Source organism: Mytilus galloprovincialis, chromosome 7 (genome assembly GCF_965363235.1).
Source record: "Mytilus galloprovincialis chromosome 7, xbMytGall1.hap1.1, whole genome shotgun sequence".
Taxonomy (NCBI): domain Eukaryota; kingdom Metazoa; phylum Mollusca; class Bivalvia; order Mytilida; family Mytilidae; genus Mytilus; species Mytilus galloprovincialis.
The window spans coordinates 23492267-23561751 of record NC_134844.1 but is presented as its reverse complement, the minus strand read 5'-3'; the positions used below and the strand labels follow the sequence as shown (position 1 = coordinate 23561751).

Genomic DNA, 69485 nt, shown 5'->3' with positions numbered 1-69485 from the left:
AACCACTGAATTACAGGCTCCTGACTTGGGACAGGCACATTCATAAATAGTGTGGCAGGGTTAAACATGTTAATGGGATCTCAACCCTCCCCTAACCTGGGACAGTGGTATAACAGTACAACATAAGAACAAACTATAAAAATCAGTTGAAAAAGGCTGGACTCATCAGATGGACAAAAATACAAGTGGACATGACCGGGTACTTGTATTTTTGACTGTTTTTATGCCACATGTACCACCCATGACAAAATGTTGATGAGCATATTTATTTGCCCTTGTCCCTCTGTCCATTACGTTTGTTAGTCTGTCCAGATATGTTGATGTCCATCTGTCACCTCCTGTGAGCTACAACTTTAATATTTTGTAAGATGTTTCTGAACATAAAAGATGTTTGCATGTCCACTGTATTTTGATCTTTTTCAAATATTCTCAAAATGCTAGGTATTTGGACTTAGTGATTATTTTTGTAATCAAAATAGAAATAAAAGATAGATCAGCCCATTATACATAGTGTTAAATTTCGTATAGTTAGGACTAAGTTGTTTCTTACAGACAGCACAATAATTTCAAATTGTATTTCATCATAACTGTTTTTCAAATTGAAAGTATGTGGAACTATACACTCTGACATATGACGGAGCAAAGGGGCATTGTCCATATCTAGTTTTAATGTTTTGTCTGTGTTGTGACAATTAAACAATAATATGAGGCAGGCATAACCTGTGAATGGGGACGAAGTCTGTATTATTTTCTTAATTCAATCATGTTGATAAAAGAAACCGAAATACCGTACGTAACGTTCCCGATTTTGGTTCTGATGTTAGGGAATTAGCTGTGACGTTCTTTAAGTTATGACGTCATATTCGATGTAAACAAAAGAAACGCTTTCATCAGGTAACGTAACGTTTTTTTTCATATCAAACAATTATTAAAATTGAATTTGTATTGAGATCCAATCTTATGTTTTACTAGACTGATAAATATAAAAAAAAATCAAAGTCTCATGCAAACAAGACAGATTTCTGCGCAAATGCGGGAAAACCGGAACAGGAACTAGATCTGAAAAAAAACGTTAACGATTTTGAGTTCATTAGTACAATGAAAAATTCGGGAAATTTTCCCAGATTTTTTTTTTTTTTTTTTTTCATTGATTTTTCTACCGTAATTGGGGACTTCGTCCCCATAATATGGGGACTTCGTCCCCAATAACAGTAGAAAATTCAATAAAAAAAAAATTCGGGAAAATTTCCCGAATTTTTCATTGTACTAATGAACTCAAAATCGTTCAATTTTTTTTGTGTCGTGTTTTGAAATCCCGGACCTGCGCAGAAATTTACAATGTACTTCCTTTTTCCGGTCTCGTTTGTATGAAACTTTGAGTAAAATATATATTTATCAGTCTAGTATAAAAAAGGAAGGAACGTACAATACCAATTTCATTTTTAATAATTCCTTGATATGAAAAAACGTTACCTGATGATAGCGTTTCTTTGTTTACATTGCATATGACGTCATAATTTAAATAACGTCACAACTAAAATCCCTAACAACAGAACCAAAATCGGAAACGTTACGGTACTTCCGTTTCTTTTTTTTTAACAAATATTTAAGTTACAAAAAAATAATTCATACAGACTTCGTCCCTATTTACAGGTAATATTATGCCTCATATTATGGGGACGAAGTCCCCTATTACAATAGAAAATTCAATAAAAAAAAAAAAAAAAAAAAAAAAATCGGGGAACATTTCCCGAATTTTTCATTGTACTAATGAACTCAAAATCGTTCAATTTTTTTTTTTGTCGTGTTTTTTAATTTCCGGATCTGCGCAGAACACATAACTCTACTTCCGTCTTCCGGTCTTGTTGTCGTGAGACTTTGATTAGTCTAGTAAAATATAGGAACTCAAGGAACACAATACCAATATATTTCATTTTTAATCATTCTTTGTCTTTGGTATGAATAAACATTACCTGATGCATTGCGTTTCTTTGTTTACATTGAACATGACGTTATAACTTAAATAACGTCACAAGTAAAATCCCTAACAACAGAACCAAAATCAGAAACGTTACGGTATTTCCGTTTCTTTTTTTAACAAATATTTAAGTTACAAAAATTAATTTAAACAAACTTCGTCCCCATTCACAGGTAATGCCTGCCTCATATTATAAAGAAGATTCAAGGTAATATTACACATGAAAATAGTGTTGCTTATATTCTTGAGTACTGTGGCTTCATTATCATTCATTGGATACCAGTTTTCATGGATGTCATGGGTACAAGTGAACCACCCAAATAAATGTTCAGTGAATGACTTATTTTGTTTAGGCCTGTAGCATGTGTAGGTAACTTCAATAAAACTACGAAATTAATATCCATTAACATGAAAGTTTTCCTTAATCCATGAAAATTTTTACCCATGGAAAATAAATAGATATACAGTATATAATCAAAGGAAAAGGGGATATGGCATGTTTGTTACTGAGCCAGCTCTCCATAAATACAACAGGACATAGGTGTGAATAGTTACTGGTCAGCTTACAGCCTATATAGTTGTAAAAAGACCAAAGATTTTAAGGACTAGAATATACAGGATATCTAACCAATATTTCCACAACTTCAATAAGGTAGGAGGTCAGACAGGCTTAAATTTGGTCTCTTGAATTAAAACTGTTTTCAATTCCTTCTAAAATTATTATATATCATTATCATTTCTAGTAAACAAATCAAGTTCTTCGTTATTAGACAATTATGATAACTTTTTAGGGATATTAGTATCTCAGGATGAAGTGAAAATTGAAGTTCAATGTATTTTAGAGGTGGAAGTAGTTTTATTTGGAAAATATTGATTACATTCAATAACCCAAAATAATATACCCCAGCTCTAGGAGTAGGTCTATATTTAAAAAGGATGTGTTCATTAAAACATAAGGGAACATATAAACTTGTGTACAGATAAATTATTAGTGGTAATATTGTTATAAAAAATACTGCACTCCGAGAATCTGAGAACAAACAGACATGACAGGTAAAATTGTCAACAAGGGTACATCAGTAAAGTTCCTTTTCTTAAATAGGTTTATTGATTTATTGACCATGCTTTTCCTATCGATATCAATCCAAAAGCTAAAATCGTTTCGCGTGTTTCAGAGATTTTGGAACCGTTCTGAAATAGTCCGTTTATACATTTTTACAGAGGATGACCTTGAGGTCACTCCGATGTATTGTTATCGCTTAAATTTCCGTCATTCATAAATAATAGTCAAATTAGTTTTGGGTTTTTAACACCAGTGAAAAAAGTGCATTTTCATACCTGCGATTTCTGTTCTCCGGTTGTACGATGTTTCAACAAAATATGGAATCATTTCAGTTGTTGATTTAGTGGTGAAAATTTGACTGAATTATATCTTAATAAATACGATTTTATATGTTTAATTGGTGTTTCAGAAAGAGGTCAGGTGCTCTTGTTCATTCATAAAATATCGTTCATTCATAAATTTATCGTAAAATAAAAATCACTACACAGGTTATACGTGTAGTGTAAAGGACCACCTGTAATCTAAAAATAGCGGTCTCACTAATAACGACAAGAAGAATTTTAGCGACAAAAAGCGTCAAGAACGGACAAGAAGAATAAATTAAGCGACAAGAAGACTATTTAGCGACATGAAAACTTCTCGTATCGCATGAGGATGACACATATCAAATGAACAATTATGTGTGGGACTTAGTTTTAAGAAATGATGTGTAACACTATGAAAATATTTTTAGTAAGCTGAAATATATATTTATTTTTTACATGTTTATGTCTTGTAAGTTATTTTATTTCTGTTCCATTTTTCAACATTAGCGTCTCGAAAGGTGAAATGTTTTACCTGAATGGTTAATTTAAATTAATTATGAAAATTGTTAAAATTAAATAAATAAAAGTAATTATTGCCCAGTTACAAACACTACCGGGGGATAATCCATAATTACCCCCAACTTTAGCCTGGTAAACTTGTTGTCTCCTTGTGAAATATAAAACATATTAAAAATGATTTCCTTCTTAAGTCTTTTATTGATATAAAGTCAAAACCTTCTTGCTTTTCACTAGACAACCATGTCCTGTCAGGTTTAATTCTTATATATGTAGATGAAAATTAAAAGTCCCCAAAACATTAACATGGCAGCAATTGCTTTTACAGCCTTTAAGGCTTTGATTTTTTTTTACAGAAGAGTGTCCACCATGCACTTGCACTGCACTATACTAATAGTAGAATAGAATTATCATATACAAATAGATGAAAATTAGATATACATGCAATCGTAATATTAATAATATATATAACAACAAACCAGTGTATTCTCTACGACTATTATTATATAAGTATAATAGTCCAAGGTATACTGATTTCTTGCACTACAATATAATAGTTATTACGGTGAGGTTGAATTTCCTGTCAGTTATTCATCATCCAAGCACGAACTTGTATCAGAAAAAAATATCTCTGTAAATTAACCCAAGTTTCAGGTATAGAGATGTGATCTGTTTCTGTGACATGTGCTTTTGACCATCCACAAGAACCTGCGGTCATCCGATGTTCAGTACTTCAGTACTTTGATTGAATTATTAGAAACAAAGGTTTCAACATCCCTAGTCAAACAATCTCATCATAGATACCAGGATTAAATTTTGTATTTACGCCAGACCAGCGTGTCGTTTACAAAAGACTCATCAGTGACGCTCGATTTCAGAAAAAATCAAAAGGACAAATAAAGTACGAAGTTGAAGAGCATTGACGACCAAAATTCATAATTTTTTTGACAAATACAGCTATGGTAATCTATTCCCGAGTTAGAAACCTTAAGTTAGTATTTCAAAAATTCAAAAGTTTTGTAAACAGTTAATTTAAAATTTGACCATATCAATGATAATTCCTGTCAGCGCAGACGTGCTGACCACTAGGCTGTTGATACCTTCGGGGAATTAAAACTACAACAGCAGTGGAATCGACCAAGTGGTTTTACATAAAGTCATCATAGATACCAGGATTAAGTTTTGTATTTACGTCAGACGCGCGTTTCGTCTACAAAAGACGCCCCAGTGACGCTCGAATCCAAAAAAGTTTAAAAGGACAAATAAAGTACGAAGTTGAAGAGCATTGAGGACCAACATTCCTAAACGTTTTGCCAAATACAGCTAATACGGTTTGATCTTAGATGGATTTGACTTTTTTAAGGTCCTTTTTTGGTTATTTAGCTCTTCAACTGTTTCGGTTCTTAATCGTTGGCTTTCAAATATTCGGCTTTAAACGCTCCCGATTAAGGTTTATTCAGAAAACTTACATTCTCATTAAAATAAGAGAAGGAACATACAATAGGGACATTCAATCTCAAACTAACAAATCAAATGACAAATGGCCAAAAGACAAACAACAGTATACACAACTCAATGTAGACCAGTTACTGAAGTCGGAGCAGCACAAATCCCACAAACACGGGGACGTTTTTATGCGCTCTAGAATAGTAAGCAAATCAAGCTCCACATGTGGAACCAGTGGTTTTGCTCATGTTAGTACATATCCAGGGATAAGTCTTATTCGGTAGGTCGCATTCAAGGAAGACAGGACGTGATTGTGTTTACAGCAATTGTAGCATATCCGTTGTTATCTGTAATGAGAGCACACCATCAATATTGCGGGAAATTGAAGTTAAAGGATAATGCTAGCTTCTTTCGATTTCTTCTTAAAAGCTCCCGTATGAAGTCAGCTTAATATGAATATAGAAACAAGAGACAAGAGCACAGTTGATACTAATACGCTCCTCGATTGTTTGTTAAACAAAAATTCCTCAAAATAACAAATATATTTCCAATTAAGAAATCGAGCATCTTAAAGACGTCAGTTTCAGAGATTATTTTGTTTGTATCAACGTGTACTACTAGTATTTATCAGTACCTTAGACAATGCACTTTAAGCTACGGTGGCCACTTCATTTACGTTCACTGAAATAAAACTCCAAATACTTTCCATGTGTTTGTCAATATACACTAATGAATTCTGACAAAAATGTGTTTATCGTTACAGCTGTTTTGCACATGCCACTTTTTGTCTCGCCTGCGACTAAAGTCATTTTAGGTTCAGTATTGCGGAGCATGCATGTATGCAACGGATATGAACTCTGCGCCGGAGATTGATTAGCAATATGCCAACTATACGTTATACGAATGGATTATAATACATGTCATATTCCTGACATGGTACGGGAATTTTCCTAAGTAGAAAATGGTGGATTTATAAATAGCCAATTTCTCATTAGTATAAAAATCGCCTAACATTCAATTGTATTGAATGTACGGAATGATTAGTTCAAACATATTTATAGTGGATTCGGAAATAAGTTTTGCAACTTATAACAAACCCTTAAATTTCCACTTTGCGGGTGCGAGTGCTGCCTTGTAGCCAGGGCCGTAACTAGGGTTTGAATTGAGGGGAGCCAGGGTTTTGGGAGCCGCCGATTGAGGCTCCCAAAGAAAGGGGATGGGGGCGCAGCCCCCCTCCGATTTTTTTCTCTCAGTCAATGGCTAAAAATTACCAGTTTTCCTTCGATTTCTTTACTTGAAGAAACATCAGTAGTGTATTGCGTGAACCTGAAAGCAATTTTTATGCAAAAACAAGCTGGCATTGCTGTTTGGGGTGAGCCAAGGCTCCGTCTTTAAGGTCGTACTTTGACCTATAATCATTAAAGACAAAGTTATATTGATACTTAACCCATCAACACCAACACAAGTGAATAAACTAGAATCTTTTATTAAAAAAGTCAATGGAACTGAGGACAGGGGATCCTCTAATATTTACCTAAATTTGTATATATATATATTGAGTAAGTTATTGACTTTATTTGTTTTTGTTGTTGTTATATGTCACAAACTGTAAAGTTTATATGGCAATAAAACTTTAAAATTGAATTAATATTAAGTACATTGTGACCGCGGATTTTTTTCTCAATATGTCTAAACTTGTGACCCTTTTAATTTTTCCTTCGATTTCCTTCCTGGACAACATCTGCTGGGTCCTGGAAGCATTTTTTATGCAAACAATTATTATCTGTATTTAAAGATATCTTTGCTAGAAATCAAACTGGTAAGTTAAAAAAAAAAACATATAAAGCAAGATAATAGAACACAAGATATTTTTTTTTATCGAGGACCTTGACTGATTTCAATATTGTTGAAAGCTGAACAGACATACAGTATATAACTACAACCAGGGACTTTCTATACTAGTATATATATATAGTTAGTATAGAAAGTCCCTGCTACAACGAATGGGAGTATTTAACTAATAAGGCATTGACCATAATGTTCTCGTACGATCGGGAGACGTTAAAAAAATTATCCAACACCTGATTCAGCCGGTAACGAATTTCCGATATCATAAAAGATTCACAATACAAAAGGAACTTCCTCTGTTTAATTGAGCCCTAAATAAATGTGAATAGTTAAGATTTATTCAAAAATAATTGTAGAAAGCAAAGTTTCATATGAGTTCTCGTACGAATACTGAATAACAGACGGACGGCCACACGAATAAAAATAATAGAACCAAGTATTTGTATAGCAATACTATAGCGGCAAATCCTTGATAAAACAAATACCGAAACGGTTCACTTTTGATCAAAAATCCGGAAAATGACAGAACATCACGTATCATGATTACACTGTTAAAAATGTGTGTTGTTTATAATATAAATTCAAGTTCTTCGTGTACATATTGTCAATATTTAATTTTATTACTTCCAAAAAAAAAATTCAGGGCAGTTGCCTCCCCTGCCTCATAGGTAGTTACGGCCCTGTCTTTAACGTGCAAGAGATATGACTCTATCTTAACACGGGTCATCCATGTATCGCCCCTTTCCGACGGACTATCATCGTTTCCTCAAGACCATACTCACTAATTGAGTCAAGGGAGAGCCGAAAATTCAGTCCCTGAAATTTTAATACTGGAACGAGAACCGAACCAGGAACCTTTGTGTTAGTAGTCCGATACGCTAATCTCTACACTACATGGAATGATTGTAAGTAGATATAGGAAGATGTAGGAAGGTATAATATCTGTCGGACAAGGTTTTATCAGACCTTGACCTCTTTGTAATGGATTTTTAAAATGTTAATTTCATCTATGATACTTGTATTTAAATCTTTATCTTTATGACTTTCAACATAAAATAAATGGTCAACAAAGACTTTCCAATCACTTGCACTATTGTTTCAATTTGCTTCCTTCTTTAGTATTTTTTGTTTAGTTCACATGTAAATGAACTGATACATTACAATCAAGACTAACATCTGCGATGATAACACAACATTAAAACAAGTATGAAGTTTTAATATGAGACCCCCCTCTTATTTGTCTGGATAATACGCAAGTACATATTATATATATACCATTGGGACGCAAGTACATATTACATATATACCGTTGGTTTTCTCGTTTGAATGGGTTTACACTAGTAATTTGGGGGATCTTTATAGCTTGTTGTTCGGTGTGAGCCAAGGCTCCGTGTTGAAGGCCGTACATTGACCTATAATGGTTTACTTTTTTAAATTGTTATTTGGATGGAGAGTTGTCACATTGGCAATCGCACCACATCTTCCTATATCTATTTATTCTGATAAACCAATGTAAATACAAAAGTACACAGAAGAACGTAGACATTTTACAGAATTATATAGGTACATATGTTGAGAAAATAAACAAAACAGTAGAAACACATTCAAACTATTAAAATGTATTAACACAAATACATTTATCTCTTCTTTTTAGACCAACAAAACTTTTAACATCTACGCTTGTCGAGGAGTTTCCGTTCACCTTTACATGACGTTAATACAGACAACCATGTCAGTTTGGTGCGATGTTGTACTTGCTTCAACTGAACACTTTGTTTTAGAACTCAATAAAACAGTCATTCTCTATTAGAAGGTAGAAGACCTGCTCACTTCATATCTTATGCACCGATGTGATGAGACGCGGAATAAGTCAACATTATTGTTTTTAAGAATTCCTAAATATTCCAGAATCTTCATAATCAAATTTAGCATATCCATAAATCTTTTAGGACCATCTGAAATCAAAAGAAAGCGAAATATTCAAAACCGGTTTTGTTTTCTTATAAATTAGATTACTATATGTATCACCAGATTTGTGTTGCATTTTTCAATCACAAACATGTAAGTTTAAGAATATTACTTCTTGAGCGATTTCCAAATGCAAGTTTTGTACTATTTCTACTTAATATCAGAATAGTCTTTGTAAACACTGGATTGGTCTGAAGCTGTGTAATTATTGAACAACTAGACATCTATTGCAAGATACATGATACCTACTAGACTGATAATAGTGCTATATCCTTACTGTTAGTTTACATATGAAATAATACTTTGCTAACAATTGATCACAATTTTGATACACAGAAAGGGACATTTATAACGTCGTAATATGGATGGTAGGTCATTGAGTGAACGAGAACCTAAAACAGTAACATATTAATCAACAAAGGTCATGTGAAGTAATATGAAGACAATGGGGACAATTATAAATCTTTCGTTCTTGCGTGCTTCTCTTGAGTAACTTCAACAATAAAGGTACTTGACGTAAGAGGTAATAACAGGTCAAAAGCACTGATGTCGTTTTCCCATCACGTTTGTTTTAGCTACTGTAAGATTTATATTTTATAATCTATTAAAATTCAATTTATTAATTTAGTGACTATTAAAAGTGTTATTCTTGTAAGATTGAGAAAGTAACATCTGGAAGCTGTAAATATCTATATAAATATGAGCCAAGATCTTTAATTATTTACTTCTTCCATATTTTCGATATGAAGGTATTACTTCTCATCACTGTTGTTGCCTATGCAGGTAAGTAAAGAGTTTTTTGCGACTGACATCGAACTGTGGTGGTCTTTTATGAATTGCAATATCTGTTTGGCAACTGACTGTCTTGTTTACATCAACTTTTACAACACTACAAAGGTGACGAGAGCGCACGAGATGTCTGGATTTGTTGCCTATGCAGGTTAAAGAGTGTTTTTTTTCGACTGACATCGGTGGTCATTTATGAACTGTAGTATCTGTTTGGCATCTGACTGTCTTGTTTGCATCAACTTTTGTAACACTACAAAGGCGAGGAGAGGGCACACGAGATGTAGGGATTTTTACTGAATTAGTTAACTACCGGTAATTCAAGATTTCTATATTAAATGAAAACCAACGAGCAAACGAACAACTCATTAATTCACAAATGAGCATAGAGTGTTTGTGAGTTATCAGTGTTGAGATTATTTTTTTCATTTCTATTTGAACTGGTTTTCGTTTCTTTTTTTCTAATGTTTTATTGCAAATTAAGTAGAACATGTATAATGCTAGCCTAGGGCCTTTAATTCCTACTCTTTTAGAAGTAGCGTTGATGACATTATATAAATATGACTAAATGGCTTTGACCACATTTTTGGTAGACGTTTAGATTTACCAATTTTTAACTCAATAATGGTTAAAAACCTTGGACGACCATAACTATTGGCTCTGAGAGTCATTTAGAAGGGCATGATCATCGGTATGGTTTAATTCGATGTATTGTTTAAATTGAAAAAAAAGAAACACAAATCTGACTGTTAGACGTAGAAATCACAACAAGTTTGGTTATTAATCGAAAAAATCATTTATTTTTGTTCACAGACTGAAGGGACTCAACCGACAATTTGAGATAGAACACTTAATTGTAAACATAAGCTACAACTGTTGTTTATTGAAATTCACATGTAACCATATGATAACGTCTAAAATAACTCACCTTTTAGGGAGTACCCCTACGATTGTACAGCCTGGTAGGATTCTTCGTGAACTAGCTGATGAACAGGTTAGTGTTTACAATTGTGAATTCTTCTATTTATTTGTTATGTAAAACGTTTTCGATTTGTTTGACGCAACATTTATACGATTGTATTGAAACAAGTAGACCAAGCAATGAATGATGTACTTTTAATTGATGTCATATCTTCTTTTTCTTTTTAATACATATTAAATTATAATTTTATCACACCGTTTAGTCTTAAAATTGTAGAACTGACACACTAAATTGGTAACTAGCCCTTGTTTAGAGTTCGTTAATTAAGTCAATCTACAATATGTTATGAAGATAGTATTTGATATCACTATATATGTTACATTTAACGTAAATAATATTTATACTACATTTTGTTACACTTTTTTCATTACAAATAACTGTAATATTGTAAAAGCTTCATTTTAATAGGATCAACTACTGTCTGGGAAAATCGTAAATGGTCAGAATGCTCAAATTACAGAATTCCCGTGGCAAATCTCTTTACAACAAGGTTTCCTTGGACTAATTTGGAGTCATATTTGTGGTGGAAACATAATAGATGGAAAATGGATCCTTACTGCCGCACACTGTGTGGATGGTCAGACGTAAGTTTTGTGATTTATTGCTATTTTGTGCATGTTTCCTTTGATTTTTTTTGGTGATAATTTTTCATAATATGCATTTGCTTGAGATGGAAAATTATCGCTAGAAACTAAGGAGGCAAGTAGCGTTGCTTATGAAATTGACATGAAATTGACAATGGTCGTCATAGGTAAAATAGCGATAAACATATTAGCATTGGTCATCTCAACCCGATTGCTTTGCTCGCTTTCGCCGTACCGGCTCAAGCAATAAAATCAATCTCGTTGAGATGAATAACGATAATCTATAAATATCTTTAATCTTTAATTTTATAGTCCTGCTTTTATTTCAAAATACTTACTACTACAAATGTTGATTTACGAGCTATATCCCCTCCATGGCCAAACACTCAGAAAAATGCACTTTTTCATGAATTCCTTTCAGCAGTTTTTTTTTTCATTTCTCAAATACCTATCATTGTCATCTGTAATAGTTTGTACTGAAACACATTTTTATTAATGTATGACAAAAAAAATATAGCCATATGGAAGAAATGGGAGACTTACAAGTAATTATACAAATTGTAAATGAATTCAGTTCATAAACTGTGACTTTTATTTGACCTCCTCAGATGTTTTATAGTTGTATAAACATGATAAAATGTTAGTAAATTGAAATATTTTGCTGCAGCTTTTAAGGGATTGTTTAAAACTATAATTTTTCGTCTATTTAGGATGACCATCAGACACTAGGTAATATTGAAAGCAATTTTACAATGCACTTTTTTAAAACTTAAACTCAAAACCAAAAGGCATAAATCTGATCCCAGTTATATATCTCCCAATTGATACGATATTCCAGTGCTTGCATTTCCTATCATGATTTTCTTGATAGAGGGTTGCTGCTCACAAGGAAGCTATTTAACCAAGAGTTCAAAATTGTGAATTTGAAATCATCTCTTCGTAAATTTTCGGACGCCATAACGAGTTGGTTGACCGTTATAGAATAACCGTTTCACAAATGATATTGGATATTTCCCTTACGTCGTAACTACAATCCCCTTCCCTTTCATGAATGTGACCTACCGAATTGGACTATTTAACGGATTTGATATTACATAAGCAACACGACGGGTGCCACATGTGGAACAGGATCTGCTTAAATTTCCGGAGCACCTGAGAATATCCCTAGTTTTTGGTGGGGTTCGTGTTGCTTATTCTTTAGTTTTCTATGTTGTGTCGTGTATACTATTGTTTGTCTGTTTGTCTTTTTCATTTTTAGCCATGGCGTTGTCAGTTTATTTTCGATTTATGAGTTTGACTGTCCCTCTGGTATCTTTCGTCCCTCTTGTAAAAGTAAAGGTTTCATATTACATAGGACAATATGCCTAAACATGTGCCAACAAATAATTTGTATGTATTACAGTGCAGGAAATCTTAGAATCAGAGCTGGTGCAAATGCTCATGCACAAGCTACACAGACTGTCTCAGTCAGCAGAATAATTATGGTAAGATTAATATTGCAAACTTATTATAACGATTACATTCAGAACCAGAAAATGACCAACTGTCAGGTAATATATATCACACACTTCAAGCATAACCTTTTTGCCATTGGAAATTAAAATCTTTCCATGTCATTCACTTAGTTTTGCAGAATCTACATAAGATATTTATAGATAAATTTTGTTCTCGTCCTAAATGGAAATAAACTATAAGCCGCTCGTATAATCGTCGTAAGTTTCGGCAAATGACGGAATAACTTTACAGGGAATGATGATATAATTGACTTAATTTTCCTGTAACGTTTGCAGAAGTGTTACTGTGGCGTTATCTACTTGCAACCATTTGGTTACCCGAACTTGTGTTTTCTATAACAATACAAAATTGATGATTGTTGGTTTCAAAACGTCCAATGGCAATTATTTCATGTTAAAAACGAAACAAAATCATTTTTGTATTAACAAATTCTTATTTAAACTTCTATGTCTAATCTTTAAACTGATAAATGATGAGTAAGAACTTTTATGTTATAATTATAGCATCCGCAGTATTCTGCAGTTGGAGCAGATGGTTATCCAAATGACATTGCCCTATTGGAGCTTTCTTCATCACTGACTTTGACCAATGGCGGTTCAGTGAATAAAATTGCGATGGCAGATGCTGGAGAAAATTTTGACTTTAAAAGTTGTAACATTTCTGGCTGGGGTCTTACAAGCGGAGGTAAAACTTATCTTTGATTTATCTATAATATTTATTATCATACGAACAAATTCAACCCAAACGTTTGAAAGCAAAATACTATAACTACTAAAAAAATAGGAGCTTTACGACCACGATCAACATAAAAAGCATGATAGTTGTCAAATCCACATAAAGTAAACTTTGCATGAGTAAGGTGGAGCCATTCTTTAGATTTACACATTGATCACAAGAAGCTTACATATACCCGATCACATGATAACCAGATCACTATGTGACATTTGCCTAATATTTTACTTATGGTATTGAACAGTCGGAATAAATTATAAAAGTGAATTCTTTACATTTTGTCTCATTACTACATACAAAAAAATATGATATTAAAAAAAATAAAACAATACCAGTGCCAATGAGATAACTCTCCATCCAAGTCATAATTTGTAAAAGTAAACCTTTTTAGGTCAAAGTACGGTCCAAAACATAGCTCACACCAAACACATATGAAGAAATATCTATTGGGATTTTATTCAGTTTGACATTATTTTGTATACTTCCTCACTCTATTCGACCGATGAGGTCTAATTGCCAAAGAAAGACCAAGTGACGAAGCATTCATTTTAAAAGAATTTCGTGATATTTCAAACTGTTGAACGATCACAATTCTTCAATGATATAACCCATATGAATTTATATGATTTTCTTTACTGTCTACACTATTAATTACAACATACCGGTACATGGTTTACCTGACTAATTTACAGGTGGCAGTTCACCAACAAATCTGCTCTACGTAACGATGCAAGTTATAACAAACAGTGAATGTAGGACAAGATGGCAATCAGTTACTTCAACCATTCGTGATGATCACATTTGCATTTTTGAAGAAACAAAATCAGCATGCAATGTAAGCAATACAATAAATTTTATCAATGTACTTGATAAGCATTGTTCTTCTCATTCTTAAATAAGAAGAGTTTTTTTTATTAACATTGGTATGTATGGTATGATTCTTAGTTATACATGGATTTTAGTTTTTTTACGTCCTTTTGTAATATAATTCCAACTGTTTCGGTTCTTATACATTTCAAATATTCGTCTTACTTTTTATTAAATTTTTGTTAGAAAGAAAGAATGTATGTTTGAATTATTAAAGCCTCGCAGTACACTTCAAACTTCTGAAAGTGACAAGCAAATTATAAAACAAAACGTTTTTTGTGTAAGTCAGTGTCTTCTTTTGTTATCATTTGTTGGCAATAATTTTGTGAGGGTGAAACAGTCAATAGAATAGGAAAACGAAAGAAAAAAAAAATTTCAAAACACGGTCTAAAATGTTCGCAGTGCTTTCAAATTCATTACTGCGAATTAAAATAATGACCTAAGTACTATACCCAACTCTTGATTTTTTTATCTGTATTTAATCATGTGGTATAATTTCTAAATCATTGTTATCATAATTACGACTCATTAATTAGTATTCTTAATGTAAACATTTTAAATTGAAAGATTTTATGAAGATCTGCTACCGTATTACGTTGATATTCTATGAAATGATTTAAATCACGAATCCGATTGGTTACATGTAGTTTCGGAGATAATTTGACATTTTGTTGAAGTTAGAAGTTGTAAGCTGCACTTCTGTAAATAGAGATAATGTAATTTCTGATTAAAACTCCTTTAACGGTTAAAACTGTAATACTTATACTATGAAGTTTCGTTAAAAACTGTATCATGAAATTGTATAATGTTAAGCTCATATGCAATACTATTTTTTTTCAAAGGTCATATTTTCAACAATTATAGACCCCGAAAATCTCTAAATTTATACTCAAATTCTGTACTGCACCTCCTTTCCTCGGAATTCAATTTCTTCGCTTTTCGTGTATATGTATACTGTTAACATTCAAAAGTTATGTCTCCACAATGTGAATTATTGACATTATATCTGGGAACCAGTAGGTAAACAAAACAAAATATCTATGAATCTTAGATATATCCCCAAAAGAGAGGTGGTAAGGGAAACAGCTGTATTAACTAATTCAGTTAGAGTTTGCAGGCTTTTTAAAGTACATTTATATCATTGAATATTTTAGGGTGATAGTGGAGGCCCGATGTCGTGCTTAGATGACACAAGGACCCATAAGCTGGCGGGTTTAACATCATGGGGTGCTAGTAGCTGTGACGGAACATATCCAAGCGTTTATACAAGAATTTCCTCTTTTAGATCATGGGTGTCAGAGCAATGTAATTGTTTTTAAACTTGCTGATGGTTTTACATTAAAACACATTTAATGGCATTAACTTTGCTTGTTTGTTTTATTTTTCTTACAGTTAACCTTATACCAAAATAAAACGCAAATACATGTCTCATGTCTATATCTAGATTAGCCTTCCTTGACAAGGTAATACTACGACTATTGAAGTTATATTTTTTATATACCGGATGAGGTCGAGTGGTCTAGAGAGTTGAACATGAGGCTAAGCGATTGAAGCTGTAGTGTATCAAAGGTGTGAGTTCGAATCCCGCTGAGGGACAGACAAAAATTTGTCAGAAGAAAATCTAACTTTAACACTGTTTGGTGTAATTTTCAGACATATATTAATATTTGCATTAACCATGTATCTCTATCACTATAAGATCCAGTGGGCATATATATTGTATGGTTTGTCACTTGTTTAGACTTGTTTGTTTGACATGCTTATTTCTAGTGACTGTATAATAAAATAAAGTAATTTTGGATGTTACGCGTCTTCTGATTGGCTGACGTTATTTTGTTATGAGCCCATAGACATAATTTAGTAATGTGACCGTGACGTCATCAACGTCTTTTCATGGTTTTCTACGGTTTAAAATTGAATTTAGAATTAAATTATAAGAAATGACTGTCATATTTTTTCTGTCTATTCAAAATAACATAAAAAATGTGGTGCACACTGTTAAATAACCTGCTACGCGCGTTATTCAGTGTGCAAAAAGTGTCTCATGTCTATCTCTAGATAAGCCTTCCGTGACAAGGTAACATTACGACTATTTAAGTTATATTTTTTAAATAGAGGATGTGGTAGAGTGGACTAGAGCGCTGAACATGAGGCTAAGCGATTGGAGCTGTAGTGTATCAAAGGTGTGAGTTCGAATACCGCTGAGCGACGGACAAAAATTTTTCAGTAGAAAATCTAACTCTAACACTGTTTGGTGTAATTTTCAGACTTATATATATATCAGTCTAAAAATTTGCACAACGGTTCTGATATAAGATGTTAATATACGAAAATGTTGTTATTAAATCGTGTTGACAAATATTTCGGCTCAACAAATGGCCTTCTTCAAGTGTCACAAGTTTTAACAATACTGATACATAATGTGTAAGGGGTAAAAATAGACCAGTAATAAAACAGGTAAGTTTTGGTCGATTGATTTTAATCCAAAATCCTGAATATCATAATATAAACAAAACACTATAATTCAATATACGTGACTGTGTATATATATATACTTATTTTTAGTCTTTTGGAAAATGTAGTTTGTGCTGTATTTAGACCATATGAGGATACTGTATTTAATTTGTATTGCAGATTTTTATCCAATGCAAATCATAGGTTTGAACGTTGTTTTCAATTAAGTGCGGGACGATTTGTTCCACGATATTACAGTAGCATGACCACTCGCAACCTAGGCTCTATTCTAATAAAGTTTTCGGTGGCCGGGTGTTACGTTTCCTTTCAGTTTTTTTTTTAACCTAGCGTCGAAACACAGAATATGATATATTAGGCATGATGATAAAAGTTTAACAGACCAGCTGAATTATCTATCGTAGAGGATCTTACAAATTAATGTAGCATGCATTCACAGAAGTTATTATATTATAAGTACATCTGAACCAGCGACAACTCTACGACATAGTTTATCCATCGTATAACCAGTTATAGTGATTCAATGCTAAAAACACATTCTGTATATATAGTTTGTCAAAATATCAACACAACAATTTTAGATCTGTGAATTTGCGAAAGTAAATTTGCGAAAGCATTTTTTTGTTCTTCCCTGGCTGGGATTCGAACTCATGCTACTGAGATATTGTTGTAAAAGTAAATAAATACGACGGCGTACACAATGTATGTAGTGAAATTTAAAAACCGCAGACTATATACCATATAATAACAGCTCGTTAAAATAACTAGCGCTTTCATATATGAAAATTTATTACATTGGTATTAAATTATCCGAGCATTGTGTCGTCCTTTACTGTTGCTTTATAAATTATATTCTGAAGTACAACTCGCTATATATTAGTGTAGAACAATAAATAGTTCATATAGTCGACGATTCTAGAAGCATCCATTGGCTTAGGTTGCAAATCTTAAACATACCTTTTCCTCATTTGCAAGTTTTTTTGTTTTTTTTTTATCAGATGACTGATGTTAGCAGCAGGTTCAATGTTTTAAGATAACTGCAAAAAACAGTGTTAACAATCTTTAAATTAAAAATTGAGAACCTTTTTTCCTTATTCAAAAAAATAATTCACATATACGGTCACACTTAATGTTACTTGTTCAAAATAGAGTTTTATTTATATTTATATTGCTTCATGAAGTACAATTTCCTGAAGCTTTATTCAACAATACATCTAAACTTAAAACATCCATAAAACAATTGGTCTGATTCATAGGACATGTAGGATGACATATTCTATTTTAATATAGACGACTTTTTTATCATCTAAACAACCAGTGGTAGTATTCTGTACAGTTTTAAATACACTATTAAGGTAAGACCATACGGACAAATCTTCTTAACTATATTTTGACATTTTTATTATACTTGTTGATTTCTTTTCTTGACATTTTTGGTTTTGAACGAGTTGTGTTATTTTCAAACATTATGATATGGAACAACATCACTGTAAATGCATTCGTAGACTAGCGATACTATTTACTATGATCAGAATGAAAGAATACGGAGATATCGTATGGTAGCTTATATTTAGTACAGAAAATTGAACCAGCTGTGTGATATTCCCAACACGTTTGTTTTGATATATTTGACATATCTTTTCCAGTTGTTATATTTATTTTTCAATTGTTCAATGCTGTAATGTGAGCTCTTTTTGTTAGGTTTATTTTTTCAGTTTGAGCGAAATGTACCAGGTCGCTTTACACTCCCATATTAAATTAAATAAAGTTTTTTCTTTATTAGAAAAGGGGGACATGATACTTAACCAGGAAATCAAATCGATAAAATGTCAACTGTTATCCACTCGTTCTATTGGTTGACAAAGTTTAGTTATGTCAGGTTTTATGGACTTTCCCTTTGCCTTGGAGTTTTGTATTTTTGTTATAACTTTTTCGCCTAGATGATTAAACTCTCTGATAAGTGGTTAATGTTGGTGATGTCATAAATGAAGAAAAGTGTTGTACTTGAAACGTGTTCATCAACTATTTAAACTAATTCTGTAAAATTTTTATCATAGAAATAAATGTATAGAAATACATTACATTCAACATCTAACAGTCTTTGACCTCGTTATATAAAACTGAAAAGTTTATAAATGTTTTGTTTTTATCCTCTCCAGGCTTACTTAGCGTTTGAAATATAATATTTAATATCATTCCTAAATTTACACGCTGTCTAATGTGAACTTTACCTTCCTTATAACACACTTAAATGTTGTATTCTTATACATGTTATATGTATCGTGATTTTTTTCACACATTTATGACAATTATATATATAAGGACATGCTTTTCTGCTGTAAAAGCTGAAAATTTTATGATTGTTTTGTTTTAATCCTTTCCGGGTTTATAAAGTTTTTTCTTATAACACACTTTAAAGATAGTGGCGAAAGATACCAGAGCATTCAAACTCATAAATCGTAAACAAACTGACAACACCATGGCTAAAAAAACCCCACACAGACAAATGATATTACATAAGACGCAACATAGAAAACTAAAAGACTAATAAACACGAACCCCACCTAAAACTGGGGATGGTCTCAGGTGATTCGGAAGGGTAAGCATATCTTGAAGTTGTAAAATATTTATTTGTGTTCAGATATCTGTATGAGAATTTTGTTCACACATTTTTATAACAATTTTACACGGAACTGTTTCCTCCTGTTGGAAATGTAAAGGAACAATGCAAATTTCTATCTAATATTTTGATAAATAAAAAAAACTGTTTATTTAATGTGAATAAACGAAGATTTGGGCGATCGATAGCATTATGCCATTAATAATTTCGTTACTAGAAAAAAGAGGAAAGTAACTTAAGTGGAAATACAAATCCACCAGTAGAAGAAATGAAGGTGTTACTATAGAAAAAGAGCTATAAAACGATCAAACAAACAATTACTCACAAACGTTATTGGAACATTGTTAATTTTCTCTGCAGAAGTTTGCGAGGTGCAGGGGCTCCAGATAGGAAGGACGTTCTTATTTGCCATCTATAAAATAAGGCTTTCCCCCTCTCCCATATTCTTTTCGGAAAATGCTTGTATCGTCAGAAAAATGACAATTGTTTCCAATCTCTTTCCGATATTGTTACTATTATGGACTTCCCCGTTATGAATGTTCCTTAGATTTCGGTATTTTTGCATGTCGGCATCTGTCGTGTCGGTCATTTCAGATCAAAACTCACTGACTAGTGTGGAATTTGATAATGTCATAAGTGAAGACGAAAACAAGGGTGGGTTATACTAGAAAAGGTTTCATCAAACATTTCAACAACACATTAAACAAACTCTGTATATAAATGTAATCATGAATCAAAATATACTGCATTAAACACCACCTGCATATTCCTTAGTTATTTAACGTCTGAAAATTTTCGAAATGTTTTGCTTTTATCCTTTTCGGTCTTACTTGGTGTTTGAAATATAAGATTTAATATCATTCCTAAATTTATACGTCCTCTAATGTGAGCTTACCTTCCTTATTACACACTTACATGTTTAATTGTTCTTATATGTAACGTGATTTTGTACACACGTTTATGACAATTGTATAAGGACATGTATTCTGCTATATTTAATAGGGTTGTCGTGGTGTGAAATCTAGTTAGAAATATAGAAGAAAGTTTGAAAAGATTCCTAATTTTTCAATATAAAAAAAAACTATTTAATGTAAATAAAGGAGATTTTGGTTAACGAAAGCAAATTATAAGGGCCTATCGATTAACCCCTTCTCGCCTTTCCCCCGAAAAAAAGACTTAAATAGAAACTGAATTATACAATGAAAAAAATCACAAGAAACAAATTTACTGAGCGATCTCAAACTATTTATTTTATTAAGATATAACATGCCAGAGTTTCATATGGGACCGCACAGCTCACATCAAAATATCTATTGCTCCGCTGCAAGGTATATTTCACCACGAATAGCTTCATAAACAATGCACACGGTCACAGTAATTCTAATGTTAAAATAATAGTTAAATTCTTTATTTGGTGTTGCTTATTGTAATGAATTAATTGATCATTGACTCAAAACAAATAGTAGAAAACAGGTTATTTTAAAATTCTATCGATAAATTGTAGATGATATGGAAGTGTACTTACTTGACACACCTTAAAAATCGACACATGATTTGGAAATCAAAATATTCTCACTTCTTGAAGTCCATTCGTTTGATGTTTTTGCGCCTTCAATTTTGCCATTTGATAAGATATTTTTCGTTTGGAATTTTCTTAGTTTGGTATTTTTGTTAATTTACTCTTTTGTGGACCTTAGATGTGTTTTGAAGCTGCTTTCTCGTTGATCCTAATTTAATAAGTGTGTTTCTGAACAACACCTTAGTTTTTACTCAAAGTGTAAGAGGTCATTATTATTATTATCAAAATTTCTTTTAATTATCGCTGCAAGTCTTTTGCAACATTTTTACCCGCATACATTCCAATCAGTATTTGCTACTTCTACCTTCTCGTTCGACATCGGTGACACATAATTGTGTAAAGATATTTGTGATATACAATCTATATTGCAATTTTTAAGACAAGTCTTGCTCTAAGTATTTGCCTCGGATATTATGAAATAATGATTGAATTAAATGGTAACCGAAAAAAAGAGCCAGAAATAAGGTTTTTGTTTTGCTTTTCATCTGAACAGTAACACGAACGTCTTCGGCATTGACCTTAGTTGTCAACTTATGATAAGTAATCGCCTTTTATAGTCTATTTCCGCTAAATATCTTGCGTTACTATTCTGCGCCGAGCGTTGGATAAACGTATTTTTTGAAATTCGTCTATAGCTACACGTGTCTTTGAGGAAACTGTATTATTAAATAAAATTTTAAGAAAACTCGTCTTACAGATCCTACCATATGTTGTATTTACGACTATATCATAATTGAAACAACTACCAAGAAATATGACAGTTCGTTTGAGCTTTTAGTTTTGCATTTTGATTACGGACTTTTTGTTGTTTGGAGGTCGGTATTTTTTTAAAACGTTTTTCAAGGTACATATTACATAATTTATTGAGTTGACATGGAAACATTTACAAAATATCACGTTTACCGACAAAGGAGTGCGCATTATTAACATGCACACTCGTGCTATTAAAACGCATTACGTGAAAAATTATGAATATGAGTTTAATCACGACACTTAAACATGTCCTACGTAAAACAATACCTTAAGTGATCACCTCATTGACTAGTAATTAAAAGATGTTGTAAGTACAGTAGTATTATCATACTGTGCATATTGATTTCAAGTGGATGAGTTCCTGTTAGGAAGGTCATTGAAATCATGTTTATATCCACGATATATGTATCATTCAGAGTATTTTAGTTCACTAATATAACACGTATCGCCAATACTATTTAAAAGTGAGTATCAGTATCGTTTAAGTTTTTTGTCAAATGTCTGGGTTTTTTGGGCAATCTATAAATATAGATTCAACCCGCCATTTGTTTCATAAAACTCCTGTTCCAAGTGAGGAATAATTAACTCATCATAGATACCAGGATTAAAATTTTATATTTACGCCAGACAACTCATCAGTGACGCTCGAATAAACAAATGTGTAAAAGGCCAAATAAAGTACGAAGTTGAAGAGCATTGAAGACCAAAAAGTCCTAAAAGTTTTGCCAAATACAGCTAAGGTTATCTATTCTTGAGGTAAAAAGCCTTAGTATTTTAATGATAACTCAAGTCAACACAGAAGTGCTGACTACTTGGCTGGTGATATCCTCGGGGAAATAAATCTCCACCAGCAGTGGCATCGACCCAGTGGTTGTAAATAAACCCATCATAGATACCAGGATTAAAACAGTTGTTTCGAATAGTTCGTTCCTATTTATGATGGCGTTTGTTTTTGTAGCTGTTCTGTATTTCTGTATTCCGTTGTTTTTCTGCTATAGTCGACGTGTTTCCCTAGGATTTGTTTTAACTAAATCGATTTGTGATTTTTGAACAGCGGTAAACTACTTTTTCCTTAAGTTTCTAATCAGTATAGTAGTCAGTGCACTGACACTATTCTTAAGATGAATTTAAAATATATGGAAATATGTGTGTTATGAGACTATTTATGTATATAGTTCCCGTTGGCGAAATATTTCAAATACGTATAAAACTTATCATAATTGGCAAGATAATAACACGATGTTGACTGCTGTACCTCAATTGTTGACATTTTTGTCTTTCATGTCTGTCTGGTTTTGCAACATACTGTTGTCAATATGATGGATTTCTATGCGACTGTAACATAAGTGAGAGGGATAGATTTAGCTAGCTATAAAACCAGGTTTTATCCACCATTTTCTGCAAAAGGAAATGCCCATCCCAAACAGAGATATCATTCGTTTGCGTTTTTGTTTTCTGCCATTTGATGGAGACTTTTCCTTGGAAATCGTCAAGTTGGTTATTTTCTTTTTATCAGTATCAATGTGGAGTAAATTGATTAAAAAATCTACGGATTTATATGTACACGCACAAAGTTTATAATTTTAATAATATAACTAACTTTCGGTTAAAGTTGACGTAAACATAAAGATTCCATCCGTATCAAAACTAAACTTAATCTTTATAGGGTTTGCTATTTGGTTTAATCCCCAATTTTGAAGTTCTGAATATTTTTTGTCCTGAACTACAGTCGAACCTCGTTGTGTCGAAGTCGAAGGGACCAGACGAAAGTATTCGACTCATCCGAGGTCGAATGTGACGTCATATGTTTGAAATACCGATATGTGATTTCTGTAAACTAGATACGTATTTATTGATCATTGTGCTTTTTTCGATATGATAATATATGATTGTGTATTTATTCCGTATTTTTTCTTTCTATAAATAAAAATGTAAACACAGCTAACGTAGTTTATTCTTTACTGAGCAAATAAAATCAATACACACATATTTACAAAGGTCAAACACTATAAATTATGGAATCACTCGCGAAACAAAGTAAAAATATTTCCATCACTAATCTTTAAAAAACGTGAACAGTGTTCATAGATTAAAAAGACCGACTCATAATAATTAATAAACTATTTTAATCCTTTTAATTATTGTTCTTATTCTAACGGTTAATTTAATCTCAGCTTGGGTCATTAAAATTCGTTTCGTTTTGATACCAAGTGAAATAGGTTCAGCACATTCAAGTTCCGCTTGAACGATCAACAAAGGTGTTGATTGGCGGTCATCATAAACATGTCATTTTAACTGTTATACAAACAAGTATGTTTACACAGCTTTAATCACTTATGGAAATGAATAGGTTAAACGAGAAAAACATCCGTAAATTAATTTTCAAACTTTTTATTACTTTCGAAATTTTTTTTACTTTTGAACTTCGAGACATCGGGGTTAATTTACATCAATTTTACATCAACGGGACTTAAGAATTACCTCGACTTAACCGAGAATTCGAATCATCCGAGTTCGACTCATCAGAGGATAAAATGCATTGATCAAACGGGAATTATGCCGGGACCGAGAATTTACTTCGACTCATCCGAGTTTTCGACACAACCGAGTTCGACACAACGAGGTTCGACTGTATTTGAAATTGTGCCATTTCAATACAAGCATTTGGTTTTCTATTAAACAGAATGCAAAGTGTTGCTAAACGTTGTTTATAGTTTCGGATGTTGTTTTATTTTGGGAAGTTAGATGTCATGTTAGTTTTTGTCAGTGTAACAAAATATTCACAAACAGTTATGTCATTATTTTATGAAGACATTGTCTCTCAAAATAAATCAGATCTATTAACGATTTATCTACAACTTGATTGCGATTTAAAGTCTTTTATGGATTGTGTGCTTGCTTATCTTCGAAAATCTACCCATAACATCAGTATGCCATCGACTAGGCCTAACAGATGTAAAGTTTGAGACAATAGTAAGTTGATATATTGGCTAAATTAGAAAGACTACTTTTTGGCTTATCCTCCCACATTACATTAATAACCTTAGTGTAATAAATTAGTTTTAAGCTACTAGTATTTGTGGTTTTTTTACAATTACATTTAGTCCAAATGACATGCACCCGTTTAATCTACCCGTTTAAAGTCTGTTTATGTTTCAGACCTTTGTTTTTAAATCAAGCGAGTCTATAATATACTAGCTGAGTTGAAGAATAGATATCGTTTGACACATGAAAAGGTTGCAAGAAACAGTTATACTACAGATCGATAATTCTTTGTTTATCTGGTCCTCGTTGAATTATGCAGTCCAAAAACTGTCAAGTATGTAATAAATGATAGAAAGTTTATTTCCTTTTTTTTAATTATTATGATTATATTTCTAACCTAATCAAATACTAATATAGATAACTATTAACATGCAATTTGGTAAGGAACTTTCCGTCTTAAATTTTCCTAGGAGTTCGGTTTATCTGTTATTTTACCCTTTTCCTGTGCTAGAATAATTTATTTATCAGCCTTAATGTAAACTTGATTCCATAGAGTTTTCCGAATGAAACAGTGGTTTAGGCCAAATGACTTGCGCCCATTTATGTTTACCCAATACAATATTAAATAATCTTGTTTTATATTTTGATTCTATCAGCATACATGTTTTTACCTTTAGTGATTCTGACAGAGGTTAAATCTGATTAAAACAAAAATTTACCTTAAGTTTGAAAATAACTCTTCAGTCTGTACTATTCTTATACCCGAACAAATGATATTAATTTCAATGTTGTGGTAGTTAGAAGTGTCTATATTTTATAACATGTTTTCATTTTATATACTAGTTAGCTGACTGACATGCTAAGTTTTATAAAACTAAAGGTTTGTTCTGAATATTTGAGATGACAACTATCCAGGTATCCATAAACACATTATTTATATAGACCTCGGCTCCAGCTGCAAATATAGTAAATTACTATTTATTTTGCATGAATGTTTCTTTAAATCTTCGAATGGTTGATTACATTTCTGTTTATTTCTTTTTCAGACCAAAGGTTCCATTGTTCTGCGAACATAAATCACATATCCCTTTGCGTTATTTTAAGTGCCAATCTAACATAAGATAAAATGAAGGCCATCACTTTCAGTCTGCTGTGTTTAGTTTTGTTTTCACCTACTGAAATCCTAAGTCAAGGTTTGTATCTTTTTTTGTTTTCTTTCAATAGAAATAAACTACATTTATTTATCAAAATTCATAATTGATATTAAAAAAACGCAGACAACTCATTTATTTTAATTTTTGAACGACAGGACTCTAATATGAAATGATTTTAATATTTATATTTTTTAAGTGACTTATAGGTCCAATGGGCCGGGTGCACACACTTTGTATTGACAAATATTATTATTATACTGTATATATACACAATGTCACCATAATAAACAAATTCGTATTGTACCAATTGCGATATTATTTTTGTTATTACTGTAGTCGTAAAAGTAATATCTTTAAGCAAAATATTTGCATTTAACTGTGCCAGACCCTTGTTATGTACCACACCCTTTTCTGCCTTTTAGTGGTGTGTTGTCTTTCTTCTATCTAAAATGCATGTTACATGCCCATGTATTTAACTGAGACAATTATATTCCTAATAAATGTATTCACCCTATATAAATCTTATAAAACTATGAATGTTCGGTTTTATATCTTTCAAAGTTGAAGAAAATATCAGATTTATCTATCGTATTTCCATTGCAATACATTTTTATTCATTCCCGCAAATGATCTTTTAGTTATAATGTATAAACGTTTCTTTATTGAAAGTTCATTTCACATGTGTGATTCAATTTTTTCAGTGACTGGTACTGGTTCTGATCCATGTATGGGTTATAGTGGTTGTACAACATCATGTCCTGAAGAAAGTTTAAAAAATTGTAAGGATCCACAAAGGTATATAAATGGCGTGTGCAAAACAAATACAAGAGGATGTATTTGCAAACCAGGTCTAATAGGAGCAACCTGCAATAGTTGTAAGTACAAATAATTATAAACGTAACAAAAATATTATATATTTTTTTTAGGCATTGGTATCTTAAAATGTTTAGATGCAACAATACGCGTTGACAATATGCTTAAATATGTTGCAAAACAGAAAAATATTTTGCTTTCAAAGAATTTTCAATAAAAAATGTGTTTACCATTAATTAAGCTTCAGTCTTGTTCCGATATTACAATATACATGTTTAAGGTTTATTTATCGAGGAAAAAACATTTTGTAACCATAAACACATCTATAGTATATATTGTGATTTATTGTGATTATGTTAATCAAATACTTAATGTAAAATAATTAATGCAGATTGTGTTCGCGGCAAATATGGAATTGCATGTAAAAAGCAGTGTAGCTGTAACGACAACGTTTGTGATAAAGCTACAGGATGTCCAGGTATAGAGTAGAGTATTGTTTATATTGTCAGAGTTGATCTCTATGTATACAAGTTTATTTAGCGTTACTGTCAAAATTTATGATACAAACTGTACCAGCAAAGTTTGTACTGTGTTTTCCAGTTCAAGTAGTAGCTGTGTCTTAAATCATTCACTAAAATACAAATAGTAGATAGAGCCAAAGTTTTCGTGAATGTTCAATACCCCTTTGTCCTGTTTGATTCTTGCAGACCTTTATAAGACGTATACATAATTGAAGGAATACGAATAAGTCAAGCTGGATTAATAATTTATAAATAGATAAGAATTAAAAGATGTCACTGTTTGGTGCCCTTTTGAACATAAATTTTATCAAACTGATGGCTGCTTTATACTTTTTATCTTCAGTTAACTAAAACATATATACATGTATTAGATACGGTATGAAGAATGTAAAAGAATGCAAGGTTTAAATCTACGCCCTGTTTGAAGTTATTGTAGACTTCTTGCTAGAAAAAAACCCATCTTTTAGTGTACAATAGGACCTATACCGATTGTAGAAAGGGACACAATTAAGACAGCAGTATCATTAAATAAACAAAGAAGACGAAAGATGTTACTTAAAGATCCAGAAATGGTATTTGAAAGCACGAAATTTATCAATAATATTTTCATTTATATAGTTAATAAAAGAATATTTCCGGATAACCCCACAACACTATATATATAGTTGCTTTGGTTATTGGTGCAAGGTTAATACATGGACATGCTGTCGTATTTTAAGTTCATGTACAACTTGTGCTGTTTCTGTGCATCGTCTCTGAACCATGTCCGTGCTTCATTCGTACAAAAGTTCTCATCATAAATTTTGCTTGTTGAACCAATCAATCCATAGTTTTATTAAAACAAGAAAGTACAAATAATTATTTCTATAGATCTGCAGCAATATAAGCTATCCGATACGGCTTATTGCAATCATAGACATTTTAACAAGAAAACAATACCGAACAAAACTAAAACAAAAAAGAGAAATTCTTAAAAAATCATTTTTTGCAGATCTTCCTACCACTAGACGTATTTCTTCATCACTCACATCAACAGTTAGATGGCTTACACATTCTTCTCCTACAACAAAGTTTACACGGCAGCCGCTAACTACAACGTTTACCCAACAGTCTACATCAACAAGGCTTACAAAGCAGCCACTATCAACAAAGTTTACTAAACAGCCACCAATTACTTATGACAGAGACACGACAATTAAAACGTCCACTGTATTGTCAACTAAGAACTTAACACATGATGTAGGAATTAACGAAAATGACGGACCCGGATTTCCAATGTCAACACACATTCTTATAATCATTATAGTATCCACTGTGATTGTTATTGTGGGTGTAATCAGCCTTTGTTTGATTGTTAGAAAATACAGATTGAACAAATCGTAAGTAAGGTTTCGTATACGAGTATATATTATACTCAAGTGCTCAACATCTTTGTAATGAAAACTTCTACAACATGATGTTATCGGTAAAATTGATAAAAACAATCTTTATACTACGCAAACATACTCGACATTGCATACAAGAGTACAAACACATTTGATACCCGTTGTTTTGATCATTAAAGTAAAACTTCGGTTGTAAGTCTCATTCCATTCGGTAGAGCCATAATCTATGAAAGAGGAACGCATTATGGTTGAGATAAACGGTACATGTGTGGTCATTTGTAAATCAGATAACCCTAACCGTAGACATGATCATTTTGGTGTTCGTAAAACTCGTATATTGATAACTTAACTTTGCCATTTGGAACCTATCATGCAGAAACTTCAGTTTTTGTAGCAACTCTCTATCAAGAAAGTCACGACAGGAAACTCTAGCATTTGAATATTATACAAAGGGTCTATACGCTATGTTCAGATTGTAAGTGTTGAGAGTATAAGACAGTTTTGATATATAAATGGAACACATAATATCAAAGATCTTCCACCAATACGATGAACAGAGGACGTCTAAAACAATATTTCGTTGTAATTGGCCTGGAACAAAAATATAAAGATATGGAGGTGTCTCCCTAGTTTATTTACAGAACACACAGTATGGACAAACAATAAAATATGATAGGAGTATAGTAGCTATTCTTGTTGAAGTGACTGTTTGATCTTTTGTTTTATTACTATAATAAATAGGATATGCAGAACTATATGTCCTGTTCAGACAATGCAATGATATACAATTTTTTTCTCTCCATAGTATAACCAAGCACTTAGAAAGAGCACAAGACAACAGTAAGTAAAACGGAGTACCCTGAATACATTACATAAGATCATGATATGTACAGTGCTAATATATTTTTTTAAAACGCCAGCACTTTTCGTCTTTGTTGAGAGAATTAAATTTCAAATTTCAAAAACAAATATGATTCATAGTTCTGATTTATAATTCAGTTTAAACTTATTTCAATTCCCTTTATGTAGTTTTCTTAACTGAGGAAAGTATATTCTACAGATTAACCTCTACACATCTATCAAGTGAATAATGATTTTATATAAACAAACGAGTTCACATAAAAGAAATATATACACAATTTACATTTCAGGTGTAACCCAGTTGTTCTCCGACGGAACCAGAACTAGAAGCGGAAATGACTATGAAGGTATTGATACAAGATTTGGTTAGTATTAATTAATTGATAATCGTTGTTTTCTAACACGTAATTTTTTCTCGAAAAGAAAAATGTCAAATTTGACTTTCGACCAGGTTGGTACTAACATGAACAAAACGATGGGTGTCACACGTGTAGCAGGATTTTCATACCCTCCATAAGCAATATATCACCCCCGGTTTTGGTAGGGTTTGTGCTGCTCAGTCTTTAGTTGTATTGTTTTTTTTGTGAAATGTTTATATTTTTTTTGCCATATCATTGTAAGTTCATATGTGTCATTATTAATGAAAGAAGAAGATAGAAGTAAACGTTTTATATGTTCTAATTCAGTATCACAAATTTCGTGTTTTGATATATACAAGCATTCACTTGAATGAGGGATTTTGAGCCACAGTACATCATCAAAACATATGACAGATAACTGAAGGTGATATACAAGAATTTTTATCTGCATGTTTGACTACAGAATTGTCCGTTAGATTGACAAAGATTATGTCCCTGAATGACAGTCTACAGAAATACTGTGAAACTGTTTACCTCCGTGCCGAGTGATATTAACAATATTTAGATTCTAAAAAACAATTGAAAAGTCGTCTATAAGAAATAATCCACCATTCAACACAATAGCGGTAGAATACGCTATACGTTTATTACTTTGGGATTCAAAACGGCATATATTTTGTTAATAGTGAACGAAAAGGTAAAACATGCTACGCAGAAGAACATGTGATCGGTTTGCTAGAGTTTCTAATTGACAACATATTTGTTAAATTTGAAGGTACACTTTTTGAACAAAATGATTGCTTTCCTTTAGATAATTTTGGTAATTTCCGACCTTTTCTTATTTTCATATGAGTCAGAGTTCCTACAGACACATTTCCCAGCCCAAGAGGTTTGCATCTGCTACGCATACTTTGTAAAGCGTCACAAGTGTCTGAGCAGAAAATTGATGAATCAAGGGTATTTCAAAGAACTCTCATTCTTTTTATAAAAAAGTTCATCGAAAGATACCAAGACATTGTGGATAAATATTCCGTATCAACTTCACAAAAAAATACACAATGGTCTTGAAATATAGATGAGCCAGTCCATGCGAAAAGGTACAAAAAGTCCTTTTGGTAAACTTTACAGGACACGTTATCAAAGTTTGTTATAGTATTTTTGAAAAACGATTTTATCCGAAAAAAAATTACATTAATGTAAACATTCATAAGATTGTCAATTCTATCCCGAATTTGTCAACTAAAACCGAAAAAGACGTAGAAATATCTGAATTTTTGGTATTTGAGCAAGTGTAAAATCATTTGTTCCACGGTCTAATGCTATACCGACCAGAAACTATAAAAATTTATGACACCACAGAGATAAAAGTCAATAATTTCCGTCAGTTCTACAGATTTAAAGAAAGTAAGACAACATTAAAACATGAGGGAAAATACAAAAACTATGACAACGTGTGTTATAGAAGTTAAGTTAAGTTATTTAATATTATATAAATCAACTTTAGTTGCACGGGATTCAAACCGTTGCCCGGTTTGATTGCATTGATATCCGCATCGTAAGCGAGAGCCTTATCCCCACTGCTACGGGGTTAACATTATCAAGTGGCAAATCAAGCCATTTAAACTGTACTTTGAAAATGATTGAAATATATGAAATAATTCAATAAAAATCTTGATAAAACTAAAGGGGGGGGGGGGGGGTCTCAACACTCGCAGGTGCATGTAGCTCACAGCTTGATGATATGAGGGAGTAAATGTGTTTTATGAATCACAAGTCTACTACTAATAATTATGCACACTTTTTAGAATTTCGTCAATTTTTCGTTTTTGTACCTTTTCGCATGGACTGGCTCAGATATTAGGTCCTGATGCTGTTTATCATATTAATAACATGTAATAGTATTCTTTGATTGTCTTTATAAATTATTTCTTATGGTTGTTTTTTTAAATTTCCTCGGAGTTCAGTATTTTTGTGATTTTAACTATTTTGTTAATTTCCATTTGAAGTGGCTCTGAACATACGCAACCCGTCATCGTGTTATTGTCCTATATACATTTTTGTAGTCTTGTCTTTCGTTTTGCAAACGTACTTTGCCTATATGCTGTTTTGTTATCTTTCTTGACATATTTGCTTGTTTTAAGTGATTTCGATTATAACACAATGTGGACTGATGTCCCTCATATTTGATACTTTTACACATCATGTCTGTTTGTTTTGTTCACACATCGTTGTCAATATAATATATATATAGTAATATGCCACTGTTATGCATGTGAGAGGTTTAACTAGCTCTAAAAAAGGTTCAATCCACCATTTTCTACATAAGGATATGCTTGTACCAAGTCAGGAATATAACAGTTGTCATCCATTCGTATGATGTCATTGAGCTTTTGATTTTCTATATGCTTAGCGACTTCCTGTTTAGAATTTTCCTTGTAGTTCTATATTTTTGTTGTTTTACGTCTGTCTTTTATAAGTTTTTGTCTAAATTCTGCTTCAAATATAAAAGTATCAAAACAAACTTATCATTGGGGTTGCACAATAAATACCTATCCAGCTGTCTTTTTAAATATCAATCGAAAAAATCTAACAAATATGTTATCAGACAAAACGTCAACCTTTAGTGGATATATCAACTTTGGTATATATTGTCCCTTTGTACATATAGCTCTTCACTTCTTTGTGTAGTAAACATTTACTTTTAAGTGTCCATGCAGAGAAGCGATTCCTGCTTAAAATACTTTTTTAATTTCATATTATAGAAAACACAGAAAACATGCAAGTTGACAGCACCTATGAACAGGTTGTAAATGGTTATTTATACGTTGAGATTAACCTGGGAAATAACACACCAAATGCTGAACCTAACAATCAACCAATTACTATCGATAATTACACGGAAATCAGGGATGCAGATCTTAATCGAACAGCAGAAGGTAATACTTATTATCACTAAACTATGCCAATAAAATACTTATATTTAAACTGAAAAGAATGATTTAAGATGATCTATGATTAAAACCACTATGTAAGAACTCATGCTTTAAAATAATAAACAATCTGGAAGATATAATAAATAATCATTACAGCATACTAGTACCTTATTATTTGTAGCCCGATAACGAAAAATTAATTTAAGATTAAAATAATTCAAGAAATAATGTGTGGAATAAAACCAACCGCATATGGTAAATGTTTTGCTCATTGTTATAGGTTGTACGGTTAAACTTCATCAAGTAAATCAGATAATCGCGAAATTAAATAGCCGCGAAGTAGTCAAGAAAGGGTAAAACGCGAAATAAAGTATCCGCGAAAATAAGTTGGTTTACAGTAATTCAAGAAATATTAAGTGGAATAAAATCGGCCGCAGGGAAAAAACAGTAAACGAGGTCTGGCAAGAAGATACAAACCGCCGGCATTTTTAATATTGGCAAGTAGGTGTTCTTCTGGTAACAGAAGTAACAAAAGTTCCTCTAAGGAAAATTAGAGTGAACGAGGAGCATGACCCCATACTGAAGTTAGGCCATAACTTGAATAACGCTTCCTCGATACTCGGGAGGATAAAATTCGTTGTCTCATAGGCGATCATTCCGCAACTCCTTAAAACTAAATAATTCAAGAAATCTTAAGTGGAATAAAATCGGCCGCTGGTTAAAAAAAGTAAACGAGGTACTCGAAGGATTAAATTCAAAACTGGTAACAGTGATGAACCGACCCCCTGTCATCTTGCCAGATCCCGCCAATTGAGAAGGTCTATACACTCTCATCCCCAACGAAACGAGTTTACTACCCGTACTAAAATACAATTAACTCATCAATTTGGAAATACTCGACGGTCAGAAGTTGCAAACGACTCTAAAGCTCCCTGAACATTATTTAAGAAAACATCATTACCTACATCTGACAAGTGCACTCCGTCATGCCTGAACAAATCTCTTGCTTGAGCTTATATTTGGATGGCAAATTACAAGACCATGATTTAATTCTTCTTTGAATATATTACGAACAGCTGCATTAACTCGTTTACGAGTCGAATTGATAGCCACCTGATTTTCTGCCAAGTGCCAGTATCTACGAGGCACAATTTCACTCCATACCAAGGAGAGATTTGGCAATAACACATGTAATCGCATAATGTCCAACCTTATCTGCTCAATAAGCTCTTTTCCTTCTTTGGTTAAACCCAAATCGTTAGAACCCAAATGTATGGATAACATCTAAGATTTTCTTCTACTGATGGTAACAAATTTTTCCATTTCATCCCTCGCTGGCCATACCAATGAAAATTATAACCTTTTGACTGTAATCCGAGGTTTTGACCCCTTGGCCTTCTCTTAATGCTTCTGGCCGCCCAATAAACAACATATTATCCCATGACCCAAACTTGACGGGGTTCTACAATGACAAAAATTCTTAAAAGTCCTGTTTTGTTTAAACCTTTACAAAACATATTAAAATACAGTTTCGAAGATCTTCGTATCTATAAAATCTACCAAATCCGAATGTAACTCGTGTATGCATCAGAAACCCAACGTCCCCACTTCTTAATTTCTGAATCCGAAGCCCCATTCTTCTTTAATGTGATTCTCCGCTTATTCTAAACGAATGTGATCGGATGTGGTGTTTAACGCCACAAAATACAGGGTATCGTAAAGTGGTTTTACTAAAACTGCATATGTAATAAGAAAGACGTCTAAACTGTATGAATTTGTTTTGATGACTGAAGTACAAGATAACGTCATAAGTACACGACCTTGGATATACAATAATGCCGCGTTACGTTAACGTTCTCTTCTGTGAGTGATTTCCAACATTCTCCGGCCCACGAAAAGTGAAAATTTTAACTTGTAAAATAGTTAAAGTCTCTCTGTTAAAATAATAAAATGAAATTAACTTTAAAGTCCATCATTAAAATTAAACCTTTACCACAGTTTGTTATAGTACGGTGTCACATTTATTTCACGTTCTTTTTTCATGTAAGTTTCTCCCTGTAATCCAATTCCTGATATAAGTTAAGCTGTTTGAACTGAGATTTTGATTTTCCCATTCCTTGTAAATCATCGTAGAAGCATTTGTTTTTGTTAGTGTCTCTTGTCCACATTAAAGCTGATTTGTCTGTTTCATTTATTTTCAACGGACCAGTGGTTCTTTGTTTTGTTCTTGAAGGGCCCACAATTGTAGAAATATGTTCAATGTTAATAGTTTCTTTATCTTGGTCGTTGTTGCATAGGCTGGTGTGGTGACGTCTATCACATTGCTTGCAGTTTGAATTAGATTTGCAATCTATTACGAGGTGTCGCCCTAAGCAATTAAAGCACAATCTATCTTCTTTTACAATTTTCATGCGGTCGTTGTGGTCTGTAAATTTGGTACATTCAGACGAAAAGTGGGATTCCTTGCAATATGCGCGTGATTTCCAACACAGGGTTTTCTAAAATATAGAAATAAACTGAAAACGAGTCAATGGAGACCCATTGAAATGTAAATACAAGGGTTTGTCAGTAGCAGGATATCTTATTCCTAAAAAGGCACGCAACAGGCTCACAAGACAAAGCCCTGCCTCCCTTTGAGGAATAACCAAAGTCGTTGAAATACCTCTCTGGTCAGCTTTCGAACTTCAAATCTTCAAATGCAATTCATATTTACTATTTAAAAATTTCAATGACAGATCATTATTGAAAATTGTGTGGGCTCCGATATCTGTACTCGTATCCACCGTGAACTCACCTATTCTTAATAGAGCAAAAAATGCAAGACTAAATGCAGATGCGATCAGACAAGATTTATAATAAGAAGAGCAAACAGATGGGAGTGGTCTTAAAATTTTGTGCAAAATTTCTAAAGTAACAGGAGCGCGAATATCTGATAATTTGGGACTCTTCCTTCGAACTTCCTCTAACATTTTAGAAACTATAAAAGTACATGTAGTGTCAGTTACACCTAATAATTTATGTTTATGACTAATCCTGGATAAGTATGTGTTGATTGTAGATGATGTTAAACCAGAATACAATAAGTAAGCTATAAAACGAGTTAACACATCAATTTGTATAGGTCATATTCCTTGCTAAACTTTGCTAACGACTCCAGTGCTGTCTCGTAAGTTTTCTATGTATTTTTCGCCATCGAAAATGTTCCAATTTTTCAAATTCCACGTCTAGAATTTCCAAAGTAGGCTTGGCATTAGCGTAGGTTCCTTGTCTGCTTGTGGTGCTAACTGTCTGAAGAGCATGACTATCCTAATCGATTGGACCGTCTCGACTTGGGGAAACTATACTAGAATCATTATCGGCTGCTCTTCTGTGGATTGTTGTGGCGACATCGTGTGACTCTGGTCGAAGAGACTCTGTACTCGACATCAGAACTCTCGAAGACGACGGTCCAGGAATGGCTACTGTCACAGGGTCCAACTCCGCACGGTCACTATGTTTTGGTTGGAGGCAATAATCTCGTCTCCGCTTTCATTTACCATAACTTGAGTTAAATGACTACCCGCCGCAATAAATTTCTGATTCCCATGATACGAGGAGCTATGTGTCTTTCCGGATCAGAATGCACATGACTTGTACTAACGTTTGGTCTTTTACGCTTAGAAGTAGCCTTTTTCTCTGCACCAGATCGTAAACTATTGACGGTTGCCTATTTCTTTTCTGGGGTTTCATCTGTGTTGAGGAGGGAACTGGATTTAACAAAAAAATTGAACAAGCTTCCCGTTCAAACGTTAGAAAATTTGGAAGTGACGTCACAATACGCTAAAGTCAATTGACATGAAGACACGGTCAAAGTTCGGAATGCAAAGATAAAAGGAGGTACTCGAGAATTAATACGGAATTATAACTTTTATTAAACCTGTATTATCAGCAAACCGATAAACATTATTATACAGAGATAGTCCAAACATACTTCTTTCAACAACTACAGAAAGATTCAATAAAAACGACAGACACGTAAAAAGTAGAACAACACTCATCATGTAATTAAATTGCATCTTTTACTTGCACAAGTTTACTTATTTTTGGCAGAAGTTGATATTTTCATCAACCAGAAACGTGAAATGTCTTTAAGAATTATTTTTTTAACTTTAACTGTTTGGTTGTCAAAGCTTAAAGTATGTCGGGAAAATCCACATATAAAATATAAATATTTAGCAACTATTAACTGGCAAATAAAGTGCTTTGACTATGAAGGCATTCTTTGTTACGGTAGTGTATCATTGCTTTTTACCTTCATGGATGTTTCTCTGGTCGTTTATGAGTTAAGTTCTTTTTGAAAACTGTTGTATACTACGTAGTATTCGCTGAACCACAAGCTGTATGCTTATCGACAGAAATGTCTCCTCCTCGGCAAATATCACATATAATGCGCATCCACACTCTGTCAAAATGTCACAATTGGAAAAACACACTATTGATAAACTTACTGATCAGGCGACACTACTGGTAACTTAGACATTGAAAACATGTTGCTAGTAAGTTGATACATCGAAACATCGCATTGGACAACACATTCGTCAATGTGACCTTAAGGGTATACGCTACAGTTACAGGGGAGATAATGACGTTGCTAACGATATTTTCGTGCGTCAAACTGTGACATATCTGGAAAAGATGCATTTTTCGACTGATTTTTATCATTCAAACTGATTGAACTTTTAAACGAGTTCATGGATCCCTCTTTTTTTTATTCGGTTTGATTACGTATGAAGATTATTCTTTCTTATTTTCATGAAAAAGTCAATAATGCAACTTTTTTTTATGTTTGATAAATATACAGCAAAACATGATGTTTTTTTCTAAATTTATGAACATTTGATAAATTTTATTGATTCTACACAAAAGAAAATCATAAATTTATAGGATACTTATAAAACAGCTTGTGTTTATCTTTTTAGATAAAAAAAAGTAGTGCATTTCTTTCGGAAGAATAAAAAGGTACACAAATCCAAAATTGATCAAATATTTGTAATTTCTACCTCATTTTACTCAAAAAATAGCATATGAAGGTGTATTTTTTTTGCATTTTTGATTTAATCAGGTACAAAATAGCCTATTTGCAAATTTTCATCAAAATTTCAATATGGGATCAAAACTGTATCGTATGCCCTTAAAACAGCTATTCATGTTTTATTTATCTATCTGTAAACCTGATGTATGTACATTGTATTGCTTTTACAATGTTTCTAATTTTCCGTGTCATTGACAAATAAGCCGACATTTTCTTTAGTTTATGCTTTTCTTTTAATGAGGAAAATGAATAAAGAATTTTCTATCTAATATATTAATAATAAGTAGATTGTTCTATTGTAGAAAACGCTCAAGTTGCAACTTCCCCAGAACAGATTGTGAGTAGTTATTCGTACATTGATATCCACCTGGAAAAGGAGCCACAAAATTCCCAAAGAAATGATCAGGTCCTGACTATTGACAATTACATGGAAATCAGAGATGAAGATCTTAATCAAGCCCAGGAAGTCAGTTTGACACAATCTTATATGTCACCGAATGACATCACTGAAATACCACCATTTTTCAAACCTGCCAATGCATATACAGTCGTGTCTGATCTTCGACAGATCATAAGTGGTATATCAGATATTCCAAAAATATTGAACAAACAAGAAGAAGTGTACAATATTCTTAACCGGACACCCAAACAGGCCAGGCATTTCGATACTAACTATGACCATGTAACACCGAACGACGAATTATACAATGACTTGAACTTTACTTTAAAGTAAGAGGCTTAAAAACATATGATCTGACATTATTGAAATTTTATGCTACCACTGAAACATGAAGCAGTAGTCACAATCAGATTTGTCAGACATTTCAACTGTATGAAAATCTTGAAAAATGAAGTCCTGTAACTGCAAAATATTAAGATACAATGAAACAACTATTGATATCATTTTTGAACCTTGACATGCATTTGAATTATTATTTTTGTTCGCAGATTACATTAATCTAAATGAGCTGTATACCAATTCATGTTTACTACCCAATGCAACTATGTACAAGTAACCCCATATTAATTAAGGCTTAAAGTGCCAGAAAGCTAACGCAAAAATCCTTTGACCTGACAATATGCGAATGTCATGCTGCTTAACCGTTAAATTATCTGCGACTCTTTGTAGAATATATTTCTTACAGCATTAATATTACCAATATAGAAAACCACCAATTCATGCTATACCAGAAATTTTGTTGAACATTGTTGTAGATACTTATTCTAGACCTTTTCAGTAAGCAAAGAAGTACATCATCAATGAGTGTAAGGGAGTCTAACGTAAGGTATAACGAAAGATCCGTACAAATTCCTTAACTTAAAAGCACCAGAAAAGGAAAACATATAACAAAAGGAGGAAACTTAAATCAGGCTGCATATACTGATGAGGAATATTTATTGAATGTCGTATTGTTTGTTTCATATAATATATGTAATCCTTATGTTGGTGTTGTTATACACTTTTAATAACATGTTTCACTGTTGATCAGTTTAGTCGACCAATGTATGTTGACTGAGAACAAACCTTAACGACAAAAGAGATGATTTTAGCCTTCCAATTTTGAAACCAAGTAATAAATTTGATATTATCCATTCGATAATTTAATGGAGACCATCATTGTTTGTAGACTATTTTAAAATATCTGTTTCACAGATGACGACGGTATACAATATTCCAATTGTCGTTACCATAACCTGTCCTCTTTTCCTGGAATGTGATATACAGAATTGTACTTATGGTAGGGTTTGTAAATACATGAGCATCACCACGGGTGCCATGTGTGGTACATGATTTGTTTACTCAACAGACGCACCGAGATCATACCAGTTTTGTGTGGTGTTGTGTTTCTCAGTCTTTTTTATGTTGTGTTTATTTTTACTGTTTTTGTTTTTGTCTTGTGTGGTGTCTTTTTCTGTTTTGCAATGCATTGTCAGATCGTTTTTAAATCATAATTATGAGTATCCATTTGGTATATTTCGCATCTCCTTGAATACTTACAAAACAACTATTGACCCAAGGGTCCCTTCAGTCAGTGGAAGGTCATCATTACAAAAATTTACGGACCCCATCAGTCTATGGTTAGACGTTATAGAATGTATTGCCAATTTTAAAAGCAACACTGAACCCTGAACTCTTTTTTCATTTTTATGGTATACCCGAATGCCACATATCACGGAACTCTATTTGTTACAAAAAAGACTTGTACCTCGAGCTTGATTAGCTTTCTCACAAAGAGCAGCCGAAACAACCAGTTTTTGCTGGTGCTCATGTCGATTTTCTGCCATTCTATGAAGCTTGTTGTTTGTCTTTTCGTCGGTAAAATTCGACATATATCTATTTTTTTTCTCTTTGGTATCTTCTATTTGTTTTTAAATTATAAATTATACACTTTCAGTTTCAAATTATAAATTATACACTTTCAGTTTCAAATTGTAAATTATACACTTTCAGTTTCAAATTATAAATTATACACTTTCAGTTTCAAATTATAAATTATACACTTTCAGATTCAAATTATAAATTATACACTTTCAGTTTCAAATTATAAATTATACACTTTCAGTTTCAAATTAAAAATTATACACTTTCAGTTTCAAATTGTAAATTATACACTTTCAGTTTCAAATTATAAATTATACACTTTCAGTTTCAAATTATAAATTATACACTTTCAGATTCAAATTATAAATTATACACTTTCAGTTTCAAATTATAAATTATACACTTTCAGTTTCAAATTAAAAATTATACACTTTCAGTTTCAAATTGTAAATTATACACTTTCAGTTTCAAATTATAAATTATACACTTTCAGTTTCAAATTATAAATTATACACTTTCAGTTTCAAATTATAAATTATACACTTTCAGATTCAAATTATAAATTATACACTTCCAGTTTCAAATTATAAATTATACACTTTCAGTTTCAAATTATAAACAAAGTTTCATTTTGCGCACGTGTAATAATGCAGTAGTTGTACAATTCAATAAACATCGTTTTGAAATGGTGATTTTTACACATGTTTATAATTAGCAATTGCATATAAAAGTACTCATTTCCTAAAGTGAAAACAGAAAGTTAAATTACAATTTGGCGATTATAAATTTCCACAGATTCAATATAAATAAATTGGGAAATTTACATGGTCTCATTTAAAAAAAAATCCATGGTTGATTTAATGCATTTGAAATTCAAGTGAATGATGGGACAAAAATGCCGTTTTTTATAGACAAATCTCATCAAATGGTTATATTGCGTATTAGTACAGATATATTAAAAACTTCAGGTCTAGTTCGAATGATATTGTATATTTGAATCTCGTAAACTCGTGCAAAACAATTCAGCAAATCGAAATGTAATGGTCAAACACTTCATTATTTCAAAATTTCGATGGAGCACACTTGCACATCTTCTAGTGTAAAAAAGTCATCTTCTTCACTTACGTTGTCGTCTGATTCACTTTCTGGTAATGGATCAGCTGTTGACTTTAAGTCTATATCAGCATATGGCGTTCGATTATTTGAACTATGAATAGAAAACAACTTCGTACCATTTTTGTTCTGTATTGGTTCGAAGTCCACCTCGATATAAACCAAACCTGCCGAGTTCTAAAATAGTATTTTCTTTAGATTATTATATACACATTTGAAGCTAGAATGTGATATTTGACAATATTTACAAAACGGTAAACTAGCATAAATACCAAACTCCATGGACATTTCTAAACGGAAAATCCCTAATCAAGGTTACAAGGTTTCCCTAAGCCAAACATTTGTGAAACTAATTCACAAAACATGGAATAATATGAAACACAAAATAGCCAGAACAAACGAGTAAAAATACGAAAGGTGAAATTAATCTTAGGCAGCTTCAGACTTACTTTCGATAAAATAATCCAATTATAAACCGACCATTTATAGTGAAAGGTATCATATATTATTCATACGCCGTCTTACAGTCTGTCAGTTTTCCAAGGGATCAAAGATAATATAGTGACTGTTTATGTGTTTCAGACCATTGCTATATTGAAAATGAAAATAACACTTTCTACTGACGGAACATTGAGATCTTAAGTTTTGCTGGATTTGTAGGTACTTATGTTATCATGATAATCAAAGAATACGATTGTGCTCTTTCCTTTTGCATAATCTAGTCTCTGACTGTTTCTTTAAATTTTCCACAAACACTGACCAAATTGGAAAAAGTTCAAAGGATGACTGCACGATACGTCAGCAAGCGCCAAAGAAACACATCAAGTGTCACGGACATGATTAACGAATTGGGTTGGAAAAGTTTTCAATGACGACGCAGAGAGTCCAGGCTCACAATGATGTATTAGACCGTTAACGCTTAAATAGCCATCAACAAAGACATGATCCAAGACCAATAAAGGTTGGGATTACACACCCGAAGGATTATTGCAATTTGGAATGTGGTTTGAAAGAAGAACAGTCCTGTTCAGGTAAAGGATTGATGGGGAAAAAAAAGTAAATGAAATAATTCACATTTTTAAACATTTAGTTAACATAATTCAATTGTTTTGGTAATCTGACATACCTGAACCTTTCCCTGGGTCCCTGGTTGTTCTTCTTGTTCCATTTTGATATCTTTCAGTTTGCTGTTGTTTTTGCGATCTGATTAACATGATCATTAAGTTTTTTAAGGTAACAAAATTGTTCGTTTTGCTCTATCTAATTTCTGACAGTTGGTAGGGTGTTTTATACACAGATCGTGTTATTGTTAGATAAACAAAATGTGAAATCTTATTATCTAAATAAAAAATAATAGGAGTATCAAGAATAAGTTTTACATGTACTTAAAAAAATGACATTTCAGAGGAGATCAACCTAACAAGTAAATGTAATGCCTAAGTTCGTCGGATTGATGCATTTTCGTCAAGATAAGCAATTGTCAACGTGAATGACTGAAGTAAATATTTTGTTTTAATAAACAGTAATGTTATCATCCATTCGTAAATTTTACGGACGCCATCCCGAGTTGGTTGACCGTTATAGAATAAATGTTTCACAGATGATATCGGATATTTTCCTTACGTCGTAACTACAATCCCCTTCCCTTTCATGAATGTGATCTACCAAATTAGACTAATAACTGGATTTCTTACAACATGAGCAACACGAAGGGTGCCACATGTGAATGAGGATCTGCTTACCCTTCCGGAGCACCTCCGATCATCCCCAGTTTTTGGTGGGGTACGTGTTGATTATTCTTTAGTTTTATATGTTGTGTCATGTGTACTATTGTTTGTCTGTTTGTCTTTTTTCATTTTTAGCCATGGCGTTGTCAGTTTATTTTCGATTTATGAGTTTGACTGCCCGACTGGTATCTTTTATCCATCTTTTAAAATGCTTATTAACGGGTTTTTATTGGCTTTGAACTTGTGAATTTGATTCCGTCACATATCACACAATCGTAATGTTCAACGTATTTTTTAAACATTATTTTTCTCATTAATTAAATAGGATAAAGACAACTCTCATAAATTACGTATCAGTAATATCCGTACGTCCTGGGTTCTTGCAATATGTTTTTTTACGTCAATTATAATGTATAATGTAACATATATGGTTTACTCTGATTAAAAAATGTATCATAATTACTTATACATAGCTATTGTTATTACACTGTTTAATTATAAAACATTTTGTAATTCAAACAGTTAAAGATCAGACAAAAAAATAAAATTAGCAAATTAAATTTATATATTGACAGACCTTTGTTTCGGTAGAAAAACACACATAATGAAATCCCTGCAGTTACAATAATGATAGCAACAATCGTTACAATCACGTCGTTCTTCTCAGACAACTCAGCTAAGAAGTTAATTAAAAGTAAAAATCATAAAAATACTGAACTCAAAGGAAAATTCAAAACCGAAAAGTCCCGAATCTAATTTCAAAATCAAAAGCTCAAACACATCAATACAGGGATTTACTTGGTGAAAAAAATGGTGGATTGAACCTGGTTTTTTATTGATAAAGAGAGAATGTTGTGTCTACGGAGTAATAAAGAAATAAAAATAGTAATTGGGCACATGATGTCTATAACACCTAAAACCAAAAGCAGAAAATTTAAATATGTAACATAACGAGTATTGAATCTATGTATGAAGTATCAGATGAAGTGTATCAAAATTATATCGAAACTATTATGAATTAATTTTTGTCAACCAGATTTTAGTTGTTCATGTACTGAGTGTGCCTTCACTGATTACATTGATATATATATATGCTGAGTATAAATGATAAACAGATTCTACCATTTCGTTGATTCCACATACGATTTTGATCCACTTGGGACAATCAAATTTTCAAACTTTAAAGGCTAAATTTGCCGGGCGTTTTTAACAGTTTTAATTCAATTATCAAAAGTAGCGAAACAGATTCAGTGGTCTAATTTGTTTATCTAATTATTAGATGGAAAATGCCGATTGTTATGTTTTGAATGAAAATGGTAGGAAATTATATGAGACAAATTTAGTCGTCGAGATATGTATTAAAATTTATAAAACTGATTAAAATTAGTATAAATACACCCAAAAAGAGAGAAATTGAGAAACATAGGAAATATTTTTCAACGTATTTTCAAAATCAATCTAGATTTTTTTTTATGTTTGTGATTAATTTTTAGACAAAAGTAGCAAAAAAACAACATGTAAATTCTAACTTAAAAACAATAGTTTAGGGATACATGTATGTTACTGAGGTATTGTGAATGATAAGGTGTTTTTATGTATAAATGATTTCCTTGATTTGTGAATTACGGTGTTGGTTGAATATATTGTATGATCTTTGTTAACATTATTCACATTTGTTTACGTCGAGAGTCTATTCAACGTTTGGCATAATATTTGGAAATATGTCCATTGTTTAATGTTGTCTATTGACTTCTATATAGTGTATGTTCTTTATTCACTTTCTCATTGCCATATATCACTATTTCGCTTGTTTCCATACGATTTAAAGGTTAGAAATATCTCAATAATATGTAACCTTGATCTGCCTTGGTGGTTTCCATTGTTGTGGAATATCTTATATTTGTAACAGCATCGGAGTTATCAGATTTGGTTACTTCTATTGATACAGGATTTGAATATATATTATCTAAAATTAAAAAAAAAATGTATTGAGATGGTGTATGGATTGCACTGACTGTTACAAGTCATAACTCTCAGAATATAATATCAAGTGAGGGGTAAGCAGTCATTTGGTATATGTTTCATAACACGTTAAGTAAAAGTGACAGTTAACACTAAAATATAAATGTAGATTGAAGGTTAAGCTGAGTTTGTGCAATATGTTAATTCCAAAATTAAAAACAAATACAATTCGTATTACCTTCTTTACAACGCAACAAACAAGTTGTTATATTATTAGTCTTTGACGTTGATTTATTGACAGTTATACATTATTTTATATATACATTCCAAGGAAAATCAAACTGGCCAGGTATTGTCAGACACGATACACCATTTTGTCTCATAACATGATATGTAAATGTATCATTAAGGATATTTGCCTCATTAATCTACTAACTTTGCAATATTTCGCCAAATTGCTTTAGAGGACAAGAGGATTGAAAATTAGCCAATCAAAAATAACAAAAAAACTACCCCAAATGTTCATGTGCTACGTACAATCTAAAATTTATAATGAACCTTCCATTTACAAGCTTTGATTTCAATTGACACGGACATTGCAGAATAGAGATTGAAAACCATTAATGTCTACCAACTGGTGGAGGGTGAACGAAAATTTACAATACTAATTGATCAGGCCCTTTTTACAAAAGTTAAATTACATATATAATAGTATTTTTAAATATGCCTAAACGTTTGATAACTTACCTATTTGTATTAGAACAAGTAAAAGTTTTCCAAAGGATGAGCAACGACCTGCAGATAAAAAAATATTTCGATAATAAACTTTATTCAAATCTTTGAAGGGTTACTTGTTACACAAATGTATGTCATTATGAAATGAGAAATAACTGCATTGTATTTTTCATATTGGACACTAGTGTAAAACTCCAAACTCCCATTTGACCCCCGTGAGCCTTATTACATCTAAATCCGATCTACAGTACAGTATGATGATCTTTATTCTAATAGTTATTAAAAGACATCATAATTATGTTAACAGATTATAATAATTTTGAAAAGCTTAAGATATCTTTTTCTACCAGTTTATTTTCGTTATGTCATGAACTTGGTTTTTGTTTTCAGTCGAGAACGATTAGGGGCATTGTTGTTAAAATTTTCGTTAATGTTTTTCTATCTATTCGGTGGGGTTATGGTTCTTACGATGACATCCTTTTTATAGATTTTTTTTGTACATGTATGGCACATGTGCTTGAATAAAAAACACACAGAATTAATGTTCATTCTAAAAACAAATGCCCAAAATGAGTATTTGTTTCGAAGGACCTTAAAATTGACTCAAATCACATGACGACAAGAACGTTCGTAATCATTTTCTGTTTCAAACCCTTCCTTAAATAATCTGAAAATATTTAATAAAAATGGAAAATGAAAATCTATATATGTAATTACAGGGTAAAGTTGGTGAAGCGAGACATTTTGGATTCATAAAAAAAAATTAATATAAACACTTCTCTTATCTATCAATGACTTACCTTTGTTTAGTAAAAACATACTTCGTTGTTTTGTATGACGTGCATTTCTGTATGAAATTGTATATAATTATTTTTTGAAGCTGACAAACTTCAGTTTACAGAAATCTATGTATACCTAATAAGGATGTAATATACAGGATGTTGCCGTTCTTGAATTAAAAGGAAATATGATTGAAGTACTATTGAGCAATTAAATTCTATTAAAAATCATCTCTTGATTGTAAACCTATATATGAGAGATGTACTCATTGACATTTTAGTCCTGGAGAACATGACATATTTATTTGTTGTAATTGACTGTGACCTAGACTTCCAAAACCTATTGGTTTTCTTAATTCACAAAATTGTGTTGTTTGAATATATGTTTGTGTTCGGTGCTTCGTGCCAATCTGATGGGTCTAGTGACTTCCAAATGATATGTACATGTTGTTCTAATGTAGCACTGTTACACTTCTGCTTCATATTAACCAGTAAAGTAATGGAATGATAACAATAATATTTTATTGTGAAAATTCGGTAAATATAACAGACAAACAAATGTAGAAAAAAACACTTTTCCATAAAGTATAAACACAATACATTTGTCACATTCAATGTTACAGTGAATAACTGATAAAAAAAATTCAATAAAACCTATTAGGAATAAACAAATCATAAACTCCAAACGGTGCAAGACTTCAAGTAGACAAATATTTTATTGATGTTGGCTCAATTATAAAGATTAGTTGTAATAGTATCAATCCAAAAAAATATATATACTATTTATAAGCCGAACCAGGCTATAGTTCATAGATTTAAAATAATTCTGTAATGTTCCTTTGGTTTTCTTGCATTTAAAGTTTTGTTTAGGCATTTCGTGTCAACCTTAATGGTTTATGAAGTTTCGATTGGAAGGACAACATGATCGATTATCAGATGGTTGACTATTTTGAGATTTTTATTCAGTGGCATCGACCGTTTATATGAACGGTATACTTTTGATTATCATATGTCTGTGTTTTATTCAAAAGTTATACAATTTTTCTAATTGAATAACTTTTGCCACTATTGTATGCCTCTTGTTTGTCCACTGAGCAAGTATCAGCTTGAAGTTTCGGGACAATATATAGGGTAGACTGTTAATTTTTGGAGGCTGTATGTTGCGCTTTACCTAAAATTCGGTTATAAATGTTGTTCTTAAGGGTTTCAAATTAGTGTAAATTAAATGATGATGCTCATTTCCATACGTACAAAACATATACAGTAGACCATACGTTTCGTCGTAGAACATTTTATTATAAACTACAGTATCTAGCCATCTGTTTATCCAAAGTAAAGAAATTGACTTTTGAAAGTCGAATTATAAATATAGAACCGAAAATATGTATTGTTTTACAGTTTGCAAAACGACAACTTTTCTGATAATCGTAACATAGTTGTACTGGTAATTCAATTTGGGAGAAAATAGAAATATCAAACGTGTACACAATGACATATGCAGGATAAATAACTTTAAAAACTTCTAAACAGTGTATGTATTGTTGTATTGCATCATAGAATTTTCAACTTTATTGAAACTAAAACTGTTGAATTTTATATTGTTCTTTTATAAAATGTCTATTCATCAACATCAGATGTCATGATTAAGTTACCTTCCAGCAAACATGCTAAGACAGGTAATAATTTATACTTTATTGCTTGCGTATTTTAAATGCATCTACAGATTAAAATAAGACGTAAAGTGATTTTAAAATACTATTTTAATATCTACAATTTGAAACACAAAAGAGAATGTTATTTTGGTAAAAAAAGACATATAAAACATATTAATTTTTTTTGTGTTAAAAGTGAAATAATTTCTTCACACCGTATTGTTTGTAACTGATACGATATGATGTTATGTTTACAACTATGGCATAATTGATCTTCAACCTCTTTTTAAGCGAACTACAGAAAAAAAACTGTTAAAAATGCATCATGAATAAAAATGAACGAAAACTAAGCAAGGTATTCATATTAATATATGGTGTTTCGGAATGTTTCTTTTTTTGCATCATATAACTCAAATTTGACGCTTGAGGTATTCCATTGATTGTTTATGAATCTAAACATGAAATATAAAGAGAATATCAAATAGATTTTAAAAGTTTCTTCAATACATTGTTACAACGGGTAGCAATTGTTTTATAAAAATAAACTATGAACACTAATATATATGTAGGACTTGGAGGTGCGATGGGGACGCTGAAGTGCGATGGTCCACGCCGAAATACGATGGTCCTTTCGCTGAAGTGCGATGGTTTTGTGTACGACGTTTGAATAATATGACGTTTTCAAAATACAACATGGATTCGCAGGCAGGAGAATAGGGTTTTGTAGATGAAGGTTTCATGCTAACAAAGAAAAGTAAGGAAATAAAAAAGAAACAAACAATTCAAGTCCCGAACAGTTTTAAGCATTACATGTTGAGGTTAAAAAAATATGTAAAAAAACGTTTTAGGCGGCAAAGCGGCTGAAAGATGAACTTTGTCATTAAATGGCACACCAGTATTCTGAATTATGCTGCAGTCTTTTTGTAAGATAAATACAGTATACTAATCTAAATATTAATCTTAATTTATCTTACGGTAAGCGTCACATGATTTTATGTGGGCAATTAATTTTTTTTTTTTTAAATATGATAATATTAATAATGTTTCAATGATTTTGCTATATCAAGTTCATATAATGTTGTTTTATTCCCGAGATATTTTTGTTTTCTTTTGAGAAAACACCGTCGCTCTTGGTTTTTTTATGGTTTCAGTCTAAAACATGTCAGACAGAAATTTACCTGACTAAACCCTACGTGTACTTCCCAATTTATCATCCTCATCTTTGTTGTTCGTGAAATAATTGACAAGCTTCGTTATCAGTAAAGGATAAATTTACTTGTCGGTATTTTTACTCGTGGATACTGTTCCGACATTCAAGGTACAACATGTAATTACTAAATTTTATCATAATATTTAAGTAAATGAGATGGACTTTTCTTAGTAATATTATAAAGACCTACACAATGAATAATTTTTTTTATTTCTCCTTTGAACACCTTATTCCATACTCTTGCGTGCTAAAAGAATAATTGGAGACTTGGAAAATTAGATTAAAACAAAAATTAAAGTCTTTGGTTTGATCTAAACAGAAGTTAAAACATCTTCCAAATAAGAGGCTAGCAGCCAAGTTTTAATGGTGTTATTTTATTACAACAGCCCTTGTGCATTTTGCTTTTACTCAAAGTATTAAGTTGGCCATCGCACTATAGCGTAACCACCATCGCACTTCAGCGTAAATATCAACAAGTTAACGTCACAATGTTACCATCGCACTTCAGCGTGTTAACCATCGCACTTCAGCGTAGACCATCGCACTTCAGCGTGACCATCGTGGTTCGGAGTACCATCGCGGTTCATAGTCCTACATATACATGTACACAACAAACAGAAATATAGAGTAACTTTATTTGAGTAAGTTGTAAATGGGAAGCTTAAATTATTATACAGACTAACACGAAGGGGAAAGTCGGAACAGGGAAACACATGGAAGACAATATTTTATCAAGTCAGGAATATGGCAATTGTTGTCCATTGGTTTGCTGTGTTTGAGCTTTTGATGTTGCCATTCGATTAGGGAAGTTCCTTTTTGAATTTTCCTCAGAGTTCAGTATTTTTGTGACTTTACATTTTATCCGAAAAGTTGCAATTTCAGTATAAGATGAAAGATGCCTGGATGTATTTTGCGGGTTTGACACAATTCTATGTATCTCATAGTTAAAGTTTGATCTAGGTGGCTTACTTCAAAAATATGTTACCACACAATTTTTCAGTTAATAAGACGATCGCTAAATGATAGCAATAAATTTGTAGCGTTTAAAAAAAACCGGTTTTTTTCTAAAGTGAACATTGATTGGTTAAATATTTCTCAGTCATGTCCTGTTTTTGAATTTGTTTGTTAGCTTTTTGGTCATGAATGTTTGTCTCTAATATTTAATTAACTGTGCATTTGTATTCAGATATCGCAGATCAAATTTATTCGTTCATTGTTTAATCATACGTTTTTTGATTGAGTTAAGTCTGCCAATTGATATTTTATCGTATGTTTTTCTTTGTTGTGATGTTATGCTATTGTTTCAGAAAAAGGGAGAAGGTTTGGATCCATTAAAACGTTTAATCCCGCTGCAAATGTTTGCACCTGTCCTAAGTCAGGAATCTGATGTACAGTAGTTGTCGTTTGTTTATGTAATATATACGTGTTTCTCGTTTCTCGTTTTGTTTATATAGATTAGACCGTTGGTTTTCCCGTTTGAATGGTTTTACACTAGTAATTTTGGGGCCCTTTATAGCTTGTTGTTCGGTGTGAGCTAAGGCTCCGTGTTGAAGGCCGTACTTTAACCTATAATGGTTTACTTTTTTAATTGTTATTTGTATGGAGAGTTGTCTCATTGGCACTCACACCACATCTTCCTATATCTAATTAAGACTGAATGATAACTGCCACTTCTTAATTATCCAAGCACACTGGAGGGAAAAGCAAAATATTCGCTTGAAACCGGTCGCATTCCCCATTGTATGTTATGAAATAGTGAAGTTTTCTTTACATCATATGAATTGCCATTTTGAAATAAAAACATCTGAAGCTAAAACATAGATTCCTTTTTTCAATTCTAAAATATCTGCAATTAATTAAACGCATTCAATCTGATTAAATTTCACAAATTCAAAACTTTAAAACAACAGCCATAAAACGATAAGCTATGTACATGTTCAGTATCAAAACAAAACAAACATACACATTGTGATAAGTTGAAATAAAAACATTCCACATACACCGTTTTGTGAATGAGTGATTTTTCACAAATTTAGCAATTGTACAATTTACAGTACTGTAAATACATACGGTTGTTTTTTCACTTTCGTAATCAAGAAAATGTTTAATGCTTCTGTAATATTTCCTTTGAAATGGGCGTGCACTTGAAATTTTTACAGATCTTATTTTTCACACAAATTCCAATGTATTGTCTGATTAAAAGTTGTCGTTCTTTCATTTGTATTTTAAACATATTTTTCAAATGCTTATACCATTTCATAAGTATCGTGAAAATTGCAGGTAAAACTAAAATATGAAAATATCAACTTGACTCTAATTTTTTCAAAAGTAAAATAACAAAAATACTGATCTCCGAGGAAAATTCAAAGCGGAAAGTCCCTAATCAAATATAAACTCATGCACTATTCCGAAGTTTCAATTGCCCATCCTTGTACATCTTCTAATGTAACAAAGTCATCTTCCCCAATTTCGTTGTCTTCGGATTCACTTTCTGGTAAAGGATCAGCTTTAGCAGAAAAGTCTATATCAGCATACGGCGATCTATTATTTGAACCATGAACGTAGAACAACTTAGGACCACTCTTTTCCTGCTTTGGTTCGAAGTCAACCTCTATGTAAACCAAACCCGAGGGGTTCTGAAACAATATGTGGATTTTGAAAAAAAAAATATTTGATCATTTCAACACATTATGCAGATTGCATGATCTTAAAATATCACTTGCTTTCTCGAGACAAAACGTTTATTTGATACAAAATTTAAAAACATTGCAGATTTTTATTACCAATTTTTCAGAACATAAACACAATTGACTTATTACCGGGTGTATTCCAACATAAAAAACACTATGGTTGCCACATGTGGTGCAGGATTAGACTACCTTTTTGGAGCACCTGAGATCACCACAACTTTTTGGTGGGGTTCATGTTGTTCAGTCTTAAGTTTTATATGTTGTGTTTTCTGTACTATTTTTTTTATATTTTTTTGCCTTTTCTATTTTAGCCATGGCGTTAACGTTTGTCAGTTTATTTTCTACTTATATGCTAGAATGTTCCCTCTTTGTATCTTTCGCCCCTCTTTCATAATTAAAAGAATCCCCTTGGAAGTTTCGACCGTAGATTCAGTTAAATTATAATTCAAATTATAAAATGCATCAGAGGACATATATAATTCAAAACTTTAATTATTTTGTTTTTATTAAAGTTGGCGAAATGGGTTCCATTTTGCAAAGTGGGTTTAATTGAAAAACATGAATTATCCATTCGCAGTCAAGTAACAGCAAAGAATCATAGTTTAGACATGTAACCTAAACTTTCAATTAAAAACCTCGTGTTAATAACCTGATTATATTGAACATTTCCCTGAGCGCCTGGCTGTATTGCCTGCACCATCTTTATATCTTTCAATTTGCTTTTGTTTTCAGTTCCTAAGATCACAAAATAAAAGTTATATATGCTAAGGAACGTGTGGTTACTTTGACATTTCTTTTTGCATAATAACGATGTCTTACATTTTAGACACCATTTTGAGCACATTATCGGTGATTTTTGTCCTATTCCCGATTCCTCCATTCGACAGATGACGTGACTTTAATCCCGTTTTGAAATTACATGAGCAACACAACGGTTGCCACATATTAAGAAGTATATACTTAACCTTTCGGAGCACATGCTATATCACTCTAGATTTCTCAGACTTTAGTTTTCTATATGTTTGATTTTTTATACGGTTTGTCTTTGGATCGTTTTTCATATTCCATGTCATTTTCAAGGGTATTTTGTACCTCTTTGACTGAATTCGTATGGAGGTTTATGCTGCTTAAGTGGATATGTTTACCCTATCGACGGCTGTGTCTCGTTCCATTTGGAAATCCCTTAGTCTAGTTTTTTTCATTACTTTAATGTGGCTCTTTTTTATCGATTTACCCATCTACATCAGTGTGCTTCTGCCACTTTAATTGATATCCATTTTTAAGTATAATGTAACGATGGGGATTAGTTTTCAGAAACCCTTATTATAATTTCATAAAAAAAATGTCCCTCAATTACAAAACATGTTGACTCCTATCCAGTTAGGTATAATGGGTAATAGAACTTCATAACACATGTAAAAGTTTTTCCATTTAGCATACTATATTGTATTGTCTTGAGTTTACCTCAGTTCACCACAAAAAAAATCAAATCTGAAGATCAAACGAATAAAATAAACAGAACTACGTTATTTATAAATAACTGACCTTTGTTTCGAAAGTTATACACAGAGATGAGTATCCCTGCAGTTACAAGAATGATAGCAACAACCGTTACCATGATGTAGTTCTTATCCGACGATCCAGCTATAATTGTTTCTAAAAGAGGGAAATTGTAATGTCTATAAAACCAAGGAAAATTCAAATCAAATTTGAAATGGTAAAAATGCAGTACGTATATACATAAACGGAAACCAGAATCAAAATGTCGAAATATGTAACATAATGAAAAGTGATTATGAGAAATCAGTATCAGTAAATGTACGTAAAAACCTTACCGAAACTGCACCAACCAATGTCAACAATCAGCAATGTTTGTTTTTTTGTTGCACTTCAGTGTTACTATAGTTTCATTGTCTTTCTCTTATAGTTGATGTGTTTCTTTTTGTTTTAGTTTGTAACTTGGATTTGTGTTCTGACATTACGACTTTCGAACAGCGGTATGCTACTGTTGCTTTTATTTATTCAGTAATTTGGTCATTAACATTGATATCCTACAATTAATCTTCAGAGATTGTCTGTAAGATATCTCCTGGGAAACTAGACGAAATATTAACTGATAGGATTGTCTTTGTGAAGTTTTAAAAACTTACTTACAAACAATTCATTGACCAGTTTGAATAAAAAAAAAACAATTTAAAACATATGCTCCAATTCTTACTTTAATGCGAAATTAAAATGAAGCAAATATTGCAATCTCGATTTAAAGTAAATATATGTTGTGTAGATAACAATTTATAGGGTGGTGTTTTATCTTAAATATTTGTTTTATAATATTGGACAATGATGTGTTGAAGGTAGATATGATTTGGTCTTTGATATCTCAATTCACATTTTTTTAAACGATATACATTTTAGAGCTTGTCATAATGTTAACATATCTGTCAATTGTTAAATTTTGTATACTTTTTGTTCTTTAAATGCTGCTGTATTGACTTGAAACGTGTACACAGGGTAAGCGTGTCTATTTCTATTTAGAATGAGTTCGTTACCAGTTTGATACTGGATCCAAAATTGTTCTATTTACAAAATATATGACAAACAATCTTTATTTATAAATTAACGTCAATGAACCAAAATATGTACAACTGCTCTTTGCACTCTTTAATAAACTAGCTATAAACAATTCTACTTTATATAATATACAACTGGTACAAATTTGTCCTAGATCAGGAACAAACTTGTCCTCCTGGTACAATAATGCACCCTACAAGTTTACACACTTGTCTTTGTTCCGTTGGTACAATTATGTACTTTGCAAGGTGGTCACACAGACTCACACTTGTCCTATACGGTACAATACGGTTCAGCTTGTAAACTTACAAGTCCGTATTTATAACAGGCACCAACCTGTTCTTTATTACACTTAGTAATATTATCTATAATACCTTATATATACGAGACAGCGATCTCGAATATCCGCGTACCGTACCTTGGTCTTATGTCTCCAACGACTTATGACAATCGACCCTGAGTTAGGATTATCTCCTGCTTATATACCCCGATGGGAGCTGTACCATTCTTGAAGGTGTCTCGTTACTCGTATCCGAGTTTCCTTTGGAACACCCCTTCACATTTGACCTGACCCAAAGTTTACCCGCGAAACATCTTACTCTTTTCTATGTTTATTAAAGTATCATATAAATATATAAATATATAAAATAAGGCTTCTGCCGAACTGTAACCAGTGTAAACAGTTTAACCTTAGATACAAAACCATCACATAACCCACGCCTCAAAAACACATGCGTCCCGCATGTCTAAAACTAACTTCAAAACGGACAAAACATGGAAGTACTATATACACATTTTAATTTAGTTAAATGTACAAAAACTATTTAACAATGTAATCTGCCATCCAAGCTGGTTTTCGCCTTGTACGGCGCCCTTCGTGACTACTTTCCTCAGTTTCTTCAACAGGCAACGTTGACTCATGAACAGCAATGTCTTGAACATAAGGAGTTTCTATATGGTCGTTTTCAGCTGTATCATTTTCAGTGTATAATGGAACAAAGGTGTTATTATCTGATTTTGTCCTTAATGTCTGTTTGTTCTTTTTCTTAATCTGTCGACATGTATGACTTGTGGTTTCCCTCTGTATCCACAGTCAACTTTATATGTAAGGTCACCATATTTTTCGAGGATTTTGAAAGGACCTTTCCAGAAACTAGTCAATTTTGAAGACATCCCAGGTTTCTTTACTGGGAAATAGACGTATACCTCATCATCTTTTCTGAAATTTTGGTATGACAATTTGAGGTCGTGATAGTGTTTCTGTCTTCGCATTTGCCCTTTAATTTTACCTCTGACAAAACTGTGGGAGTGTTCTAACTTCTCTTTAAGCTCCCAAGCCCATTTATGTGCAGGGATATCTTTAACTGATGGTGGCATTTCATACATGATGTCTAAAGGGGTTGATAGTTCTCTACCTAACATGAGACTATTTGGCGTTTGTCCAGTCGTCTCGTGCTCGGATGCCCTATATGCCATCATGACAAAAGGAATGTATTCATCCCAGTCTCTCTGGTTCTGTTCCACAAATGAACTTAACATTGTTGCAAGAGTCTTATTAAACCTTTCCACCATACCATCAGATTTTGGATGATATGGAGTGGTACGTGTTTTCTTAATGTTTAGAATACAACACATCTCTTGAAACAACAAACTTTCAAATTGCCTGCCTTGATCTGAATGTATCCAATGAGGAACACCAAATCTTACTATAACTTCTTCAACTATTATCTTAGCTACAGTTTTGGCTTCCATATTTGGCATGGCAAAAGACTCCGTCCACTTTGTGTAGTAGTCAGAAACTACCAAGATATATTTATTATCACTCTCTGTTTCTGGCAACTCACCAAGGATATCTGTAGCTATCCTTTCCATTGGCCCATTAGCTTCAACTAAAGCCATTGTAGCTCTTTTGGACTTTTGTGGACTTTTTTGCTTTGCACATTTGTCACATCCGTTTATGTAAGTCCTGACGTCATTTTGTAACCCTGGCCAATAATAAGATTGTCTTATTTTTGCCAAAGTTTTATGGATACCCAAATGAGCAGAACATTTATCATAATGGGAAAATTGTAAAACCTTTTTGCGTTCTGATAAAGGAATGATAGCCTGCATTTTTACAATTTTGGTTACAGGGTCTTCAAATCGTCTGTAAATAAGTCCGTCTCTTAACTCTAAGTTGTTCCATTGATTCCAAAGTGATCTCAAGAAAAATCCCTTATCAGAAATATCTTTGTAATCCGGACGTTCGTCCGTTTCTACCCATTTTGTCACTATTTTCAAGTCATGATCATTATTTTGAATTTCCTTTAAAGACAGATCATGATCTTCACTGTCATCATCTTTGTCATTACTATCATCAAAACGGGTGATAGCATTAACATTGTCATGTTGGTTTTCAGTCTCAGCCGAAGCAATTTCATTTTCTAAACCAGAATGATAACCACATTGTTTGCAAGGAATGCGACTAAGTGCGTCTGCATTCCTATGTTGCACTCCTGGTCGATGTTGAATTTGCATCTCAAATGATCCTAATGTTTCTATCCATCTAGCTATCTGTCCTTCTGGGTTCTTAAAGTTAAGTAACCACTTTAATGATCCGTGATCAGTTCTTACTGTGAATTTTCTACCGTATAGGTATGGTTTGAAATGTTTAACAAAACAAACCACAGCAAGCAACTCCTTGCGTGTCACACAGTACTTTCGTTCTGATTTTGAAAGTGTACGACTAGCATAAGCCACAACATGTTCAAGTCCTTCATCAGATGTCTGAGTCAGGACAGCTCCGACTGCCAAATTGCTTGCATCAGTATCTAAAATGAATTCTTTGTTAAAATCTGGATATTCAAGAACTGGTGCGTTTATTTATTTACCTTTTAATTGATCAAAAGCCTCTTGGCAATCTGAAATCCAAACAAACTTAGTTTCTTTCTCTGTAATTTTGTGTAACGGTTTAGCAATGTGGGCAAAGTTTTTGATAAATTTTCTGTAGTACTCACAAAGACCTAAAAAGGGACGAACTTCAGTTATATTTGTAGGGGTGGGCCACTCTTTAACAGCTTTAATCTTATCGGGGTCAGTGGAAATGCCTTCCTCCGATACAATATGTCCTAAGAAACGAACCTTGGTGGTACACAAGGTGCACTTCTTTGCCTTCAGCTTTAAACCAGCCGAGTTAAGCCTAGCAAAAACGTCTCTTAAATTATCAAGCATACCATCTAGTGTTTTTCCAAAAACGATTATATCGTCAATGTAAACCAGACATGTTTCCCACTGCAAACCAGCTAGTATGGTTTCCATCAATCGCTCAAATGTCTGTGCAGCGCAACACAACCCAAACGGCATGACCCGAAATTGAAATAAACCCCTTCGCGTTGCAAAAGCGGTTTTGTGTTTGTCATTTTCGGCCAGCTCCACCTGCCAATATCCTGAACAACAGTCCAGAGTACTATACCATTTATTTCCTGCTAAATGATCTAACGAATCGTCAATCCTCGGTAAAGGATACGCGTCTTTATTAAGCGTCACACTGTTTAAGCGTCTATAATCTACGCAAAAACGATAACTGTCGTCCTTTTTCTTAACTAAGACTATCCCTGCCGCCCAGGGACTGTGGGATGGTTCAATAATCCCTTTTTGTAACATTTTGTCAAGGTTGTCATTTACTACCTTGTTCAAATGATAAGGTGTACGACGAGGTGGTTCTCGTATTTCCCGTATTAATTTCGTGTTTTACAAGATTGGTCCTTCCTAAGTCAACATCAGAAGAAGCAAACAAGTTCTGATTTTCTATCAACAAAGATTCTACTTTTTGTTTGTCTTTCGAAGTCAATTCATCTGATGTCCTGTCTAACAGATCTTGTAAATCTGGTCTAAGTGCGTCATGTTTCTGTTCATTTGAACTAATATTACCATCTAGTATTTGTTCAACACCAGACATTTGGCCTATAGTTGTACCAGGATAGATTGTCTTAGGATCTAGTTCTGTGTTCATTAATCTAACAGGGACTTTTTCGCCTGACCTTACCAACGTTCTAGCAGTCAAAATGTAGTCTTTCCCTGCATGCTCATTTGCTTCTAACAAAGCATTGTCAGCAGGTAATTTTTGACCTTCTGCTAAGCAAACCGTGCCATTAATGACAATTTCTGACCTTGGCGGTATAACAACCGCTTCTGAAGCAACCACTCGGTAACAGCCTATTGATCCCTGAAAACACAAATCTACCTTAAAATCCCCAATACAAAAGTGCCCATTCTTAACATCAATTAAACAATTATGTCGTTTCATGAAGTCCAAACCAAGTATACCGTCAACTTGCAGATCAGTCACAACAGCTTCAGATTGCAACATATTTGGACCGAAATGCAGATTGAACCTGCCTTTTCCACGAAGCTCTAGCTTATTGCCACACACTGACCTAACAGTTGTCTTTACTTCACTTAGATATGATTTGTCTAATGGAGTCAACATATCGTATAACTTGGAAGATACCAATGTCAAAGTTGCTCCTGTATCAACCACAAACTTGGCTTCAATGTCTCCTACATTTAGTTTGACATACATACCAGCATCTTCAGATGCTGTTGTAACCGCACCTTCTTTTGTCTTACGGTTATTTTGTTTCCTAGTTTTCATTAATGTTTTGACAGTCCCATCCCCCTTATTTCCATTATAATTGTTCTGATTTCTTCGGGGTAGGCGACAGTCCCTTGCTAAATGACCAAATTTGCCACAATTGTAACAACCCTTATTTGTCCTCTTACTTTGGGTATATCTCGTTTTATTATAAGAAGACCCCTCATTTGTACCACTAGTTTTTAATTTTGCCATTTCAGTCGTAAGAGTACTTAGACTTTTCTCAATTGTTTGCATCCATGATGATATGTCTTTGTTTGGCGAGTCACTATTTGAAATCTTTTGTTCCCTATCGAACTCGTCATCATGCATAGTCTGCCGTAAATAACCTCGTCCCTCTCTTACTTTATTTTCGGCTTTATTGTACGCCTCTAGTTCAACAGCAAGTCTCACGGCATCATTTAAACCTTTCGGTCGCGATTGTTTTATTCTGAGTCGCATTTCCGAATCAACGAGCGCGTCAATAAACTGCTCTTTCCCGAGAGTTTCACGTACGTCCAATGGGGCAGTAGGATATGCCAAGTTGGACAATCTCCGAATTGACTGACCCAATTCGGGAAGTGATTCGCTGGCTCTCTGACGTCTTTCTTTAAACTGAACTCTGTATAACTCAGTTTGACTAGATGGCGCGAATCGCTCTTCAAGTGCGCTGACTAAATCGGAATAGTTTTGTCTTTTCTCACTTGGTAAATCTCCAAGTACAGCCTGTGCTTGTCCCATTAACGATACCGCTAAGTATAGCCCTTTTCTATTTTCCGACCAATTATTTACAAGTGCACACATTTCAAAATGGGACAAATAGTCCGTCCATGATGTGCTACCATCATATTGACATGGTTTGATTTTTACACCAGAATTATCTGTGTTATCAGTATGTCGGTACTTTGATTTGTCAGTTTTGTCTTTTTCCCTAATGTAACTATTGTCTATGGGTAAAGGCAAAGTATCCCCTTCCCTCAAATCAATTTGGGGAAATTTAACAGTTTTGTGCGTATTCGGGTTGTTGAATGTTGGTAAATCAACTTTTTCATGATCTCCCTTTCTTGACAATGAGGACCCTCTTGATCCCAGACCCGAATCATTTCTTGATACAATATTATATTTTTGACGAACACCTTGATCTTTGGGTGTTGACGAAACAAAACTGTTTCTATAAGTTGTTCCTTCTTCCATATCATATATTTGTTTTGTGTACTCGTCGATTGTATCATCAAAAGACATGTTTGTACTTTAATTTGCGGTTTAATCATGCATACACAATATAATAATGTCAACAGAATGTCATAAAATGTACAATGTAATAAATGTCAATCAAAAAATTGCCTGTACCACCATCGATCGTTAATCCCTAATGTAAATAATAATCGTAACTTAACTGTGGGAAATTTAAAACGTTAACAGGACAATTTTGATCTGTGCAAAAGTGAACAGTTTGAACAAAAACGATCTGTGCAAAAGTGAAGTTAATTCTCACAAGACAGTTTGGATATAAGTTTATAAGATAATCAAATTTGGATATATATAATCTTTCACCATGGATTTAAAAATGAACAATTTGGATCCCACCGCTAGGCACCAAATTATGTAACGTGTACACAGGGTAAGCGTGTCTATTTCTATTTAGAATGAGTTCGTTACCAGTTTGATACTGGATCCAAAATTGTTCTATTTACAAAATATATGACAAACAATCTTTATTTATAAATTAACGTCAATGAACCAAAATATGTACAACTGCTCTTTGCAATCTTTAATAAACTAGCTATAAACAATTCTACTTTATATAATATACAACTGGTACAAATTTGTCCTAGGTCAGGAACAAACTTGTCCTCCTGGTACAATAATGCACCCTACAAGTTTACACACTTGTCTTTGTTCCGTTGGTACAATTATGTACTTTGCAAGGTGGTCACACAGACTCACACTTGTCCTATACGGTACAATACGGTTCAACTTGTAAACTTACAAGTCCGTATTTATAACAAGCACCAACCTGTTCTTTATTACATTTAGTAATATTATCTATAATACCTTATATATACATGTATACGAGACAGCGATCTCGAATATCCGCGTACCGTACCTTGGTCTTATGTCTCCAACGACTTATGACAATCGACCCTGAGTTAGGATTCTCTCCTGCTTATATACCCCGATGGGAGCTGTACCATTCTTGAAGGAGGGGTGTTCTACCAAAGTGTCTCGTTACTCGTATCTGAGTTTCCTTTGGAACACCCCTTCACATTTGACCTGACCCAAAGTTTACCCGCGAAACATCTTACTCTTTTCTATGTTTATTAAAGTATCATATAAATATATAAAATAAGGCTTCTGCCGAACTGTAACCAGTGTAAACAATTTAACCTTAGATACAAAACCATCACAGACTTATATTATCAGACTACTTGTATCCATTTGTATTGAAGCTAAACCAATTATAATGTGTTACCTTGTTCTTCTTTGTATGTCTCCAACGTTGTAGAAATATACCTTATTTCTGTGAAAGAATTGATACAGGATTTGGATTAAATATATCAAACATTGATGAAAAAAGAGAGAAAAAATGTATTGTTCTGAGTGATTTGGCTGTAAAATCAACTATAAACAATATTAATACAGTCATTCTGTCTATAACATAACAATGTAGAACTTGCGTATCTACGCTTATATTTTTTACATTCCCTGCACAGTGTGCTTTATATTGTTCACTTCAGCATATCGAATGAATACAGATTACGCTAGGCATATGCAGTCTATATACATTTTTAATTTCCGTGTTACATAGAAAGGATAAAACATATCTATGTTTTTTGACATTACAAGGTAATATACAAGTTTCTATTAGTCTTGGAGACTATGAATTATTTATCACTTGTAATTGTGAGTACTTTTATACTGGTGCTTTGCGTGTTCATTATTTGTGTGTGAATTAGATGTAACTGATATATATATATATATATATTGTTTTTTATTGTATGCTGGTACACCACTATCACATGTTATTGGAGTTTCGGGGGGGGGGGGGGGGGGGGGAGCACTCACTAAACAAGTTTAAGTCAGGAGCATTTAACTAAGATATTTGCTGCAATAATGTCATCAATAAAGAATTTCAGCAGAAAGCTGATGTGTTTTTGCTATTTGTCTGTAAACAGTCATATTTCGTCTTCTATATTTTCACGAAACTTAAATTGGCCAAGAATTTCAGATAAGAAAATTATAATGTTACTATCTATAGGCTTTTACGAGCTACGATCCACCAATACCATCTTGTTTGTAACTCAAAATTAAATATTAAATATTGCATTTCAATCCCCAATCCCCAAAAAAATGCTAAATATTTTGTCTAGCTGTTTTATAGTAGAAGATGATAGAAGATTCGCCCATCAGAAATGAACAAACAAATAACTTTCAAGTGATATGAACCTTATGAAGGACTTATCATTCCTAACTTTTTTTTTTAAATTTAAATTGGCATATGCGAATTATTTAATGTTCTTGCCACAGAACACATACTGCAAACGTTTTTTTTCTTACGACAAGTTGGACGGCAAACGCAAATAGATTATAATAGCTTGTATATACCTATCAACTATATTATAAGCTTAAAACAGATAAATAATTATAAAGACACACAAGCATACAAAACATTTTACCTGAAGACTTCCTTACAAGGTTCAAGCGGACACTTTTTCGAATTTTCTTTCCGACATAATCTGCAGTACATGTGTATATATCATTTTGATTTGTTTTCTTTGGGATGAATTCGTAGGTAGCTTCGAAGCTTTCACAAAGTTTTTTACCATTAGTTGACCACGAAATATTGTTGACATTCATATGTTTAGAAATACATTCCAAAGTCAAAGAGATTCCAATAGAACCAACAACAGTATTTGATTCAGTGACATTCAATATCTTTATTTCATCAGTCGACGCTTTAATTAAAAAAAAAAGAGAATGATGAAAAGTAAAATAACAAAAATACTGAACTCCGAGGAAAATTCAAAACGAAAAGTCCATAATCAAATCGAAAAATCGAATGATAAAACACATCAAACGAATGTTCCTGACTTGGTACAGACATTCTCAAATGTAGAAAATGGTAGATTGAACTTGGTTTTATAGCGCTAAACCTCTCACGTGTACGAAGGTCGCATCATTCGAATACATCGGAAAATGGATAAACAGCATCTCAAGAAAAAAATAAAATCGTGCACCAAATAAATTTTGGTAATGGATATATAGTGTGTAAATAGTACACTATGCCATATTTTATTGTTCATTAAATTGTAGTGGTTGCTTTTTTTTTGGAAGGTCCGCATCTATCAGAAAATCATCGATTTCTGCATATTTTTTCGAAGGAAAGTGGTAAATTCAGACAATTATTACGGAACACCAGAATGTCAATGTTAATACATTCTTTTCAATTTCGTTCTAATAAATTAAGACATTTTAAATTACAGTCTTTGTATCCAATATAAAGTATGAACAGCTTACCTTTCAAAAGTGCCTTTCGGGTTTTTCATGGTGGGTTTCTGCTGCTAAGTCTTTAGTTAGTAGTGTTTCTTTTCATCGATTTATCTTTTGCCATGGCGTCATCGGTTCAATTGAGCTTATGAATTTAAAATGTTGCTTTGTTATTTCGCCTCCTTTTGAATCAGTTCAAACGCGAGCTGGTATCCATATATTTTATACCCAACATAAGGAAGTGTGTCTTTTTTTCTGATAAGGCAATGATAATCAAGTTGTAAATGCATCCAAGTTGTACAAATGAAAAAATCAAGACATATCATTCAAATTATACTTACATGATATACGCACTGATATCTCAAACTCTAGTGGAGTGTTGTCATTGTTTGATACGCATTTATATATCTTTTCGTCAGCCTTCGTGACTCCTTGTAATTGAAGATTGTATTCACCTTTGGTATGATCACCAACAACTTTGATATTTTTAATACTTGGCTTTACCTTTTTGTCTTCTGCAAGTGTCTCCGTCTCGTTATTCTTATTTATCGCAAACCAAGTGATATTATTTTTAAATGGACATACAAGAAGTGCTACTGAATTTGCTTTCATATATTCTAAAACATCTGGTTCCAATAACGTTCCATCTAAAATTAATACAAAATAAAGAAAAATCTATAAACTGCTTTTCTTTATGTCAGCACCAAAATAAATGCTCATCATCTAAATCAAAGAAAAATGGTTTTTATACCTCTAAATAAGCACTTTTTTATTTTTAATTTCAAAATAGCATACAGTTTTTGATTAAAACAGAAACGAATGAAAGAAAAGGAAGATGACTACAGAGCATAGGTGAATATATAAATTTAATAATATACAAATATAAAAGCCGAAAGATTCAGTTTTGTATGTAGCAAAGATTTTGTTCTTAAACTTATATTCTTACAATCAGTTCGGAATGTATAGACTACCAAGTTTTCTACAAATTGATATCGTAGAACATATCAGCCGCGAGCCGAAAAATGAATCTGCTTAGTAAGCTTGTTGTCGACCGACTAATATTTTACGCTTAAATACACACAAAAAATACGATAGTGTGTTTGACGTTTGTTGTTGCGTGATTTATGGTCATTACTCCCATCTTTTGACAGTCTTACGATTGGCCAAAGAAAACTTGTCACCGCTTTCTCGCATATTTGGGACTTCGCTGATAACCTATCTTATCGGTTGTCCCATTGTCAATTCACTCTGCTCAGCTCTAAATAAAATTGATAAGTTTGATCTGAACTTCTCGTGTCATCTTGCGGTTTGCTGGTGAAACAAAGAAAAAACTTGTTTCTATCATGCAGCATAAGCAAAATTGGACCCGATAAATCGTTGACGTTAATCTGATTGTCTGCATATTTATGATTTTGTAAAATATCAGTAGCTCAACACAATAATAATACTTTTTGAACTCGTTCGCTGCGCTCACTCGACAAAAAGTTTCACATTGTGACTCGCAGCTGATATTTTACAATATTAATATGCAGACAATCATATAATCGGTACTTCAGACATTGATATTTTGCTGATAAGTTCTGCTTGCCTACCAAATTCGAGATACAATAATTACGGAGTGAGTGAGCATGGTGAGATGTACATGTACATTTGCGAATAAGAACGATAAAATAATATATGCAGATCAAATGCATATGATTACACAATCAAGCCAAGAGGAATACTTCTCCCTTTCATATTATAAAAGACGGAAGACAGATGTATGCTGTGTGAAGTAAATAATTTATGTATTATTCTGTTTGTAATGAAATAAAAAGAATGAGAATATCTGTGATAGACTATAAAATTACTTACAAATCTGAGAAAGAACTAAGAGTAGCTTTCCACAGGAAAAACTATGACCTGAAGTTAAAAGGAAACATCTTTCACCACATTATAAATGTATGGACTCGGTTTAACTGTGACAGAGTTCCAACAGATGAAATATATATGTTTCAGTCAATTCTTATTAAATTATACATTGGCACTTTCAATATTGGTCCCTGTGTTAATCTTAACCTCTCAATGCAGACTAATAACATAACCGCCTGTGACGGGGTTGCTTTTATTAGTCATGTAGTAGCCGTAAGCGGTTGTGTTAGGGAAGAACTTCTTTAGCTCAGTCGGTTTGAGCGCTGCCTTGTGACACAGTGATTCCAGGTTCGATTCCCGTTAGAGACAAGGTGATTTTCTTATAAGAATCATGCTTTCCGGTTACACACCTTAAGGTTCAATATAATGTTCGATTGTGTAAATACAAGAATCGAGTTGGTACACAAATAAAACAATATGTATAAATATGAATTTGTTTTTTTCAATGTATTTCAATATGAGTGAAAATATTTATATATTTGAGGTACACATAAGTAAAATTTAGTTAAATGATAGAAAAAGCTCCTATTACATCAAAACATTCTATATAAAAGTATTCATGTACATCCAATTTAAGGATTTGTAGATTCAAAATGCCCTTTACTGATATAATATATGACTTACCTTTGTTCAGGAGAAACATACTCCGTTGATTTGCTACGGCATTTCGTGTACACTAAAATAGTGAATGTTGGATGCGATTAAATAAACGACGGAAACGGACACATTTTTGGAGCCGTAGAGCTTTAAATGGAACGGATATCCACTTTTTCAATAATTACCAAATAAGGATATAATTTGCAGGATATAGTGTTGCCCTATATCCTATTTGACTTTTCGAAATATAGGAAATTAGAGGAATCATAAACAAGCTAATTTTAAAAGGCCACCAGTCGCCCACATTGCAACACGTGCATGTACAACTACTTCCAGTGTAACTAATAGACGGCAGGTATGGTATATATACATTGGGCTGTTTTCTGCTCTTTAGTCGAGCTGTTGTCTCTTCGGCACGTTCTCCATTTCCATTTCCATTTTCCATTTTATATTATCAATTTAAAAAATCTGCATATGCCTCCTCCTTTAAAACCTGTATAAATAACTTCAATAAACTAAACGATCAAAAGAAAAATAATATGGAAATATTACAATCACACTGAATCATATAAATGACCGGACAAGTAAAAATTGCAATCCTAGTTAATTAAGATCGAAGTCGCAATGATCATAATAAGAACACACATATTCAGGCCCAATTCAGGCCCAATTCAATTCAAAGCTTTATTTATAGTCGGCATGTTAAATAACAAATAAGGAGTGGTATGTTGTTAGTTTTCCAAGTTTGTTTTAGTATTTGCAAAGTCTTTTTACGACATTTAGTTGTCTGGATGCATTTTAAAATTTGCAGATGTTTGATATATATGTGTGTTGAAATTTAGTTCAAAGTCAATGGTAATGCCTAATAGTTTGACCTCTTTTTCACATTTTATTTTGTTACCTGCTAGATCAAATGTAATGTTTTTGCCCATTGTATTTTGTCAATTGCCAAAGCTTAAAATTTTTCAGGGTTTAATTTGTCTTCATTTGATTGGGGGAAAACCAGTCTATCAGAGCCAAACTGTCTTTTTCCAGTGTGGAGATAACTGTGTCGGTACCTCTATATGCATAAGAAAGTTTGTTGTCGTCAGCGTAGTTGTATTGTGAACTGTGTGTGGTGAAGTGAAATATCTCGTTAATGAAGATGTTGAAAAGTATAGGACCAAGAATAGAACCTTGTGGTACTCCTTTGTATATGTTTTGCCAATTGCTCAGACTAGAACCAACTCGTCGACAGAGTAGTTGCATTGTAGGTAAACTACTTTGACCACTTGACCACCGATGCCCTCAAGAAATTGAAAAATCTAACAAAATATCATACACGTATACAATAATACGTTAACGATAGATAGTTAAAACTTAAATTAATTAAGGTTAAAACATATAGGAAGTGAAAGGTTTATAGAGCCGTATAATATGGAAGTGAAAGACACCGTAGGGACATTCAAACACATAAGTCGAAAAACAAATGACAACACAACAGGACAAACGCCAGTACACAAAACAAAACATAGAAACTATATATAAAAACTGAACAACACGAACCCACCAAAAACTGGGGTGATCCCCAGGTGCATTGAAAGGGTAAGTTTAGTATAAACTTTAAACATATAATATTTACTTGTAGTGGATTGCATGGGAAACACATTATTACAACTTATACTATTATATTTAAGAATTGAATGCTTCTTTTTGTAAGTTCATTGGGGTGTAAAAGCGTTGACCAAAGTACATTGTGTATGAAGCGCGGAAGCGCTTCATTCTTAAAATGTGCGAACGGTCAACGCTTTTACAACCCTATTAAGTTACAAAAAGAAGCATTCAATACTCATAATTACATTTTATAGCTATGATCATGAATTCAAAACACGAATTTTATAATTTTTCTATTTAACTCACCTGTGCACTTTATTGTGGGACCACGTGTTATCATGAATGATAAGTTTTATTGAGAAATACAATTGCTTAAGGAATAAAAAGTGATGTGTAGTTAGCCAATCAGAATAAAGTATAATAATGAAACATACATCTAATGTAATTATATATATATATATAATAATACGTTGACGATAGATAGTTAAAACTTAAATATATAAAAAATAAAACATATAGGAAGTGAAAAGTTTATAGAGCCGTATAATATGGAGGCGAAAGACACTGAAGGGACATTCAAACACATAAGTCGGAAAAAAATGACAACACAACAGCTAAACAGGACAAACACATAAGTCAACTTCGACTTATGTGTTTGAATGTATATATATATATATATATATTACATTAATTTGTAGGATCCTTTACTATAGATAATTTAGCTGATCTGTAACAATAACATCTTCATGCCTTATATATCATGTACTGCAGTACGCCGCTAGATTAAAACTGACGTGGAAAGGTAACACACGGCCAGCGAAAGCTCTTTTTATGAGAGCCCAGGTGGTCGTGTGGTCTAGCGGGACGGCTGTAGTGCAGGCGATTTGGTGTCACGATATCACAGTAGCATGGGTTCGAATCCCGGCGAGGGAAGAACCAAAAATTTGCGAAAGCAAATTTACAGATCTAACATTGTTGGGTTGATGTTTAGACGAGTTGTATATATACATTATGTACACAGCCATGTATCACCATCATTGATGGCGATCCGATGGATACATCTGTTGTAGAGTTGTCACTGACTCAGACGTACTTATAAATATAATTATTTTCTGTGACTGTATATTACATTAATTTGTAGGATCCTTTACTATAGATAATTTAGCTGATCTGTAACAATAACATCTTCATGCCTTATATATCATGTACTGCAGTACGCCGCTGGATTAAAACTGACGTGGAAAGGTAACACACGGCCAGCGAAAGCTCTTTTTATGAGAGCCCAGGTGGTCGTGTGGTCTAGCGGGACGGCTGAAGGATGGGATTTTCGAACGCACTAATCAATAGGATGTTTATATTGTGAGGTCCGGGAATTTTTTCTATTTTGGTGAGTTAAAAGCCAAATTGTTGATGAAAACTTTGTAGA

The 69485-nt window shown here is 32.7% G+C and overlaps 3 protein-coding genes and 1 long non-coding RNA gene across 5 annotated transcripts; 2 read left to right on the top strand and 2 right to left on the bottom strand.

Moving 5' to 3' along the window:
* The first annotated feature begins 9802 nt into the window (after window positions 1–9802).
* LOC143082590 (fibrinolytic enzyme, isozyme C-like) lies at window positions 9803–15952 on the top strand. 2 transcript variants are annotated; one of them, XM_076258332.1, is made up of 7 exons: window positions 9803–9907; window positions 10846–10904; window positions 11301–11476; window positions 12879–12960; window positions 13495–13675; window positions 14416–14558; window positions 15745–15952. In XM_076258332.1, the coding sequence occupies exons 1-7, from the start codon at window positions 9868–9870 to the stop codon at window positions 15907–15909; spliced, it is 846 nt and encodes a 281-aa protein (XP_076114447.1). In that variant the 5' UTR covers window positions 9803–9867; the 3' UTR covers window positions 15910–15952. The 2 variants fall into 2 exon arrangements, with proteins under 2 accessions (XP_076114447.1, XP_076114446.1); XM_076258331.1 differs by lacking the exon at window positions 9803–9907 and adding an exon at window positions 9990–10064.
* Window positions 15953–25193: 9241 nt separating this feature from the next.
* On the top strand, window positions 25194–39004 carry LOC143082589 (uncharacterized). Its single transcript, XM_076258330.1, has 9 exons — window positions 25194–25333; window positions 26046–26192; window positions 26855–27028; window positions 27358–27444; window positions 28479–28866; window positions 29678–29712; window positions 30024–30098; window positions 32855–33028; window positions 38399–39004. The coding sequence occupies exons 2-9, from the start codon at window positions 26126–26128 to the stop codon at window positions 38827–38829; spliced, it is 1431 nt and encodes a 476-aa protein (XP_076114445.1). The 5' UTR covers window positions 25194–25333; window positions 26046–26125; the 3' UTR covers window positions 38830–39004.
* Window positions 39005–51361: 12357 nt separating this feature from the next.
* On the bottom strand, window positions 51362–53933 carry LOC143081576 (uncharacterized). Its single transcript, XM_076257372.1, has 3 exons — window positions 53833–53933; window positions 52937–53022; window positions 51362–52233 (listed from the first exon to the last, which is right to left on the bottom strand). The coding sequence occupies exons 1-3, from the start codon at window positions 53903–53905 to the stop codon at window positions 52000–52002; spliced, it is 393 nt and encodes a 130-aa protein (XP_076113487.1). The 5' UTR covers window positions 53906–53933; the 3' UTR covers window positions 51362–51999.
* Window positions 53934–63154: 9221 nt separating this feature from the next.
* On the bottom strand, window positions 63155–65862 carry LOC143081575 (uncharacterized). Its single transcript, XR_012979969.1, has 3 exons — window positions 65813–65862; window positions 64300–64605; window positions 63155–63426 (listed from the first exon to the last, which is right to left on the bottom strand). It is a non-coding gene; the product is annotated as an uncharacterized LOC143081575 (long non-coding RNA).
* Between the last annotated feature and the right edge of the window lie 3623 nt (window positions 65863–69485).

What these genes read in the sequence shown, in the direction of transcription:
- LOC143082590 (XM_076258332.1), top strand. Translation starts at nt 9,868, where the DNA reads ATGAAGGTATTACTTCTCATCACTGTTGTTGCCTATGCAG. An exon ending in CACTGTGTGGATGGTCAGAC is followed by an intron (nt 11,477 to 12,878) that starts GTAAGTTTTGTG and finishes TATGTATTACAG; the next exon opens with TGCAGGAAATCTTAGAATCA. An exon ending in CAGTCAGCAGAATAATTATG is followed by an intron (nt 12,961 to 13,494) that starts GTAAGATTAATA and finishes TTATAATTATAG; the next exon opens with CATCCGCAGTATTCTGCAGT.
- LOC143082589 (XM_076258330.1), top strand. Translation starts at nt 26,126, where the DNA reads ATGAAGGCCATCACTTTCAGTCTGCTGTGTTTAGTTTTGTTTTCACCT. An exon ending in AGGAGCAACCTGCAATAGTT is followed by an intron (nt 27,029 to 27,357) that starts GTAAGTACAAAT and finishes TAATTAATGCAG; the next exon opens with ATTGTGTTCGCGGCAAATAT. An exon ending in AGGTATTGATACAAGATTTG is followed by an intron (nt 30,099 to 32,854) that starts GTTAGTATTAAT and finishes TTCATATTATAG; the next exon opens with AAAACACAGAAAACATGCAA.
- LOC143081576 (XM_076257372.1), bottom strand. Translation starts at nt 53,905, where the DNA reads ATGGTAACGGTTGTTGCTATCATTCTTGTAACTGCAGGGATACTCATC. An exon ending in GTATAACTTTCGAAACAAAG is followed by an intron (nt 53,023 to 53,832) that starts GTCAGTTATTTA and finishes TTGTGATCTTAG; the next exon opens with GAACTGAAAACAAAAGCAAA. An exon ending in GAAATGTTCAATATAATCAG is followed by an intron (nt 52,234 to 52,936) that starts GTTATTAACACG and finishes ATATTGTTTCAG; the next exon opens with AACCCCTCGGGTTTGGTTTA.